A 71,564-nucleotide genomic window follows, 5' to 3' on the forward strand; every position below is an offset into this window, starting at 1 on the left:
CAATTATGCATATGGCATAGTACATACTTTTGAGAAAATCTGGGAAGAACGGGGGCTAATAAATTCCCAAGGAAGGGATCTAGTCCATCAAGAACTCATAAAACAATTACTCCAGGCTTTGAGGGGACCAAGGAGAATTGCAGTGGTTCACCTAAAGGGACACCAGAGGGGGTTAGATTTTAAAAGCAGGGGGAACAATGCAGCAGACCAAGAGGCAAAGAGGGCTGCATTACTACCTGTAAGACAAGTTAAAGAAGAAGACCCATGGGAAGAAAGACAGAAATGCAATGCATGCAGCGACAATTTAGAAGAATTCCCATGTTACATCTGTTGGAAAGATTGGGGAATCAATGCAATAAAATGTGCCTGTGATTCACCCACCGCTGAATATTGTTACTTACATGGTAAAGTATGGCACATTTATAGTTTTACAATACAAGAAAAAGAAAAATTGTTACAAATGGGACTAACAGAAAATCTAAAAAAGGAATGGAAACTGCCAGATAGGAGAATAGTATTACCAAAATCCATAGCTCTGGAAATTTTGAGGAGGCTCCATAGTCAGACCCATTGGGGAACACAGGCATTGGCGGATCACTTTGCAACCAAATATATGTGTATTGGATTATACAATTTAGCAAAGCAAATAGTTAGAGACTGTATAACCTGCCTCAGGGTAAATAAAATATACTTGAGAGAAAAACCACTGGGATTAATATCATTATCATATAGGCCTTTTGCAAATATCCAATTAGACTTTACTGCACTACCTAAAGTAGGAAGGTATAAGTATTTAGTTGTCATAATAGACCATTTAACACATTTTGTTGAAGAATTTCCAACAACAAAAGCAACAGCGCATTTTGTAGTAAAAATCTTACTGGAAAACTTAATTCCTAGGTACGGGGTCACAGAAACAATAGATTCAGATAGGGGACCCCATTTTGTGTCCAGAATTATCAAGGAAGTAATGGCAACAATAGGGATAAAGTGAGACTACCATTCCCCATGGCACCCTAAAAGCTCGGGAATAGCTGAAAGAATGAATGGGGAAATAAAGAAACAATTGACGAAGCTCATGATAGAAACTAAACTGTCATGAGTAAAGTGTTTACCATTAGCACTTTTGAACATAAGAACCCAAATGAGATCTGACATGGGAATTTCCCCTTTTGAAATGCTATATGGGATGCCTTATAATCTAGAAGAGCCCCAAGACCATCCAAATCTAAGGGATAAAAACATGAACACCTATATTGTTAATTTAATGAAATAGAGAAATGAGCTATGGAAAAAGGGATTGATAGCTCAGAGACCTCCAATGGAAATGAGAATACATCAAATACAACCAGGAGATTGTGTACTAATAAAAACATGGAAAGAGACATCACTAACCCCTCAATGGGAAGGTCCTTATCTTGTATTGCTCACTACAGAAACCACAATAAGAACAGCCAAGAAAGGATGGACCCATGCCAGCAGAGTTAAAGGTCCAGTGGAGAAACCAGTACCCAAGTGGCAAGTGACCAGTTCTCCTAGAGATTTAAAACTGAAAATCCAACAAAAGGACTATTGATGAGTAAATACCAAATTGAGTACTTACCCAACCCATATTACACAGAAGGAGGACTGATTTGTAATAGTGATGTTAGGGTAAGTAGTGATGTTAGGGTAAGATGCGGGAACCTTGACTGTAATTGCTACCATTTTCTTTGCTATATATGTAAAGTATGCCAGGAAAAGTGGTGGATTCATTGTAGGTGGGGAATTCCACCCAGTGGAATTTGCAGTCCTTGCTGGAAGCTCCAGTGTGAGATTACTGATTGGATTCTAAAGTGTAGAGTCTAAAGGGGAATTAGGGGTGGAATCAGAGGAATGGTGGGAAATATTTACTAAAGGAATTGAACCAAATTATTATTATCATTTGAACCAGCCTGTCCCTTTTGTAGCCGAAATTACTGAAAGCATTTGCCACAGACACCTGAAAGAAGTCCAGTGTAATGTTCCAGGAATTAAGGAAAATAACTGGCACTCTTATATCAACAGGCAGAGGAAGCGATATGCTCTATCTCAAATACCTCCTGAAGAATACCCCTGCTGCTGAGAAGATGGTACTCCTCGTGGCTCGAAGCAACCGAGTCGACGAGTGAGGCGGAGGAGTAAAAGATAGTGGAGGAAAGAAACCCCGAATTGGGATATTAGAGCAGCGCTCTTGGAGTTGCCTCAGGAGGGGGACTAAAAAGCCTTGATGTGATCTGCGACACCCAAATTATTTGAACAACGGAAAGGCACTAATAAATCATAATTACTGAACAGCCTACGCCTCCAATAATCTCCACCACTTAGCCCAATATATTTTCTTTCTTCTGAGTGTGTTGTGTGCAAAGGAGGTTGATAGTATCAAAGGTATAGAGGAAATACAGTATACACACAAACCCTTTAAATGGACTTCAATTAGATGGGAAGATCAGAAAACACTTCGGACTATAATTACACCTGGAGCCCCTTCCTTTATGTGCTCTCTAAGGGACATTGTACATGTTGAATTAACATTTGATCCTGGATTCTACTTCTGCCCTAGTTCAAACCTGGGCAAAGGCTATTGTAACTATCCTGGACATTATTATTGTGGCTATTGGGGTTGCGAAACTATTGCTTCAGACTGGCAGGTTGAAAAACCAGATAAATACCTAAGGGTATTTATCTATGGATGCAACCCTCTGATACGTGATTTTGTGGGGGGAATTAGTCAAAAAGGAAACTGTCACTGGATTTACATTAATGTTACACAACCTGCAGAACCAGTATGGTTCCTAGGAAAAACCTGGGGGGTAAGGATATCGGAACCCGAACCTCGGGTAGATAGTGGTGGACATATCCTTATCAGGAAAGAACGAGTACCCCCTGATCCAGAACTGGTGGGACCCAACCCAGAAGTAGGAGAACCAAATGAAGAATTGAGAAATCAATGGAATGTTACTAATGAGATCGACAATACTACAATTACTCTGTAGGGAAAAGACAACCAAACTATACTCAAAACGAGGTTAGAATATAGTGCTCTATGGAAAGTTATGCAAGCTAGTTACGGGATCTTAAACAAGACAAACCCAGAATTAACTAAGGAATGCTGGTTATGCTATAATATTAGACCACCATTCTATGAAGGCATTGGGGTAACAGCGAAAGCCAGAAGAATTAATGGAACTAACCCGGCACAATGCCTCTGGAAACAGAAAAAGGAAGCGCTCCAGGGATTAACTCTCTCTCGAGTATCAGGAAAAGGGAGATGCGTGGGAAATATACCAAAGCATAAAGAACATCTTTGTGGGACAATCATGTCAGTAATAAGAACGGGAAAACCACCGTCTGACTGGTTATTACCAGCCGCCAACACCAGGTGGGTATGCAAAAGTCTAGGGATCACCCCATGCCTTTCACTAAAACTGTTTAACCACACCCATGACTACAGTATTCAAGTATCTATTATACCCCAAATTACTTACCATCCAAATGAATACATTTATAAAGAACACACAACATCAGAACACTACTTGGAAAAAAGAGAGCCTCTTACTGCCCTAACCATAGCAACTCTCCTTACAGTAGGGGGAATAGGAGCAGGAACAGGGGTAGCTTCCTTATTTAACCAACAGAGGGAATTTAAGGCATTAAGGATTTCAGTAGATGAAGATCTCAGCAGAACAGAACAAGCCATTGATGGTTTAGTGAAATTGCTAAGATCTCTTTCAGAAGTAGTATTGCAAAACCGAAGAGGATTAGACTTGCTGTTTTTACAACTGTCTTGGTTTGACAAGACAGGAGTCTGTGAAGGAGGGCAAAAGCCTCCTGTGCAATGGAGAAGGTAAAGCCCCTCCCTCCGAATTACTAGGATTTTTAAATTAAAAGGCTCTCAGGCAAAGATATGGGAATGGGAGTAACAATTCTTTATTAGGAGAAAACTAGATAACAATTTAAAAAAGGCAAATGCAATCAGTACAAACAAAACTAGTGATAAAGTCTACAACCTGAGGATTTGGGGTGTTGGTAGCAGTCCGGTTGAAATGATAGCTGCTCCTCTTGCAGTGGCTGATAATTGCAGCTGAAGTGGTGATCTTTAGAAGGGTATAGTTTTTCTCTGAAGATCTGGTGGCAGTGGGGCCGGTCTTCCTCTGCGCCGGGGTTGCCTCCGAGCTCCTCCGCCGCTGCCTCACTGCGCTCCGGCCACTTCTCTGGGAATCCCGCCGAAGGAGCTGCTTCTCTCGGAAATCTCGCAAAGAGAGAGCTGCTCTGTCCCCCAAAAGGTACCCCTTTTATCTAATAAAAGAGTGCTTGGCTTCCCCCTCTGGGTGGAGCATCTCACAATGGGATGGTGTTACGTTACCAGCCCTGCATTGAATCAGTCAATGGCCCATTAACAAACCATTACCTCTTCAGAGCAAACCATTGTTCTTGGAAGAGATAACAAACCTGCCCAACCTCCAACAGATGGCAAATAGAATACAAGCTTATCTTACAACCCAGGACAACAAGGTGGGTTATGTGTAGCTCTTAAAGAGGTATGTTGTGCTTATGCAGACCACATTGGTGTAGTGGTAGATACAATGGCAGAATTGAGAAAACGACTAGAACAAAGAAAAAGGGAAAGGGAGGCACAACAAAGTTGGTATGAGACTTGGTTCAATCACTCTCCTTGGTTAACTACCTTACTGTCTACTGTGGCTGAACCATTAATTTTACTAACTCTTGGCTTGATGTTTGGGCCTTGTATATTTAATAATTTGGTGGCAATAGTAAAGGGACACTTAGAATCTGCACACCTTATGCTTATTAGAGCCAAATATGAACAAATACCAGAAGATGAAACTGTAGAGGCATTGGAATTGGCCAGACAGGAGTTGCAAAGATTTCATGAACAGAAATGAGCAAGAGAGAAAGGGGCGATTGTGGTAGATTGAGGTATGTTTTGTTCATTAAAGGGTTAAAAACAGAAAACTAAGGCTCTAAGATCAAGATGAAACTCATATGCAAACATGTTCTTGCTTAATGTGTAATTGCTCAACAAGCCTTAAATTCCAGGAACTAAAGCATGAGGAAGACCACCCAACATTTATCACAGGACCACCAGGAGGCAGACTACACCACCCAGCCTTTATCACAGGACCACCAGGAGGCAGAATGCGACCACCTAGCAACCGAAAGGCACATGCACAGAACAAGGCTTATGGAACTGTATAAAAGATGAACTGAAATCTGTTGGGGGTGTGGCAGTTGGTGGAGCGGGGACTCCCCTGTCGCCCAGTGCTGTTTTTGCTTTTGCCTTGCTTGCTGTAATGAATAAAATCCTTGATTCGACCACATTTACCTATATGTGTAGTCAAATTTATTACATGCTGCAGCCACACTTTCAGGTCTGCAGCTGTGCAAGGTGGAGTCTCAGGCTGGGTTCTAGCAGACAAAGGGAAACCTTGTGGAATTGGCATAAACCCTCAAATGATGCATGGGTGCCTCAGATTTTTGCAAAACTGAGCCAAAAATGTTGTTCAGCCCTCATATTTCACCTTATTGAGCTGTCTGTGGGTGCACAGCAGCACAAGATACATCCCAAAGAGAGTCTTTAAGCATGAGCTATTTTTAATGCCTGTTGACAGGTTGAACTGCAGATTTTGGGTGACACAGAGAATTGAGATTTGTTTTTGCAAAGCAGGAGAATGGTGGCTCACAGAGGAGAAAATACCTTGTGTCAAATTTAGTGTATTTTTAGTGTTTTACAGAAGTATACATTTTCTGGTAGTGTGGAAATGTTTTTCATATTGACTTCATAGGGGGTTTTTGTCCTGGAGATGTTTCTTAGAAAAGTCTTAAACTATCAGAAGACAAAAAAGTCTCTGTGAGGGAGTGAACTCTGAGTCTTGCTCAAGGCTACTTTAAAGCAAAGAACATGAAATTCTAAACTCTGCAGAAATGTTTGCATGCCCTAATTTTATCTCTCCTTCACAGCTTGGCCACAGCTACTCTGAGGTGAAGAACAGATGCCATTATCTCCACAACAAGCTGTCCACATGAAGAGATTAATACAGGAACTGGACAATCAAGAAGCGGAGTCCTGGCACCAGTTGTCTGCTTCAGCCAGCCAGTCTATCAAGTGTAGGTTATTTAGTTAAAATTTAGGATTAATACCTGTAAGGTTATGTATGCCATTGTCCTGGTTCAGAGCAAATTTGGGAAAAAAACCCCAAAGAGTTCCTTTAGGAAGCAGATTAAATTGGTCTCTCCCCACAGCCAGTTCAGGAAATATACCTCCTTGGAGAAAAGTGGAAAACACCTGTTTATTAAACAAGCAAACCTAAACAATATTAAACAATAAAACTTCTTGCCACTCCAAGAGAGAGACAAACTCAGAAAATTCTCTTGGGCTGCAGCTTGGCTCACTCAGTCTGTTATCAGTGCCTCCGGCGCTGGGAATGCTGCAGCCCAGGCCCAGCCCGCTGGGCCAGAGGTGCTGCTGCTGCTGCTGCTGCTCTTCTGGGTGTTCAGTCCAGAGCAGGTCCAGAGAAAGGGGAAAGAAAACACAGTCCAGGGAACTTCTTTGCCTCAGCTAGCTAAAACTAACTAGAAAAACAAAGGAGAGCTCAGTCTCGCTGTCTGTCCATCTGCAGACAACACAGTCCAGGAGCAGGAATGTGGAGGAGGGAGTGCAGTTCTTGAAAACAAACTCTGCGCTTCTTCCCCCCAACCCCTTCACTCTTGGAACAAGCCTTAAAGGTGCAAAACTTATTATTCAACATAAACAGAGCAGACGATTTGGGATAAAAGGATCATACAGTCAACCTAGGACAGCCATTATTACATACTGAATTGTAACTTAATTATTTAAGATTATGTAAATTAGTGTCAAACTTCAGTATTAAAGAAATTTCAGTATTGTAACTACTTCTGTTGTTATTGCTTATACCATATTTGAAGCTGCTTTTTTTTTGTCTTTTCCTTTTTCAACGCTTAGGTTTTGTGCATTTAAATAAATTTATCAGTAGACTCTGGAGTTACAGTAATTCTCCTGTGAAGTTATGCACATTTTAAGAAAAATATTGTAGGAAATTGAAATATTTTAGGATAAGTCTGTCTCTTTTCTTTTCTTTCTTGTTAATGCAAACTATTTGCCTGGCGTGATAGAAGGACTAGAGATTTGCAGAAAATAACAAGAAATCACCTTATTTTTGAGGGTTAAAGAGGCAGAAACTCACCCCTGCAACTTCAGCCCCCATTGCAATGATGACTAAAAGTATTTGCTTGTAGATGTAGTTTTTTTCCTATGAAATTGCTGCTTCCACTGTGGAAGATAAGAGCATTTGACCATCTAGTAGTTCCTCAGCTTTAACAATATTGGGAAAATGAATTGTTTACAAAAATGAAACATATCTAGGTTTTGGTAAAGATGATAACTTAAACATGTTAATATCTATTTATATGCTACTGTTGTAGGTCTTTCTCTGCAGCCACTGAGTGTTGAAACGCTGGCTAGCAGTTCCCTGGTGTGGCTGGTGAGGGCTATGAGAGGGGCCGCCCCTGGGTCTCTACCGAGGTTTCCAGGTGGCAGCGTGGGTAGCGCTTGCACTGAAGTACCACAAGGATCCGAAGTGAAGGGACAATAGAGAGGACACTTGTGCAAAGTCCAAAAATATTTTCTTCCACAAACCAGCTAGGAACAACTGTCAGAGAAAATAGAGTCCAGCTGCAATTTATAAAGGGTGTGGGCATGAACGGGTGGCAAAATGGAACAAGAAGGGTAAATTACAGGAAGATTACATCACGGGTCACAATCAATGGGGAAAAGATAAGGGTGGGGAGAAGCCTTGAGGACTAACCAACTATTAGAACACCGGTGATTGGCACTGAACTTACAAGAACAAAATGGGGGTGATTACATTGACAGACAGCGGAGGTGGGCAGCACAACTTAGATTGACAGTACTATTTAAGGATGAAGGGGAAGGACAGGGAGATTGGCACTTTGAGGGACAGTCAAGTGGTGGGAAAAGTTAGGAATAAACAGCCTGGGAAAAACCACTGTGAGGGGAAGAAATAGGGGGTTAATGAAACATACCAACTGAAACAACCTAACATTGAACTCCTAACTCTTATAGCAAGGCACTGTAAAACCCTATAGAAACACATCATCACAACTATCAAGTATTTTTTGAAAAGAGAGAAGAAAAGAAGGTACATGAAATATTTATTGAAAGATTTTTGTCCTGGGTGACATAAATATAACAAAGATGACATGTCTGTAATGATAAACTACTGTAATTACCAAATAGCAGAAACTTTCATTTTATGCAGCTTTTTGGTTTATTTTAATGTAAATCATTGCTCACTTTATCATGTGAAAGCACAGATTATTTGAGCCAAATTTTTTGAGTGTCTCACTGCATTTGTCATTTCAAGATGCTGCCAAGTGAAAAGGGAAGCATTAAATTTTCAAATGTGTTTTTTTTGTTGTGGTTTTTTTTTTTTGTTTGTTTTCGTTTTGGTGGTTTTTTTGGGGTTTTTTTTTTTTTTTTTTTTTGGCTTTTGACAAGATTTTGGTAGTATGGCTAGCATACGTCATCTCCAGCATCAAATTACCCTCTTGTTTGTCACTGTGAACCAGAGAAGATTTCCAGAAAACAAGCATTCAGGTAACTGGGATCAGTGTGATTTTTGTTCCTTGATTTTTGTGTGCAAAGGTACTGCATTCCTGGAAGTGTAGAGGCAAAAAAGGTGCATCCATTTCTGTTGCATGGGTGAGACATTTGTGTTTTCTACTTGAAATCATGTTGGCTCTGGGTGCCTGGATGCAGTCAGCTCTACCCTTCAGTGGCAAAGGAAGGAAAGCCCTCCCATGCAGAGCTGCATTCCCCTGGGTGTGTCTGCCCTGTGTCCTGAGCACATCCATGCCCAAGTGCCCAGGGCTTACACAGTGGCTGTTGAACTCACTGCAGTCCTGCTGCAGCACCACGGACTGGGGACCTGTCATGGTTTGACACTGGCACAATGCCAGTGCCCCCATGAAAATGTGATCCCTCCCTTGAATGCTGTGAAGTGGAATCTAGAATAAAGCAAAGCAGGCCCAAGCTTAATAACAGAAAAAAACTTTATTAAACTACTACTACAAAAGAAAAGAGAAAACTAAAGAAGGGAAAAAAAAAAACCACACAAAGATCAAATGAAAACCTTGCAAAACATTCCTCCCCCCACCACCCAACTCCAACAAACCACAGTGAGACACAATCTGGACCCCAATCAGGTTTCCACCCTCCAAACAATCGATACTCAGTCCATCGAGGGAACAGAGTCTCTCCTGTGCCACAGAGCCCCCAAGAAACACAGCTCCACATCCTGTGTTTCCATGTCACACATGGCACCGCCCGGAGAAAAGTTTGCCATGGTGACCCTTCTCCTTTCCATGCACAGTGCTCTCACCACCAAATGCATGGATGGACAAACTGCTTTTAGGATTTTTCCTTTCAAGGATGCCCTGCCAAGAGGGGAGAAAACAACAGTTCAGTTTTTCATTGTTTGGGACCACAGTCCCCCCCATTTTCCCCTGTTCACTTCAATTTTGTCTTTTTCCCAGCTGAAGCAGGTCTCTTGACTCACTGGCATGCTCCCAAAACACAGTCCCTCTTGAAGGAGAAGATTTGGTTCAGGTTGTGGCTAACACGGAAAAGTCCAGCCAAAAGCCACTCCTTGTCCCCCTCCCATCCAGAATTCCTCCTTCCAACATCCCATCCCAGGGTCCAAGGTGTCCCTCTTCCTCTCTTTCAAACCGAGGAGGGGAAAGGAAAATTCACAAAGCTTTCATTTCTCAAGGAAGGGTTAAAAGTCCGAACTCCCAGGATGGCTTGATGCCCGGACATCCAGCAACTCCCACGCGACTGGGCACCTTGGAGCTCCCCCCGCTCCTCCTTCCTCGCGGCTTTCTCTCTCCCTCTTGGGAGAGAAACTCTGGGGGGGGGAATGGAGACATCCCAGATTTCTTCCACCCTTCCATCTGCAGGGGCCAGCCCAGTTCCAGTCCTTCCACCACCCTCGGGGCCTTCGGCCTACCTTTCTCAGGCCATGGGGCTTCCCCTCCCCCACCCAGCTGGTTGCTGGGCAGGGGAGGTCTGCACTGCACGCTGACCGGAACCAAAGAGAGCGAGTTCCCCTGGGAATTCTGCTCTTAACTCCTCTGTGTTCTCAGAGGCGTGTTCACCTTCAATTGGTCAGTATCTAAATTGACCTCTTCCTTCCGGAAAAAATTCTCTTTCCGTGTCAAACCACGACAGACCTCCCACCTGATAAAGTGTGGCTGCTCAGCTTAAAATACTGTGGAGTTCTTCACACTGGGAGCTATTCTGGCAGTTCTGTACCCTGTATCTAAGCCATGTACCTGGGTCTGACATGAGCTGCCACTTGGGACACAGCATCTCAGTGTGTGTGACCATTCACAGCCCTGTGACTGTGTCACTGAGACCCAGCACAGCTGATAAATTATTTTATTCACCCCTCTTTCATAGCACTAACCTGTACTTGCCTGCACCTCTGTGTTACAGGCTGTGCCTATACTGCAGCTGGAGGTCAGTGCTGCTGCAGAGGTCCAGCTCTGCAGTTCATTGTTGAACCTGACAGAGCTTTAATGGGAGGTTTTGCTCCACTTGCACTAAGCATTTCTGAAGTCTTTTAAGTGTCCACAACAGTCTGTATGCTGCAAAACAGTACTGTGAATCTGCATCTCTCTTGTGTACCTGGAGTGCACATTGCTGTTCAGCAACTGCTGGGAGCCCACTGAAGGAGGGTTTATGATGGTGTTTCTGCCTGTCCTGTAGACCTGACATGCAAACACAAACATTGCCTGTGGTGACATGCTGGCTGGCATGGCTGATAAAGTGTGCAAAAGTTTTGTTGTCATGTGCACTTCAATGCCACAGGTGCTATAGACAGGTGAGCTCCACATAGGATCTCACTAATCCATGATCCTGGCTGCTGTAAATCCTCATGCTGGTATCTAGCAATGATCAAACAGCAACTCTCTGCTCTTTTTTCTCCACTATCAAGCCAGTGCGGAGAACTGAATCCAGCTCGTAACATTCCACATGATTATCAGGAAACCTGGCTTTGGTCTTTCTGGTATGCAGTTCTGCTCAATGATGGGTTACAGCTTAACTGCATCACTTATCTGAAAAATCAAAATAGGCTTTGAACATCTTGTGTTTTGAAAGCATAAACTTTGAGAATCTAAAACTTCTTCCAGTTTCAGCAATACTGTGGAAAATAAAATGGGAGATAAATTAATATAAATAGAAGGTTATACCTCATTTGCAGAAGGTATGTAACTTACTTGCACAGAGCATGAATCTTTAAAAAAAAAAAAACTTTAAAAAAAACTTTTATTGATGGATTCTTTATTTTCTCAAGTACACATCATTATTGCCAATTACTTCTCACATCACTTTTCCCACTCTTGCTCCTCCATCTTCACCAACACCATGGGAGTATGGAGTGGGATTTGTCCTCAAAACACAAAATGACAAGACTTGCAATGCCTGAAAGCTTTCAAAGGAGACACAAGGAATGGCAGTGCCAGGCAGAGCTCTCTGTGGTTCTTTGTTTTTAGTGAATCCATTAATAATTTGGGTTGAAAGGGTATAAAACACCACCTCATTCCATCCCCCTGCCATGGGCAAGGACAGCTTCCACTGTCACAGATTGCTTCAAGCCCTGTCCAGCTTGGCCTTGGACACTTCCAGGGATGAGACAGCCACAGCTTCTCTGGGTACCATGTTCCAGAGTCACACCACCCTCACAGAGAAGAATTTCTTCCCAATATCCAATTTAACCCTGCCCTCTTCCAGCCTGAAGACATCACCCCTTGTCCAGTCACTCCAGACTTTGTCCCAAGTATCTCTCCAGCACTTTTGGAGCACCTCTAGGGTCTGAAAGGGGCTCAGAGTTCTCCCTGGAGCTTTCCTTTCGCCAGGCTGAGCCCCTCCAGCTCTCACCACCTGTATCCATAGCAGAGGAGCTCCATCCTTGGGATCAGACTAATTAAACTAAATCTCAAGGCAGAAATCAAGTACTTGATTGTGATGAACTATTAGGTTTCCAGATAGAAAAAATATGTTTTGCATGTCTCAGCAATTGCAAAAGCCACAGAAACATAATAAAAGCAAGTAAATTGAGGTAAACTAAAACGAGACATAACAGAATGCGGACATCTTCAAATCAAGGATACATGGCCAAACAGCCATGACAAGGTCAGATTATGAGGAACAAAATAAGGCCAATTCATCAAACTGGATAAAGGGCAATTGTGGCAGGGGAAATTGTGTTTACCAACTCGTGGCCATCAACCCAAGAAACCCACCAACTCAACAGATGGGTGAAGGGCTGGAGCACAAGTTTGATGAGGAGCAGATGAGGGAGCTGGCAGGGGGGCTTAGCCTGGAGAAAAGGAAGCTCAGAGGGACTCTCTGCCTCTCTACAACTCTCTTACAGGAGGGTGCAGCCAGGTGGGAGTCAGGTTCTGCTCTACAAGGAACTTGATGAGAGGATGCAGTCTTAAGCTGCACCAGCAGAGGTTTAGGTTAGACATTATGAGGTATTTCTTTTCAGAAAGAGTGATTAAACACTGGAAGGGGCTGCCCAGGGAAGTGCTGGAGTCAGTGTCCCTGGAAGTCTTTAAGGAATATGGCACACCAATGCCATAGTCTGGTTGACAAGGTGGTGTCTGGTCACTGGCTGGACTTGATGATATCAGAGTTCTTTCCCAAGCAGTCAGCGGAGAGACCTCATTGCTGCATTCAACTTTGTGTGGGAAATGAAGGGACACTGATCTCTGCTTTGTGATACCCTGTGACAGGACCCAAGGGGACCTGAAATTTTATCAGGCAAGGTTTAGGTTGGATATTTGGAAAAGTTTCTTCCTTCAGGAAGTGTTCGTGCACTGGAACAGCCTCCCCAGGGCAGTGGGCACAGCACCAACCCGACAGAGCTCAAGGTTCACATTTGGATAATGCTCTCAGGCACTCGATGTGATTGTTGGAGTGTCCTGTGTAGGCGCAGGAGTCGGAGTCGACGAAACTTGTGGATCCTTTCCAACTTAGAACGTTCTGCGATTCTGTAACTCATTCTGTTACGAGCACAGGAACAAAACTGAACACGCGAGCAAACTGGCATTATGAGGAGCGAGAGAGTCCTTTGATAGCAGCGCTCGCGCCGTCAGCCCGGCTCCTTTAGCCACCTCAGCGGCCTCTCCCGCACTTTCGCTGTCTTAAGCCGCCCTTCACTCCCCGTTCCGACTCCCTTTGCCCCCCATCAAACGCCCTTTCTCCGCCCCAGCTGCCTCTTGCCCGCCCCTTCTCTCCCCGCCTTTCCCCGTGCCTTTAATTCTGTTCCCGCCCGTGAGTTCCCCCAACAGTTGCCAGTATGGAGGACACCCTGAAGCGAGCTCTGGGCACCGCGGTGCTGCGGCCGACAGGGCACTCGGGCAGCGGCTGCATCAGCCAGGGCCGGTGCTACGACGCGGACCGCGGCTGGGTGTTCGTGAAGAGCAGCTGCGAGGGAGAGGTGTGGCAACGTGGGGATCGAGAATGCCGGGGCTGGGTGGGCGCCGCGGCGGGGTGCGGCATCCCTGGGTTGTGGCAGTCCGGGTGTGGCAGCGGGACCAGGGCGACTGCCGGCTGTGCTGGGCGCTGCTGAAGCCACACCTCTAATCTGGAGGCAGTTTTGTGCGTCTCATGACAAGAAAGGCATTGAGGGGCTGGAGGATGTCAGGAGAAGGGAACAGGGCTGGGGAAGGGCCTGGAGCCCCAGGAACGGCAGAGGGAGCTGGGAAAGGGGCTCAGCGTGGACAAGAGGAGGTTCTGGAGGGACCGTGTGCCTCTGCACAACTCCCTGCTACGAGGGTGCAGGGTCAGGCTCTGTTGCCAGGGAACAAGTGAGAATAAGCAACTTCAAGTTGTGTCAGGGGAGGTTTAGATTAGATGTTGGAGAAAATTTCTTCACACACAAGGTTGTCAGGCACTGACAGCCAGGGCAGTGCTGGGTTAGTGGTTAGACTCGGGAATCTTAGAGGGCTTTTTCAACCTTAAAAATTGTATGATTCTGTGATTCTGTGGCTGCAAATAGAGCTGTTTTTGAAGCTTGACTCTATTACTTGGTCTGGAAAGTCAAGGTGTGTGTGTGAATGTCAGCACCATTCTTCTAGCCTCCCAACTGATGGTGTATATTGTCCATGGCTTCCTAGACATTTGCTGTACTAATAGAATATTGCACACATTTTGTGTGTATGCAGTTCGCACTCATTCAACTCATTCACACTCTGTAAACAGAGTTTCTAAGTTACGGAGAGTGATTTTCACTTTGTTTTACAAATTGAAATTTCTGCAACTGTAAAATTATCATCAGACCTGATGGTACAATTCTGTCTGTATCATGTGCACCAGGAAATATTTGCTCCAAACTTTTAATTTATTTTATATTTTATTTTATTTTACCTGTAACCGATGCTTATAGAGACTAAGGTTTTTCTTTAACATCTGACAGGCCAGAAGAATGTTTCTGGGAGAAATGGCAAGTTTGGAAGCCATCCTGAAAACACAGACAGTAAGAGTGCCTAAACCCATCAAGGCAGTAGAACTGCCTGGGGACAATACTGTGCTGGTGATGGAACATTTGGAAATGAAGAGCTTAAACAGGTAAAACAGTTATTTTTGCCTCCTTTGACAAAGAACTTTTGGCTATTATTTTGGTAATTAAATCACTTGTTTTCATGGGAGGATTAGTTTAAATTTTTTATAACGTATGTCAAGGGACATATGAGAAGATTATATAACAGAGAACTGTATGAAATACTTTTTAATGCTTCACCTAGCAAACTGATAATACATCAAGAAGTGACTCTGGGCTGTTTGTTTAGATAATTAGTAGTTTTTACAGTAAGGTTCCTTTTTATGGTAAAGAAAATTACCAACCTGATTGCTTGTTTTGTGTACTTGCCTTTGATGTAAGAACCAGTGCTGTAATGTTTGCCATGAGTATGCAGAGGCACTTTCCCAAATGAATTACTCTTGATTTCAATATTTTTGCAACTCTTAAACTTAATTTTGATAGTCTCTGACTTTTGATCCTTCTCTGTGACTAGCACTTCATACGATGAATCCCATCAGATTCCACTGAGAAGGTGATCATGACCAATTTCTTATCTCATTTTCATAACTTCTATAGCCAGTTTTAACTTTTATCTCTCACCCTGATCATTGCCATGGTTTGATTAATGAAGAGCTCTCAGTGAGTCCCAAGAGGAAGGGCAGAGATCTTGTTGGTTTGGATTTCAAATGGTACCTTTGGGATGCAAATTCTGGGGGATACAATCCTTTTCTTGACAATCTCTGTTAACAGGAACAAAATGAAGAACTAAATTTGCTTTAACTGACAGTGCCTTTAGAATAGAGAAAGTTCAGACAGGTCAAGAAAAGGAAAAGGAACATAATTTTGTTAACACGGGGGGCAACTGGCTGGAAGGGTTGTTTGCAATTACTACAAGGCTTTTCTGAACTTCGTAGGGGCTCAGCTTTTATTGAAAATAAATTAGGCCCTCTTGACACCATCTTTGAAGCCTTTTAGAGAAGAGCAGCCAGAGACAGTATAGAAGGAAGAGGATCAGCCTTGTTTGGTTCTATTTTCCAAAGACAGTTTGCCAGAGGAAATTTTAAAAAAGCATATGTTCCACATTATGTGCATGCTTTCTTACACATACCTTACTGCAAATGCTTAGGGAAGTGATATTATACAGGAATTAGAATTGAGAGTTTAATATTGTTAGTAAGTTTATGATTTCACTTTCAATAGTGGTGTCAGAAACAACCAAATAAGTATATTTTGTTTATGTTAATATGCAGTCTTGATAGGAAGACAAGAAGTTTATAATACTGGAATATTTTGGGAAGCTATTTTGTTGGAGGTGAAGAGGTGCTACTTGCTTGATGGACATTTTCAAGTAACTCCTGGAGTACCAAGGTCTAGATTCATTCATGTGTCAGAGTTGCTAACAATATATTTGTTTCTTAGACATTCAGCACTGCTTGGAGCTCAGCTGGCTGATCTTCACTTTCATAACCAGCAACTTAGAGAGAAGATGAAAAAAGAAGGGAGCACAGTTGGTACAGTACACAACTGTTAGCAAATTTAACCAAATTAATAATAATTTACAAAATAATTAAAATAGCATTTGCTACTTCAGGACAGGTTCATCTTCTTCCACTAAAGATAGTATAAGAATAGGTTGGGATGAAACACATGGGTGGAGGGAGTTCTTTTTTTGTTTTTCTTTGCCCTGTTTGGATCTCTGTGGTCAATTCAATTTGGAAGTCTCTAAAAGGACATGGTATCAGAAGAGATACAGTACCTCAAAATACAAAAATAAAGAGTATAATATGTTTGCTTTACACTGAGCTTTTAATTTAAAAACCAGCAGCAGCAACCACTGTAACAAAAAGAACATTAAAGCACAACTTTTTTTATTCTCAGTGGAAGCAGCAATTTTACTCTTGCATAGTTTTTAAGGTTTGCTTGCATTGTGGATGCTCAGTATTTTGTTATTGGTGTTGAATTTTTGTCTTTGGTTTGAAAGGTAAAGGATAAGGGCAAATGGAAGTCCAGTTTGTGGATCAGTTTGGCTTCCATACAGTTACCTGATGTGGTTATCTTCCACAGGTAGGTTGTATTTCATCAGACTGATAGAATTTTAAGTTTGCCTCATTTTTCCTTCAGTGACAAAAAAGGGTCAAAATTATCATAATGTAAATAAATGAATTTTTGTGGCACCATGAATAAGAAAAAACATGGTTTATGCTGCTAAGAAAAGTAGTGCTTTGGACAGCACTTATAGCTGCATTGGACAGTGATGGTTCTTCAATTTTTTGGGTTTTAATCACTGAAGGAAAATGATTTATTTCTCCAATTTAACATTTTAAGATAACATTCAATTCAGTGGTAGCACTTACTGTCTTGTGTGGTTCCAGCACAAAGGCTGTGTGATCCTCAAAAGGTTCATTTGAAAAAGAAGCAAATCTGCCTTTTGTGTAGTGAACAACTGACATCTGCTGTCATCATCCTTCAGGTGAACAAGTGGTGCAGTGCCTGGGTGAGTTTCTTCGCCACACAAAGGATCCAGGCCCAGATGGACCTGATCGAAAGGAGCTCAGGAGACAGGAAAGCAAGGGAACTTTGGGCACAGCTTCAGGTACAAAGAGTTCTCTCAGTTCTCATTAGAGTGACAGCTGGGTATCAGTTATCTAGATTTTATTTTCTTAAAACAAAGCTCCTGTTTGTTGGTGTGCACCAGGTTTTGTCTGTAGGAGACTCCAGTTTTTAGGGATCAAAATGCCCTTTATTCTAAGGTGTAATGGCTTTTGCCACATCACCCTGTGCTAATATTCCAGAGTGAATTCCAAAGTGCCAGCACTTTGCCTTACTGTTTGGGAAATCTTACAGATGGAGATCATATTTCTCACTCCCTGGAGCACTTCTATGATGAGAAACATACATAAGCACTACTGTTCTGCAGATTGTTGATTTTCTATTTGCATCTGGTTAAGTGACTGCAGTCTGGGCTCTTTGGGTACTTCCTCAAGGTTGCTGAAAAATGCCTGAGCCTCCTAATGCCAATATGGTGGTGGTAGTTATTAAATCTGGTCAATATTACAGCACCAAATGCAGTTTTAAATTCTTTACTGTCTTCCTAAAAGAGTTTGGTTGACTGTTCTGCTGCTAGCTTTTATTAAAAACAGGAATCCTCTGGATTTGCTCAGAATCTCTGTTAACTTGGTCCTGTTTGAAGTAACAGCTTTATTTAACTGACTTTTAAAAAGTTTAAAGTATGTAGATAATGCATTCACATTTTAAGGTGAATGATTGTACTAATTTACATGTCTTGCTTTTCCCCCCTGCAGCTGAAGATACCCAGTTTTTTCTGTGGTGTAGAAATCATTCCTTCTCTCCTGCATGGGGATCTCTGGGGAGGAAATGTAGCTGAGGATGATTCTGGTCCCATTATCTTTGATCCAGCTTCCTTCAACGGACATTCAGAGTATGATCTTGCAATAACTGGAATATTTGGTGGCTTCAGCAGTTCTTTTTATTCTGCTTATCACAGTAAAATCCCCAGAGCTGCAGGGTTTGAGAAACACCTGAAGCTTTATCAGCTGTTCCACTGCATGAACCACTGGAACCATTTTGGGTCAGGGTACAGAGGCTCTTTTATAAACATTATGAGAAACCTTGTAAAGTAAATTGCTGCTTAAGCCAAGTACTTTTTGTACTGTTTAGGAAATCCCAGACTTGCTGGTGGAGCTGAAGGTTTAGTGATGTTAAAAAATCCCTGTGAGATCCTTGACCTTCTTGGTCAGCTGAAGAGCTTAATGAGTCCTACTGAGTACCAAGTAGGTACTTTTCAGGATTGTTGGGAATAGCTTTATCATGGAAATTCCTGCAGAAGAGCTTCTTCAATTGCATAGTGAATAAACTAATCTCAGCATCCAGAAGGCACTTGAGATTATGCAAAGTAATACAAATAAATACTGAGGAGATGGCTAAAAAGTTGCTTCTTGTGTTTTGCTGTGTCTACCCCCCTCTTTCTCATGAAGTTGTGAGCATGAGAATAATGTTAACAACATGGTTTGAAAGCCAACAGGAAAATGATGTAACAGGAACTGTGAGAAGGGATTTGGATTTGCTGTTTGTTATCACAGAATCACAGAATGGGTGAGGTTGGAAGGGATCACTGGATGTCATCAACTCCAGCCTCCCTGCTTTAAGCAGATTCCTGTGGAGCACATTACTCAAGGTTGTGTCCAGAGGCTTTTGAAGACCTCCAATGTGTTGCTAAATGTGATTCTTTCAGATGGACACTATTCTCTTATAAAGTGGATTGAAATTTTGGTGCCTCCTAGTATGCTTGTAGGCGGTTCAGTGCTTTCTGGTCAAAAGATAACTAGTTCTCTTTTTTTTTTTTTGGATTATGTTTATGTTGAATAGAGAGCATGCATTAGAGAACTCTCCAGGTAAGACACTTACACATGTATGTAAGGTAAGATGTACACATCTTGTGGAGGTGTATTCTCTCTGCACTGCAAACAGAAAATGCTTTTTCACTGTTGTCACTGCCCACAAAATGCCATCTGGTCGTGGTGCAGTCTGCATATATATCTTCTGTAGCTTTAGAGTACAGGTGCCATAACCTACCATTTTATTTCAGTCCTTATGGAGAAATATTAAAAGACAAGTCTGAGCAAAGGGAAGTCTATGGTGGCAGTAGTTCACTGGAGACAAGAACTCTGCAGCCCCAGAAGCTGGGAAACTGAGGGAGCCTGGTCTGCTGCCCTGAGAGAGGGAGGAAACAAAGGATGGAGCGGCATAGAAGTGTTGTGGCCATATTATATTTAAAGCAATGCAGCCAATGGGAGCTAAGCCAAGGAAGGGCCCAACCAGTCACCAAAAGAATTTTGTTCAATGGCTTTAAAATACATAAAACTTTTCATACCTGCATATGCTAATGAAGTAAAACCTCTACCTGCTTTACATGTGTGAACTAAAATCACCCAATCTCCATGTAATCATGAAAGGGCATCAGCTAGAACTTTGTCTTTTCCCCACCCCCAAAGAAAACTATAAATACAACATAGGAGGGGAGAGGGTCAGATCTGAGAGACTTGTCCTGTGTGTCCTGGGATGGCTGATGTGCTGTACCATGCTGCTTCTCTACAGGGGTGCCTGGCAGGTAACCTTTATTCCAAGGGGATTCTACTGCTTGTGCTTTCTCATATCAGTGTATTTATCAAGGGTAGTTTACAACCCTTATTCTGTCACAATGAGCAGTAAACCATACTGGTTACGCCTCTGAAATTGAGAATGTGCCCACTCTCAATGCTGCACTTTTTGTGCATCTGTGTTCCTGAGACTTGTAATGCAGACATAGAGAGCTGCATTGTTCACTCTAAAATATTATCTGTGAAGATCTCCCAGGGACTCAGACAAAGGAGGGGAAGATGTAGACATCTCTGGGTCCAGAACATCCTTGGATAACCTGGAAAGCAAGTTTCCTACATTTTTACATCACAGTCCCCACTGAGTGCATGTGCTATAGCTCTTGTGGTGAGACATGAAACCAAAGGAGATAAATAAGTAATTCAAAGGACAGCACCTCACCAGTGTCAGAAGTCCTTGATGATAGTTCCACAGACTATGGCTTTTGCCTCCAAGGTGTTAATACTGAAATTGTTCTCTTTTTGATGTAGGCTAGTACTAGTGCTTCTGTGCAAGCGTACCAGGTAGGTGCACTTAAGAGTGTTGGGGAATTACTGTTATTAACAAAAATGGGTTTGCAGTGGAGATTGACATATTACTGAGGAGTTTTTGGGTGCTGGTACTGCAGTTACACAAAGTGGAAGCAAGTTTGGAGAAGGCTGTCACTTCCTACAATTTTTGTTCCTTAATTCTGCTATTTTTCTCACTGGCTGTTTGACTATTCCTGAAGAAAGTCTTCTTGGTAAAATAGGCTTTAATTTTACCTTGTTGTTTAAATAAAAGTTTTCCAGTTTATTATGGCTGTCTCTGTTTTCTAATTTAAAGCCTTATATCTTGTGTTTATTCTTGGGGAGCTGCTTGCTCTGACCTGCTAAAAGTCACTATTATGTGAGAGAGTTATGGTCATCAGAGGTGTTTATGGGAATATGCATGGCCATGGACTGGTCTGGAGCAGTGTGTCACTGAAGAAAATGTACGTGTTGTTCATTACAGTGCAATGTGAGGACCTACTCTGCCTTCAGATTTTTATGTATTTTACTAGTGTGTAAAATCACCAGTGGATGCTGATGATAAAATGTTCTGTCTGTACGTTTTTGCTCATTCCATTATCCAAATTTAGTCCAGTTGATTGAGAAAATGGTGTGGAGCTTTAGCCTGCAGTCAACCTGGTTATATCCTTTAACTGATCTGTCTTCCTGCATAATAAACTTAGGAGTTACTTAACAAGGTCATTCTCTTTACAAATCTTCCACAAGGATGTTGATTTTTCTAAAATACCAAATACTTTTTATTACTAGCAGGGCAAAATAAATATGAAATTGGATTTTCTGACTGTCTTAGATGTGAAATAAACTCGCTGATAAACAGTAAGTGTTCAGAGGTGACCTTTTCCTAATAGAACTGAATCAAAATATTTTTGTCATTGAAGAAAAATTGTGTTATTCAGAATGACATGTAACCTGGATGAGATTACAAAAACAACAATAAAACATACGAAAATTCGCTATGAAAAAACAAAGCACAGAGCTTCATCTGATAACATGATAAAATTTCTTAACAATAACATTTATAAAACACTTAAATAGTTAAATGCAAAAGAAAGAATTTGGAAACAACCATCCTTTGTATCATTACACAAAGAAATAACAAAATAAACAAGTGATCATTAAACAATGAAATCAATCTCAGAAAAACTCAGAATAAATTTCTTCAAGACTCTTATACACTGATAAGCTTACAATAAAACAGAAAAGACTAAAATAAAACCAAGAATCCGATAGACTGTTTTCCCTTTAACTTAATATTCATTATCATCTCATAAACTCTTTCAGTCAAAACCTTATTATCCTTAAAGAAAAACAACTAAACTTTGTTAATTAAACAAACTTAACCTTTGAAAAACTTAAAATATTTTTTGAATCAAACATTACTTAAACTTAACATATAAAATATTGGTAAAAAATCCCTAAATTATATTAACTTTATGAAATCTATATATATATCAAATTAACAATATATAAATCCATTATCAATTAAACACTTATAAACTTAACTTTTTCAGGGCCCAAACTAAGATAAACTTAAAGTTATATACTCTAATTAAACAATACTTAACTTAAACTATATATAAAATTCAATTCTATTATTAATAGAATGCTAAAATACAACTTAACTTAAACCTTAACATAATAAATTACTAAAGTTTCATGCTATTCAATTTTCTATCTCAATTCTCATTATGATATCTCTTTTTCACATTATGTTCTATAAACAATATCCTTCACCACACTGGATGGGTGCATGTGCTGATCAATTCTGTCACCTAACTAAAAAAAAATCCGGGGTTAGCGTTTAGAAACATTGGAGAAGTTTGAAGGAGACCCTTATGATTTCAAGTGGCAACTTAGCTGTATCTTATTTTTTGGGTGAATGTTGGAATTCCATCTCATCATTGCTGTGGGACAACATTTGGTACAATAGATGTGCTTACAAAAAGTTGTTTACTTTGGCTGCTGTGGTTTCTGGGCTGTGCCGTGTATTTGTTGTTAATGTTTGGATGTGCACTGCAGTGGAAAAAGCCTCGGCATCTGTCACACCGCAGCTCCGCTGTGGAGAGGCAGTGACCAAAGAAATCCCTGCCTTGGCTCTGCCCAGTCCCCGCTTGCACGAGCCAGAGCGGTGTGGAGGGGAGCAGTTTTGGCACAGTCACACCCCGCTTCTGCCTGCATTGGGGTGACTGTGTCTCTCTCCTGCTCTCAGCCCCCGTTCATGCCCAGTGTCGGCTGTGCTGGACCCGTGCCTGAAACCTGTCCCTCTCAAACACTTTTGCGTTCGCTTTAACTCCCGCAAACGCGTGCACAAACCTGGATTCACCTGTCTCTGTCTGTGTCGCCATGGGAACGAGAGAAGGAACACCAGCCCCGACTGCACCCCGCCGTGCCGACCCCGGCCCCGGCCGTGGGCTCGGGAATGTCCCCTCTCACGCCCGACTGGATCTGGCACCGTTCCAGTCCCGGTCTGGGTCATCCCGCCCGGCCCCGGTGGCTGTCCCCATCTCAGCGTGATTCGGCGCTCTGCTGATGTCATCAGCGCGCGACCGCCGCTCCCCGCCGCCGCCGCGCCCTGGGCCGCGCCCCGCACTCGGGTTTCCCACCCCCGCGCGGTCGCCACGCAGTCTGTGGATGCCTGGCTGGCTGGTGGCCGCCGCCGCTGCTGACGCCGTTAGTGCCCGTGTCGCGCTCGAGATGCGAAAGACCCCGCGCCACGGTTCCATGCACTCCGCTCTCCAATTTGTACCTCCGACAATTGATTTACATTCGCAAACCCCGTACTAATTCCTGATAAACTTTCAGTCTAACATTTCTTCTAACAACCGATATATGTGTAACTGATTCTTGATGCAATAACTATTCTGTTCTGGCCGTGTCTGAAACTGACAGGGGTTGCTGTGGGTTTATGCTGGCTGTTGCCATGGGAACTGTGAGTAACCCGTGCCCTGAGTCATCCTGGCCACGCTCCGTCCCTGCCTGCGCCACCCTGGGGGTGAGGACGCTCCTGCTCTGGTCCCGGCCGTGCTTTCGCCTCGCTCCAGCTCGCACCGCCTGGTTCAGAGCCACTGCCATCCCCCCTGGGCTGACGCAATCACCCTCTCTGTTCCCATTCCGGCCCCGATGTCTCCCATCTCGCTTTGCCCCTCTCCTGACTCTGTTCCAGCACCCACAGCCCGCGCATGCCGGCTCCGCCCTGCCTGCGCTCGTGCCACGCGTTCCAGATGCGAGAAATCCCCTCCACCCGTGGCTGTCGGGTTTTGCTCAACCTTCACGCGTGTGCCCACCGCCTGAGTTGCAGCGAAGGACGCCTCTCGCTGTCCCTCTGCTATTTCCTCAGCGGGTCTGGCTGCCGCGGTCCGGGAGCTGCCCCCGCCTCTTGGGTGGCCGTTCTTGCGGCTTCACGGATTTTCGACACCGAATGCATCACAGGACGCTCGGGACGCCTGGCCACTGCACCCGCGCCCCCGCCGCCCCGTGTCTGCGCTGTTCCCACTGCCCCCCCTCTCACCTGCACCGCGGGCTGTTTTGAACTCCCAGCCCGAGCAGCCACGGAAGATTTCTCCTCTCCCCTCCTCTTCCCTCTCTGCTCTGCACTCCCTCTGCACCCTCCCCCGCGGAGACGCCGCCGCCGCTGCCCCTCTCGCCGCGGGTTTGGACTCGAGCAGCGCTTGGTCCCTTCCCCCACCGGGGGCTGCGGCTGTGCTTGGCTTATCTCTCTGTCTGGGGGATTTGTGCATTGGAGGAGCTCAGGGATTGAGGTTCAAGGGAAACTGAGGAACAGTGGAAACCCGGACACACAGGGCATGATGACAGACCATCCCCTAATTCTCCATGGGAGGCAGTCCTGCTTCCCCTGGATCTGTGGTGAGGAAAACTGCCTCAAGCTGCTGGCTGGGCGATCTTCCCCCTTTATGCTCCCATAGGAGCCCCAGCTGTCCAGCTGGACGTGCCGTGCCGTAGAGCTGGCTATAATATTGTCCTTGTTAAAAGCAAAAGTTTTGCAGCAGTCTTATCTTTTTGTCCTTTTGTGGCTCAGTAATAAAGTTACTTATTGATCTTTTGCCAAAAATTTAATCCCAAGAAAAAATATACATCTGTGTGCGAGTGACTACATCGCACCTATGATAACAAAGCTTTCATTTCATTTGGGCTGTCTCTACCTGATGGGTAGAAGTTTCGCCCTATAGGGCTAAAAAAAAGTCTTTGGTGTGTCCTTGGGAAAATTCCTTCCCTCCCCATGTTCTTAATTTCGACCATTCTCACCAAAAGCTGAGTCAGCATGAAGTCAATCCAGAGATGGCACTGTCCATCGTCCAGCAGGCCACAGGCGAGGAATCCCAGGCGCGCTTCTGGTTTCTCTCCTCCTGGCTGTCCTCCAGACGAAATGCCTTGGTGAAGGTCAGGTTCTTATCTTGAGCTTTCCGCTCCCTCTCTTCTTGAAATTGCGGAGAGTGTGTACTGCTCTTCCCTTTTTTTTTTTTTTTTTTTTTCTTCTTCTTCTTTCTTTTTCTGCCGATGAAGGTTGGAGGTTGTTTGATGTTTCTTTTTCTTCTTTTTGTTGATGCCCATCAAGGGACGCCAATTGTGAGAACCCCGGCCTTGCTCTGGGATCTCATGTGGTGGTGAAATTCCTCCTCCAACCCGTGCTTCCAAAGAAAAACTCCGCAGGCTTTAGCTGTTCGGTCTCAAGGCAGTTTATTGCTAGTTATCTAACAGATTATGTTCTTGGACTGCGCCTATTTGATCAGCGGCCTGGGTAGAGGCACACACACACCCTGACATCCTCTCTATCTGCTGTCTTCTTCGTCTCTCTCTCCGCCCAGGGCTGCTGCTATCTTTTATATGATATATTATGTATAACATGTTTACAATTATTCCCCAATACCTACTACCTACGTTGCCAAGTGTTTTTCTACTCTAAACCAATCTGTGAGTGCCAACATCACCAAGAACATGGAGGTAAGAAAAAGAAAGAAGAAGAACAGGATCAGCCCACTTTCCTCCATCTTAGAACTTTTGACCCCCACGTACAAAGTGAAAACCCCCCTGGACATGTGTTAAAACCCCCCTGTACAATACTAAAAAAATTTCCCCTCTACTTTGTAATTACTTTTACTGTACTATCTAACCTTTTGTGATTGCTTGTTCCACCTCCAAAGTTGGTAATTCATTCCATGGCTCAAACTCAAAATCACAGCTGTTTTTCAGCTGTCTGCCAGGGTCTAGAATGCTTCTGACCAAGGCCTGGAACCTCTAAAAATGTCTGAAAGACATTTTGTGTTCCCACAGTTATAAGTGTCCATGTTAGGTTTCTTTTACTTCTTTTATAGGCAACTCCCACCCCTTTCTCTCCAAACACATTTTATACGTCTTCCTATATTTTTCTTTTTTTTAAATTCTGGAAGTGTAAGGTGTGAGAAGAGACAGAATTAAAGACATCACAGAGTTATATTTTTAAACTACCAACAAAATCTTAACAGAAAGTACTAAAAAATATTGCTTGTTATTATTGTGATGTATTTTAGAAATAGGCTTGTATTACAAATCACTATGGCTTTGGGTCAGTTATAGGTTTGATGTAGACAATGAGCAGAGTAACGTCAGGTGGAGGACTGGCAATGCAGCCACAAGGGTATTGCAAAAACATAATACTATCGAGGAATAAAATTACACCTTCGGAGTTCAATCCCATTAATATTAAAAAGTAAATTACTGACTACTACAGCAGAGGAAAACTACTTTTTAAAAGTTACTGTTTCAGAAAATTAAACAGAAGAAAGTTGTTTCTGTTTAATTAATGTGAAAACCTGTCATTTAAAAACCATGTGTACTGCTTTATATTGTAAGGTAATAGCATTACAAAAATTTTCATTAGCTAAGATATGCTAATATAAATTAAGTAAAATTATTCTCTAGGCAGAAAGAACCATGAAATCCACTTATTCTTAGTGCCACACTCACACTGTTTTTTAAAGGAGATAAAAATATAGCTTTACTCTGCTTGTGATATATTATATTCAACTCTATCATGGAAAGGGAACATCTTTTCACACACACGCCTATGTTTGCATGTCATATGTGCTCACAGCAGTCAGATAATGAATTCTCCACTTTGTGAATCAAATATTAAATTCTAAATTGTACCAACTAATTTTATGTTCATGAGCTCCAGTTTTCAATCAGCCAGGATTTAAAAAAAAAAAAAAAAGTTTTTCAAGAAAAAAAATATTACAACTTCTGGTATGATTATACAATTTCAATACTTGAAAGTATCTGTCTCCTATTGTTACCTTTTGTTGTTTTCACATCTCTTTGGTTTAGCTGGGAGGCTTCCCTTAAACTTTCAATTTACTGTGGATATTGCATCCTACAAATATTGAGAACCCAGGAAGCTTTATGGGCTTCATATTGCTAGATGTAAGTTAGCTACATGATACCTCTGGTTGTATGATATCTAAAAAGTCACATTAAAATATGATCCATCAGTTTAACTAAAATTAGGTCAAAAATGACCAGGATTATTCCTTTTATATTCCTTCTGTCATTTATGTTACAAGGCATGAAGGGTGAAACAAACTTATAAGTCTGCCTACACCTAGCAAAATATGTGAGGTTTTATATTTCAGGTGCAAAAAGAAGGCACAACTCAAAAGTCTCAAAACAGATGAAAGGAAAAATTTTGCTTACTCAGAAAGGTCACTTACTGTCAGTCCTATGAAGAAAACTTCAGATCCAGAGTAACACAGAGTCAGACCTTGGAGGATGATGCACTCTCAAAATACACCCCTGCACTGAATGTATAGTGAGGATAACAGGAGCAGGTTCCTCTGTATCTCACCACAACATGACAGGATTATTCAAGAGAGAGAGCAGCACAGAGAGGGCAATTCAGGCTACAGGGCTGCATATTGTGACAACAGAGAGATGAATGTTTTTAGAAAGGAATTGCTTCTCTGAAGTCAGAGATTATGACCATAGAAAAAGACACCTGAAAGATTCCTTCATAAAATATTAGTGGATTATTTAAGGTAGTGGTTAAATAACAAAAAAATCTTCCTTATAAAGACTAATCTGAAAAACAGTCAGCAACTGGCTTTGGAAACCAGTGTTGTGAAGGTGGTATTTCCTTAAAAATACCATGGTTTTCTTTTATCTTCAATAGACCATGAAAAGTCATAACTGTACTAGCAATTATTTAATATTGAACTAATAATCTAAATATCTATTACAATTTAATCATATAGTAATAAATATAGCTATATTAGAGTTCTGCCAGCACTTTACTCTCCACTGTGTGGGAAGACAAATATCTGTCATCTGTGCCTATCTATAATTTACAAACTTTTCACCCTCCCTTCCTTGCATTTAGAACCTCTAGAAAACAGAGATCACTGGAACACTTTGAATTATGGAGCAAACAAGCCTGAGGATGCAACTTCTGAGAAAGGAAGAAGATTGGGGATTTATTCACAATGTTATGTCTTGTCAAACATCCATCCTTAGCCATACAAAGGAGCAGGGGCACGCACGAACAGCCACCGTGAGGGAAGGGGGTCTGGGTGGAGAGATGCCCGGGAGACCGAAAAGGAGGCAGGGAAGGAGTTTCAGGCTGCAAGCGCGGCTCGTCCTCGCCTGCGGAGCCAGTCGGCGGCGCTCCCGGCCCCGCGCTCCCGACGCGGGGCGGAGGCGAAGGTGCCGCTCGCTCCTCACGGAGCGCCAGCGGATGCGGCTGCTGTGGCCCTGGCTAGGCAGCGCCAGACAGCCCAGAGCCACCGCCGCCTTTGCACCCTGCGGCCATTCCGGCGGGAAGGGGCGGCAGGCGGGCAGCCGGGGAGGGGCACGGCTCGGCTGCTTCAGCCGCGGAAACTCCTTCTGCTCTCCCTTGTCCGCCCGGCCGCCGCAGGGGACACGCCGATACCAGCCTGACCTTACTCTGCCAGGCACTGTGACCGGTGAGCTTTGGTAGCCACGTAGCTGTCAGCGTCCCTCTTGCAGACAGCTGCTGCTGCACCCTGTTCATGGGTAGAGTGAAATGAACTGGGAGCCAGAGGTGAGAATATCTAATGCCAGTGAGTGCCAGTCTAAATGAGAAGATGGCTTTTTTACATTTAACACCCCAGAACACGAGTTACATCACTTCCTGTTACTTCTTGTAAAACAGCAGCAGTGTCTGCTTATGGTGACTAGGAAGATAAATGCTCTGGTGTTTGTGAAGGGTTCCTGGTGTAAGAATGAGCACTGTGTCTGTAGGGGTTGTATTCTAGGGATTTTTAATGTTTGTTTAATGTTTTCCTGTCTACTGAGTACTGTCCAGGTCACATGAAGACAACCCCACAAAACAACAAACCATCAACCAAACAACTCCAAAACCCATCAGAACAGATACACAAATGAGACTAAATTCGTGTTGGTCAGCTCTACCAGTACTGAGAATTAAAACAGAAATATTAATGGAACTGTGTTGAGATAGGACTCTGTGCAAATGACAGTGGCCTATGAGGTACGAACACTCTGCCAAGCACAATACTGAAAAATTTTTAAATGACTGCTGAATACTGCTTTTAGAGATCTTTGTCAGTTGTATTTTATTACTATTTTATGTTTAACTTTTTATATCTACTGTAAGCTACTTTTACCTTCAGAATAAAGTAGTTGGATGGCAGTAGAGCTTTTTGTTTCCGTATTGTTTTGTAGAACAGCACTTCAAAATGTGCTTGTGCCAATGATTATTTTAATGACTTTTACTATTTATGTTTCTAAGCTCCAGCAACAAGGCACATTGTGCACTAGATTATTATTTCAGCCAATGAAACCAGGTTTTGTTACATCTGACTAAGTCCCCAAGTTTTGGAAGAAAAGTTAAAAGAAAGTAATGTCACCTCTCACTAACCTAGCAAAAACTATTTCCATTTCACATTTATGCAAATAATTGTGCACCTATAACTGAAGAAAAAGGCTTCTTGTGCTTCTGCACAAGTACACCACAATTCAGTTTTGTCATAATCTTAATCAATACTACTGATATAATTACAGTAGTATAAATTAAAGCAAACAGTTTTGACTAGAAACACAAAACACAACCTCCTAGTCGAAGTCACAGGAATGAGATTTATTAACTCCCACAAAAACATCTGGTTTGCACAGCAGAGATTACTCCTTTACATAAAAGGATTATTGGTAAATTAGCATGATCCTTTTAGATGTATACATTCCTCATGTTCCATAGCAGCCTTAATAAATTATCCCCAGAAACTGGCTGCATCCAAGCTTGACTTAATGTTGTGCATATTTTCTCGACGTTGTTTGGTGTAAATATTTGCCTCCCCTTTTTGCAGCCGTTGCTTCAGAGCAGACTTTTGCTGCTTTGTCAGCTGACGCTTTATCTTCTGTTTCACCAGCTCCTACAAACAAGCACACAATTTGTCATCAAAACTTCTTTAAATCATTTAGCGACGCAACATGACATGACATCAGAATTTTTTCAGGACCAGCCATGAACATTCATGATTCATGATGTTCACCTTGACTGTAGAAATGAAAAGAGTTCTTTCCTTGTAAGAAAATCATAAAACAGTTCAGCTGACTGAAAAAGAAGATTCTCTGCTATGGACAAGGTCGGCATGGAGTGCTCTGTGTGTGCTCTGATAGTCTTCATTATAATAAATAGTATTTTAAATATTTTTATGATTTTGAAGTTAAACTTCAAGTGTGCTCCCTACTGAGATGCTAAACGCCACACCTCTCAGTGCAGAATACAGGCCTTACACAAATACGTAAAAGCTGATTATACTGCAGAACATTCCATGCCCAGCAGCAGTTATTTGGTTTGTGCTTGTTTTTTTAGCACCCTGGTTATTCTGAAGTTTAGATTACAAAAATATGACTGATTCTCACAGAAAACAACAACTCTGTAACACAAGTGTGGCCTAAAGAGACAGGGAATTAGTGATTTATAATTTCTCCCCGAGGTTTTCCCATTCCATCGAACTGGAATAGTTCTACGAAATCTCATCTGTAACTTGCACCTGTGTCTCACTCTGAGCTTTGCTGTCCATTGTGATGGCAGTATCTGCCCACCACAAAAACAAAGCCATGCTTTTGTAGACTGTGGCATGGTCCTAGCGCAAGCTGCCACACTGATTCCAAGTGCACACTTGCCTATTTTTTATTGGAAGAGAAATCAAATAATTTTCATCTATTTCATCATGGCGGAGTTGTATCTTGCTGGAAATCTGCTAGAATAAACTCTGCAAGGCAGATACCATTATGACATGAAATCTAATGTAAGTTCACCAAATTCTATTGCCGAACTGCAGCACTTGGTGTAAAGACTCATCAGTCTTTCCACCATCACAACCTATATGTGCTCCAAAATTCCTGACACCAAGTAGACATTACACCTACTGCCTACTCTGGGGTTGAAGAAAAGCACATAAAATTCTGCTGAAAATGTTCTGATTTATGTAATTCAGAAGGTCAAATTCAAATTGCCAAAGAGATCACTGTTGAAGGCGAGTTCAGTTATCTTTCAGAGAAGAATGAGAAGAAATCTCTAAGAAGAGAGGTGAGAAAGGAAAAATTAAATCTAAACTCAAGTATCCACATTCAAAATAAAAATATTAATTGTGGCTAGCAACAGAAATGGATGAACTGATGCTGTTATGCATTAACATAAATTAGTTACTGGCTAAACGAGAGTTGTTAGTGTTGACATGGAGCTTCAGTGAGAGACCAAAAAGCAAAATATGAAGGAGAGTGCTGGAAAGCACTCCCTGTAGGCAGTTACAGCAGTATCAATCCTATTTTTCTATGAGAATGGAAATACACACTGGAGAGATAGATGGTAACAGTTTTTAAAGATGATTCATGCCAGAGAAGAATTTCAGAAACAGGTGCTAACAGCTATGTGCAATTTAAGGTGGTCTGAGATGACAACATAACAAAATAATATTTACAGGAGGAATGGTTGAACAGCTCCCAACACTTCTGACTGATGTCTTAGTCCTTGTTCTGTACCCAGCAACAGGAACAATACACTCTTCATTACTGAAACACATAAATCAATGTATTATCCCACTAGCAAGATAAACACACCTTTTTGCCTTTATCAGCACCCTGTTTGAGTCTTCACTTTCTGGGCAACAACTTGAAAACTCACAAGAGAACATGCAAGTTTTAAACATTAACACTAGTTGTTCCAGACAGGCATTTGGTGAATGGAAAAATTTGTTGCACAACAGCCATGTAAATATCGAGCACAAGAACAGAAACCTCAGGGTACTAAAACACTTCAGATCCTGCACAAAGTTTGACAATATTTAACAGAAAAGCAAAAGCAAATGAGGAGGAGTATGATCTCTACATTCACATACATGCTGTATTGGCAAACTTAAGAAATATAATTTCACACACAAGGGGTTAGTCTGAAGGCAAGCAGGAATTACTATGTCAGGAAAGGCATTAAAAGCCAGAACAACATAAATTACAATGTATTTGAATAGAGCACTCTAAGAAGTTTGTTCTTGATAACTTCAGCTGAGTGAGTAGCAGAACATTTGCCTTTGACACAAAGTATCTAAATTATAAACTTCCTTATGGAAGTTTTTTAGAAGTAGAATTTTAACATCAAGAACTACTTCATTATCAATACTAGCTGAAATGAAGAAAAAGGGGAAAAAATTCACCACAGAAAATAGATTGGTCTTTGAAGTGCAAAACTTGTTTTCTCATTAGATAATACAACAGAACTGGACAATCATACCACCAATAGGAAGGGTATTTACTGGTATATTTTCAAAATAAATTGAATTTTTAGTCTTCAATTTAAGCAAGGGTAGCTGAAGAGTAGTTCTTCTTGAGCTACTTTGCACATTTATATTTTCTGGGGCAAGAAAAGGGCCAGACTTCTCAACAGTAAATGTGAATCTTTACCTGTAATGACTGAATTCCTCATTTAAAGCTGATGAGTTGACCAGCTCAGGGCACTCGTCTTCATTCTCCTTATCCTCATAGCACCCTCCTTGACCTGCCTGACTTTCCAGTTCAGCAGCATTTTCAGTTAGTCTTTTGTCCTTAAAAGAAGTAATTGCAGAACTCTCTGCATCTTCACTGGGCTTCCAAGGCACAGCTGGCCCTTCAGCTTCTTCCAAGGCTGAACTCAACTCTGCCATATTTAATCTTTGTGTATTTTCACTTTCAGCTGTATCATCCTCTTCCTCACTGCTGATTGCAGCGCCGTCAGCGGCTCTACTTTCAGAGAAATCACTCATTTCACATGTGAAGTCTTCACTGATCTGTTCATTTTTGCTGAAGAAGCTGAGCTCTTTCTCAGCATTCTCTGCAAGTTCTAACACTTCTGTATTGTCATCCTCATCAGAACCTGGGGGGTAAAGCAGTTCACCATCTTCCTGAATCTCCTTTGCATAGCCACTGGCAGCAATCTCTTTATCAAGAGAACACTCTCTCCTGTGAAAAAGGAGTGTTTTCTTTTAATATGCTTAATTTAATAAGCCAAGTTACCAATATACTACATTTTGGGTTTAAAATGCTAACCAAGCTGGACTAAAATTACCCACTAGTAACAAAATAGATACACTGTTGAAACACACAAAATACATGATGGTGCTGAGCTTTAGGTGAAATACTAACTTAGAATATAAACTAAGAGAAGAAATCTCCAGAAGATGATTCCATCTCCATAACCTGCATTTATAGTTGTTTTTTTTTTTTTTTTTTTTTTTTTTTTTTTTCTTTTCAGGAAATTGTTCTACTTTAGCAGGAATAATATTTTGGTTCAAATCATGCTTAAGCAAACAGAAAGGCTGTTTAAAGTGTGGAACTCCTGAGGAAAAGCTCTCAGTTGTAAGAGGTTTGGTCTCTTTACACACTTTCAGTGTAAGTTTCATTCTTAAAATGAGTGAAAATTAAGTTTACTTTTCAGAAGAAACAAAAGACTTTAGGAAGAAAAGTTTAAATGTAAGAATCCCTAAGGAGGCAGACACTCTACTTACAAGCAATTAATAATAATTTTAAAACAGAAACCCAAATTAATCCTCCATATACTAGAATTGTTAAACTGTTAATTAAAATCAAACAGGCTGATTATACATCACTATTAAAATTTCCTGGACATTCACCACTTGGATCAAGCTTTCAAGTTGACCTTTCTTCCTTGGTTGCAAGAAGACAAAGAAGGCAGCAGAGGATTTTAAAGCACACTTGAAGACCACTTACAGTAATTTTAAAGAAAACACAATAGAAATTAGAAAAATGTAACTTAAAATTACATTAAAAATAAAAATAGGCCTATTTTTTTTTCTTTCTTCCACAGGCATCTCTCACAGGAATCCACTTTTCTCAGAAAACTAACACTAGTGCCATAAGTAGAACACAAATTCATCTGGTCATTTCTACCTGATGTCTTTGAAGGTTGGGAAGAGCTCACTTTCATAAGAGAAGCGTTTCTTGAAGAACTCCTTAATACAGTTAACATCTCTGTTAAAATACCTGTAAAAAATACAGAATTGTACAAATAAAAAATCAGTTAAGTCTATTGCAATAAGAAGCATTTACTCTGCATAGTTTTATGTGAAAATTAATTTTATGAGTGATTGCAAGCCAAAAGGCTAGGAAGGGAAACTGGATGCAGTTAATTTCTGAATGTTTCTTAATCAAACAATATTATTATCTCTGAGGAGCAATTAATGACATATTTATTCTGCAGAGACATTTCTACTCATTCTTTGTTTGGAATATTACTTGTGCTGCATCACAAAAATGGCAGAAAAAGATTCAGGAGAAGACTTATGGAAACAAGTCATGGTTTACTGTTTGCTGTCATCAGGATTTGTCAGATTCACCTGGACAAGACCTTTAGATCTAAACCTACCATTCAGCATTTGCATGTGATGTTGACATCATCTGAGGGAAATCAATCAAAGTGACATGGTCATTATTATCCAAGATGAGATTAAACTCGTTGAAATCTCCATGGATTAGACCATGATTGGCAAGTTTTACAATCAGGTCCATTAATTCACTGTAGACAGCAGCAGGATCTTCCATTTGGTGCACCTGGCACCTGAAAAGTTAAGTAAAATTAAATAATCTGAACCTTGAAACACTTAATTTAAAAATACAGATAAAGTATACAAAATACACCTGGCAGAATGCCCGAGTAATTCAAACTAAAAGGGCCCTCAGATCTCTGCTCCAGCATCCTCTTGAGAGCTGAGTCAAATCTGAGACCAGACCAGAGCGCTCAGGTCTCTTGTCTAGTTGGGATAGAAAACTTCTGGGAATGGAGAGAGACAGTGAAACCTTCCCAATCAATTTGTGCCACTGCCTCTCTGTCCTCAAGAGAAAATATCTTCTTATATCCAGACTAAATCTCACCTGAACTCACTCACTGTCTCTCATTGAGCACTGCTGTCGTAATATATTATGCAAATAATGGAGCAGCAAACTTTTATGGTTCTTGTGTTTATCTTATCGTGCCAGTAGGAGCTAAATCTTCTGACACTGAAATTCAAATGGCCCATGGCATTTTCTTTTATAAAATCATATTTTCTAGATTATGTTAGGAAAAGAAGAAAAATTAAACTTCCATTGCAGACTGCCACAAGGAACTTGAAGCTCTCTTTACAAAATCGATGTGGATTTAATAAATGAGGGTGGGAAGTCTTTTCCATATTATTCTTCAGCTGTTTTACTTTGGAATTAATTCCCTTTTGATTAAAGTCAGGATTTTGAATCCTTTACAAGAGAATGGACAAGTTTGTTCTATAACTAGACATTTTAAATCTCTGGATTAGACCTGTGTTATTGTGTGAAAGAGACAGGCCTTTTGCATTCAAAACCAAACTAACCCTTCATCTACAAACCTCAATAATATTTAATGTTTCTAGAGATTGGAAAACTCAAGCAAAACATTCTTTCTCAAAGGTGCAAAATCAGATTACATGTGGTAGTCTATATAAACAGTGCAGAAGTGAGTAACAAACTCACCTGTATTAACAGAGCAAGGATCACAAAGTGGAGCTCAGAACATCAGTAATATCAATATTCTATATGCAAAGTAACATATAGAATATGCAATTTCTGTGTAGAAAACAAGGAAAAATCCCAACCCTGTTACTTCCTCTAAGGTTGTCAGGGTCTCTGTAAAACAGAGAATTCAAGCTTCACTACTTACAAAGGATATCCATCAACAAGTTCCATAACAACGGCATGCCTGTTGTAGTCTATGGGCTTTGGAACAGGAAATTCTCTGTCATGCAAAGCCTGGAAAACACAACACATTGAAAAATTAAAATTAAATAGTTAAGGAAAACATTACATATATTGACAAACCCACATGTAAGATAAGAAGTATGTATCATTGTGATAGCAGCATATAATGCCCTAATCACATGCCTAGGAAGGAAAACAGCCTCCCAGCCACTGGAACTCTCACTGCAAAGACAATACATTTCACAAGTTTAGACACTGAGTGCACTGCCTACAGCTTAGTTGTCTTGCAACTGGAAGAAAATCACAACAGACTGGAGAAATGACAGAACCTTACCTGGTACATTAGCCTGTGGAATCAGTAATAGAAATGGGAAACGGCATTAGAAACAAGTCTACACTAAGCTGCTGCCAATACACTCCAGCCTGATTAGTCAACCTATGCTCAGTTGCTGTAAACACAAGTATGTGCCTGCTTGTGTGTGTGAACACAAGTTCATTCCTAAACAGTAATAATCAGCTTTATACCATACTGAAGATTACCCAAAGGTAGGTCATAATATTTTGAAGCTCTCCTGTTTGTATTTTCTAGCACAAATTTAGTCATTCACTAGATTCACTCAACTTTTTAATGGGTTCATTCTGTTTTTACTCATTCTGTTGTTACAAGTGAAGTTTTCTAGAGAGTCCTAAGTTATAGCAACACAAATGCAGTTTTTGTTACTTCAGTATTACTGCTTTTCAGCACTTAATTCAGCTAATACTGATTTTCAGCACTCAATTAAACCTCCCTCAGTCCTCTGCTCAGGGAAACTGACCCCCACAATTATATACCTACAAGTTCTGACCACATAAGGCTTTACCAGCAGGACCACCTGGACAGAGGTGTTAGTTCTTTGTCTGTCTGTGGAGGCCATTGAGACAATTCATCATGGTTATTTTTTTAGAAGAACGAGAAGATAATTTCATATATATCTTACTCCTGAATAACATAAAAAGAGAAATGAACACTAGGTTTTTATTAATAATTAGTTTTCAGATAACATCTTTCATCCCTATACAATATTTGTGGTTTTTTTAAGCAGGTAAGAAACCACAGAATTCCGGATTAGTAGTATAATGAAATCTTTTCTCACAGCACAGAACTAAGTGTGTCTTTTAAGATCAAAACACTAGTTTTGATCTGAAAGATTTCCCTCAACAGCACAACAACAAGTGAAAGCTTGGTAAAATAAAAAAGCAGGTTAATTTTAAGAAATGACAACTGCTTCCTAGCTTATGCAATGAAGATTGAAGGAAAAACTGCAGAACTGGTGATATATATATATTATCTATCCATAAATAACATCATTAATTTGAAATTCTCTCTCATGATACCTGAATCTATTCCATGTGATTTCAACAGCTAAATTTAATTTTAGCACTGGGAAGTATACAAAGCATGTTGCATTGAAACTTTATGAAATGTATACTTTAAGTCCATCAGGGGAGAGAAAAAATTAAGCATAAATCCGACCAGTACGGCAAACACAAAGTGATCAAAAGACAGCCTGAGAGGCATCTTCCAATCTGTCCCACCACTGCTGGCTCTGTGTGAGTGGCCACCTACCTTCATGTAGGCAAACTCCTTCATTGCTGCTATCCGGGACAAGTACAGCCAGGACATTTTGTGCCTGTGCTTGTGGTAGTCACGTTTGTTTTTCAGATTTCGGAAGGAAGTTCTCCCCAGCCGGTGTAACTTCAGTGCAAAATGTTGTTCCTCTTCATTAGCAACAATATAAATATCTAGAAAATACATAACAGCACAGACCTAAGTAATTAAACACATCTAACAAGCCAGATGAAAAAGTGCACTGAAGGTTTGTTACCTCACTCCTCACCCTTTCTGACCCAAAAGTTTTAGCAAAGGCAGATGAAGAAATTACTTTTAAAGAGTTTATGGTACTCCAATAGAACAAAGCAGATGAGATCTGAAGTATCTTTCAGTGCTCTGGTATTCTTAACCACATCCTGGAAGAGCTCCTCCTTCCTGATGAATGGACTGACAACTCAAGGGACAAGACTCCTAATTCAGTGTTAAAAAATACCCTAAACTTAATTTCTAGCATTTGTCCCATATAATTGCTGTCTCCAATTACAGAAGTCACATTCTGTGTCAAACTATATGAACATAACAGGAACCAAGATAGTGTTCTGATAGTTTTGAGCTTATTTTACTTTACTACCTTATTTTTAAGTGGGATGAAAAAGATGAAATTATCTTTTTCCTAAATGAAACTCAGCACAACACAAGCAGCATCTGTCTGCAAAGTACCTTTTAAAAAAATGAACTAAGAAACTAACAAATTGGGCAAAATGCAGTAACACTGTTGTAAAAAAATACTCAAATGTAGCCAGAAGCCCCACAGAGCACTTGAACATACTATGTTCAAACACATCTTGGTGTTTGACAGATTAATTGATCTGCCTGCCCAGAGGAAAACTCCATTAGTTTCTAGCAAGATATTTGCAGTATTACAGATGTGTTTGTTTTAAAAAATAATTAAACGTTATTTGAGTTTACCTGATTCTTTGCCAACACCCATCTGGTTCCCCACAGAATTGATGACTTGTCGGGAAGAGAGCGTTTTCAGAGCCAGGTAATCATATCCTGCATTAGTTAACCGATAACCCTGGACAGCTGGGTAAAAATAAATTACATTTCACTCCTTGTTATGCATATATCACATTTAAAATAAATTTCAATTTAGTCTTGCTTTTTGTAGTACATAAGACCCAAGTAATGTTTCAGCCATTGGCTCTTACCAGCCCCATGTGACTGAATGGTGAAGATATTTAAATTGGACTGGAGCAACCCTCAGTCACCTGAAGAACTGGGACAAAAGGGAGAGGTATTTCCTATAGACATCCCCACTGTCTTCACAGGGCCAGATCCAACTAAAAGCTTGGAGGGAATGGAGAAAGGCCTGCACATCCTTGTCATATGGCAGATAATAAATACTCCTTTAGCAGCTGTTCCTGAGGCAGTGAAATGCCCAAGGATTGTGCAGTCTGTTTCAGAACTGTGAGGATATCACTCACTTGGGTTGATTCCTATATGCACTTGAAAACTGCTTCAGGAGGTGATTATTTTTACCTTACCCTAACAAAAAAGAAAGTTAACTGTTCATCTTTTATCTGTCTCTCACTTCTAAAGATACAAGCAGACACGACATCTGGTGCACCAACCCGCATTTCCAAGCTGAGTCCAAGAGAAGGAAAAACAACCACTCAGGGCACTCTTACATCCTAACCTGTTGGGCAGGTACCACTGTGAGGCACTGGGGACAGGATTAAGAAAGGGAGTCCAACACAAAATTTAAACTCACTTTTAGTTCGTTCGTAAGCCAGAAGTTTGTGCTTTGCCAACTCTCTCAAAATTTTATTACAGCCACCATGCTTAAGGCTGGCAATGGAAGCAATTAAGCTAGCAGGAACTATTTCATGATTCTTCATGCCCATTTCCACCTAAAAAAAGTAATTAAAAACAGATTTGTCAGCCATGTGTTGAAGTATAATGAAGTACAGATCCTGCTTAAGAGTAAAATCTCTTTTCAAATAGACAATTTTTAAAGACTACAGATTTTAAGACTTAACTTTCTACATTTTAAGCCTTAACAAACCTTTCCATTTGCTTCACTGCTCCTTGGCAGTTTATGTACAACCCACCCAGGGAAGTTCTTCAGTGTCAGCCACGACACGAGTAACTAATTAGATTTCAGTCCCAGTCTCGGGGAGCAGAGACAGCAGAGATGCTGGGGATGCTGCCTCACCGTGATGGGTCTGCGACTACCCGGGCATCCCCAGAGAACCCCCAAGCACCCCCAAGAACTGCCTGTCTCTCCCTTTTCCCCCAGCCGAGCGGCCGAAGAAGATATCGGCCCGAACCCGGTCTTCCCCAGAACAAGCCAGCACGGCGGCCCAGGGGAAGCAGCGGCAGCACAGGCGGGTCCCTCCCGCCGCGGGCTGAGACACCGCCCACCCGGCCGGCCCCACTACCCGTGGCCGCTCACCGAGGTCAGCACCCTGAAGTGCTCCCGGGACAGGTACCGCAGCATCACCACGTTCAGCTTCCCCATGGCTATAGAGGCAGAGGAGCAGGGACGGGAAAAAGAGGAAAAGAAGGAAAAAAATAATGAAAAGGATGAGGAGAAAGACGTGGCGGATGAGAGAAGCGCATGTCGCGCATGCGCAGCAGGTGCTGGCTAGGGCCTGGCAGCTGCGTGCGCTGCCGCGCTCCACTAGGTCCCGCTGCGCCCCGCCCGTCACCGAGCAGGGACCCAACCGAAACGCAGCGAAGCTCTGCTCCGAGCTCGGCAGGACCCCCTTCCATGCCTCTCTGCTGCGGGCAGTTTTTTGGGACGCCCGTGCAGCTGCCAGGACCTGTTCACCTAAGGCGTCCTTCCCGTCCGTCACGTGATGGTGTGGGACTGTGTGGAATGTCAGGGAGTGGCGGGGTTGGTGTGGCTGGGAAAGAGCTCTTTTCTCTGAAGGATATCCACGTGTTGGTAACCTATTTCAACACAGATCCAGACGTTTGAGCAAGCTAATGTAGAAAACTCTTTGGTCTTCATTTACACTTCTTAGTGAATATTTCACTAGGAGAAAGAACGTTCACGTTCCACCACTTACACCCCTGTAAAAGTAAGTTGTGAATGCCAAAATGTCAATATTTGTTGCAGTTTCCTTCACGTTAACATACTAGAACCTCATCTGGCATATTTTTTCCTCTACCTTTTTTTTTTCCTTCTTTTTCCCCCACTGTCTTTTGTAGGTATGAAAATAAGAAGGTAAGAAAATTTTCATTTCTCTCAGCCAGTCATCTGTGTTCAGCTGTCTATTCAGCTATCTTGAAAAAAGAAAAAAAAAAAACCGATAAAAACAATCCAAAGAGCAGAAGACAGCCCCACCAGGTGCGCAAATTGTGAACAAAGACCCATATTTACTACTGTGATCTCTGACTCTTACATCCTTTGTAGACTATATGTTTGCTCATTAAATTTCTATTCTTTATTGTGGTTTGTAAATTTTAGAGACTCTGTAATTCTTACAGATATTGATCTCCCTTTGTTTTCATCTACCTGCTAATGCCATGGTCGGTACTCTCAGATGAGTCCATTTCATAGACACACAACCGGAAACAGGCTGAACTGCACCCTCCAAAGTACTTTGATTTTGGCCCAAATCATCATCGAGCTGACACAAAACAAGCATTCCCCTTTTCCCTCTAGGCACATCTAGTAGCAAATGAAGACAATTTTTTTCTACTCTTTACTGTTTTTTTTGTGTTTTTTTAAGAACCCCTGGCTTTCCTGCCTTGCTCCGATTCCAGAGCCGTGAACTGAAAAGATCTTGTCAGTGATTCTGGAACAGATTTTGCCACCTGGTTAGCAGGGGAAGAAAGAAGAGAAACTTCCAGCTTCAGGAGACAGGGAAATGAAGACATGAGGCTTGTTGTCATTGTTCAGCTTTCCATTATGAATTTATGACCGTTGTCTATATTTTCCTTTATAATGTGACTGCCTGAAGAACCAGTTAGTAAATTGTGTGTTCCTGATATGTTACTATTCCGTTTGCCAACAGAAGTAAAAAGAGTGCCAAAGAATCCACAATTGTGTAGATACAAATTATTTTGCAGGGATCTGCCTTTTTCTAAGGGTGTGAAATCTCCAGGAAGAGGAGATCCAATTATTACAGACTTACCGAAAGCATTCTAGAAATAGAATATGCTATTTGAAATACCTATGTTTTTCTCCTGCAGAATTTCATGAGTATTGTTTTACTTTCTGTGACTATACTTTTGGAAAGATTACAATATACACTGCTCTTTCATGTACAGGAATTTCTATGTGACCTCATGAAAAAAAAGGCAGACAGCTGATCTCTAGAGAAAATAATGAAATGGTTACTTTTTCCTTTAATAGGACCTGTCTGGAAGCTGAAGGAGAATGTATCCCATCTGATCCACAACTCAGGGATGTAAAGTTGTGAAGTCCGGTGGTATGTTCCACAAATTCATGGAATTACTTAGGCCACACTGTACTGCAATTATGCTGTGTTCTGATGTTTTCAAGTGAAAGTAAATATGAGGAAAAGCAAAATAAAAATTCACTCAACTGAATTGTGTGTTATAAAACCCACTGTTTCATACTCTGGAAAGAAATCATAAATTTTGACTATGTTGAATGTTTCATTCCATGAGAGCTCTTACTGACATACGGTAAGATATGAAACAGGTTAACTGAACAAATTTTCATATTTTGTTTGTTTTTTTTTTTCCTTCGAGAAAGGGAAATGGAAAGATCACAACACCCTGAAGGCTAGCACAAACTAATCCTCACACCAGTCCTGTTGGCAACTCCTTCAATTGTCATGACAGCCAGATCTGGGCCAACCAGGGACAGTACAAAGAAATCCAGCTGGCAGACAGCTACAGTAGCATTCATCAGTCCTAGAAAAAGTATTCCAGAGCTTGACATCTATGCTTCAGTGCTTGCCAAGCTCATCCTCAGAGTGGCCACGTAGGCATTAGCTTTCACAGCAGTGAAACAGAAGAAAAGCAGGAGATCTCTGTGAGCCACAGTGTGAACAGCAGGAGAGCACACTGCCATGGTCCTGAGAATCAGAAAAGTAAAAGCTGGGAAATTCATGCACTGGGATAAGAACAGTTTAATAGGGGAAGCAAAGGCTGCACACACAAGCAAAGCAAAATAAGGAATTAATACCTTGCTTCCCATGGCTGGGCTGGTGTTCACCACCTCCAGCAGAGCAGGATCCTATTGCACATCACAGTGACTTGGGAAGACAAATGCCATCACTCCACATGTCCCCTGCTTCCTTCTTCCCCCATTTTACACACTGAGCCTGATGCCATATGGTCTGGAATACCCCTTGGGTCAGTTTGGGTCACCTGTCCTGGCTGTGTCCCCTCCTATGTACCTCCAATCCCCTCAATAGTGTAGCAGTAACAGGAAAGGCCTTGGCTTTGTGCAAGCCAAGCTACTGTGCTCAGCAGTAGCAAAAACATCTCTCTATTTTCAGCCCTGAGTTCAGCACAGGTCAAAAATAAAGCCCCATAACAGCCCCTAGGAACAGAATTAACACTACCCCAGCCAAAACCAACACAGAAGTGCAGAGCAGAAACTGTGGAGATGGTCCCCTTGTTGATCCCTACTGGATTCTGTCAGTTCCTGGCAGCAGGGAAAGGGCAGGGGACAGCTGGCAGTGCCCGTGCTGTACCAGTGCCTCGCAGGAACTGGTCTGCAGGGAAAAAAGAGCAGAACAGGAACAGCCAAACCCGAGCACAGCTAAGTGAATCTTTATTACTGAAAGTCACAGATATTTCACCCCAACCAGCTGGCTCTGCTGCTGCCCTACAGCACCAGCCAGGCACAGGAATGCTCTGTCGGGGGACTCACTGCTGCCAGATGATTTTCAGGTTTGGGGGCAGCTCTGCGGCTGCGAGTTCATCAATCTTGGTGCCATCCTTCACAGGGGTGCAGTGGAAGCCCAGCACGTCCCCAGTGCAGCACATGCAGTGCATCTTCGAGTTGGACATAGCGTGTCCCAGCTCTGCCGCCAGCTGAGCCAGCAGGTGATACTTCAGCCTGTTCTGCAGGGGAGCCTGCTGCCAGTCCTCGGGAACAGAGGGCCCGAAGACCTCCCTGACATGGCACTCGAGGCAGCTCTGCAGGTTGAGGCAGCTCTGCAGGTCCTCGGGAGGTGTGTAGCTCCGGCGGCGTTGGGGGAGGGGGATAATGCTGGGCTTGCTGTTCTCCTCCTTCTCAGGAACTGCTTGGTCTGCTTCCATTTCTCTCTCCTCTTCCCTGCTGATACCAGAACACATGTTTATCCTCTGGGCTACACAAGACAGAGTCAGAGCATTTTTGTACTCGTGGTGTTTTAAACCACTCAATCCAGACACTCCACATATCCCATGGACTCACCAGGTCTGTTAGCCAGAAGTGCATAGGATTTCCCCAAGTGCTGCTCCCCACACAGGCTGCCTCTGCAGAGCAATCACACCCCCACTTTATTTTATTGCTCTGAGTGAAGTCAGGATTTTAACAAGGTTAGTTACTTGTTTTCTATGGCTCCATTTCCTATTTTGCTGTGAATAAAGAGCATTTCAGAAAATAACCACTATTACAGATGAAAATTAGTGCCCATATGTTATGGACAAATTCAATTGTGGAGGCTAATTATAGATAAATCAATTAACAAGAATTTATTAAGCAAGCAGTATTAAGCAAAAGAACAGCGCTGGGTGGCTGGGGAGTCTCTGCCATGGCGCACTTCCCCCTTTGACCTTTTTGTTTTTATAGTTCCTTTTATTTTTCCAGTTGACGTATTTTCTCTCAATGCACTCTGCACTGGTGCAATTGGTTGCTAGGGGGTCTTTTTTTCTGCCCTTGGTGGTCATAGGAATGAAGGCTCCTCATCTTCCTTGTAGATTGTCCTTGGCCTAAAAGTTAACTTGTATGTAATTAGTTACACAGTCTTCTATGCTAGTTGCATTCTCTACTCAGTTCAAATTCTTATGTCCTTCAATTGTTGTTCAAAGAACAAAGACCTTTTTATTTATTACACCATACGTAAAAAAAAAATCATTACTAGTTTCTAAGAAAAAAATTTACCTTCTTGTATGCCCCAATTTAGTCAACAACCCATGCGTGGTTTTAAAGCGATACGCAGAATAAATAAATAGACTCCACAACTCAATGTAGTTATGAAGTGGGTATGTATGACAGCGCCCGGCACAAGTGAGATAGCTCTCCAAAATCTTGTGCCCCGAGCTGGAGTTTGTCCCACAATTTTATTCACAAAGGTGTTCCATATGCAAGACATTACACAACTTTCCTATGTATATTCAACCCCTGGCCCCGCCTGTCTTCGCCTCTCATGCTAAATAGGTCCACGCCCTTCTGGGCATGCGTGGTTTTTTGTGATGGTCTTTTCAGGGGTCTCTGATGGTCTTTTGAGGCTGAAACCATAGTCTTCCTCTGCATTGAACTTTTGAACTCTTCTCCTCTGCGCATGCGCTTTTAGTCTTCTGCTATCTTATCTGGGTAAGTTCATCATCCTTGACAGAGGGGCCTCCTTATCTGAGTTCTTTGCATTCCTGGTCTTCTCTGGTATTTGTCTTTTTACAAGAAGCTTTAAAGATTTTTTTTTTTTTCTCTCTCTCTTTCCTATGCCTTTTGCGCCATGGCAGAGGTTTCTTAAAATTCAACACATGATTCTACAAACATGATACATTCATTTTTTTGATACATTCATTTTTGATACATTCATTTTGTTATCTCAGGTGATCTCTGGAAAATCTCTTATTTCAGTTTCACGCAAAATGTTACAGAGGAACTGTTTTTCATTCCCACAAATCCCTATCTCCCCACTCCTAACAACAGCAGTAACAGCTCTAAAGACGCCAACCCTGCACCGCTGCACCCCCGCCAGTATTGCACCTCGGTGGGCACTGGTTGCCCAGAGAACCTGTGAGCCTCCTTCCCTAAGAACATTCCAAAGCCGCCAGGACAAACCCTGAGAACTTGCTCAGGGGATGCCAGGCTAAATGACCTACAGAGGGCCACGGCCCGGTGAAGGCCCAGCATGAGGAGAAGGCCAGAAGCCACTCCCACTCTATGCCCTGCGGGTACCTGCGGCCACCCCAGAACACCCTGAGCCCCGCGTGGCCGAGCTCCGGCCTCTGCCGCGGCGCTACCCGCAGCGCCCACACCGCCGCCATGGTGAGGGCGCACCGGGCTCCTTCCGCGGCCACTGGGGGGATGCATTTCTGCCGCGCCCCGCAAAGCCTCATAGGAAATGTAGTCCATCTTATCAAGCCCGTCCCCTCGCTGGGAAGTGGAATGTATGGAAATTTCCTTCGGAAAAGGCGTTCTTTGATGTTTGGACTTTGTGTGCTTTCAGGCCTAATCGACAGGAAGGGAGATTTAATCAAGCAGGCAACAAGCTGTAAGTGATGTCCAGGTGTTGACAACTGGCAGAACGCAGACTATGCTGAATTGTAAGGGACCTGTCAGGACCATCAAGTCCCACACCTGGCCCTGCACAGCACCATTCCCAAAAGTCACACCATGTGCCCAAGGGTATTATTATAAATGAATATTGACCCAGCCGAATTAAAAAAAAAAAAAAAAAACATAAAAAAAAATAATCTAGTGATCAAATTTTATCTGAGCCAGCCACAAAGAAAAGGACAATGCTGAGCCCGGGATCGGCACTGGATGGGTCACAAGTTTGACTGCTCCAGCAGAGGGTCTCCCTTTGCCACACCCCACCCTCCTGGTACAAGCGGTTATTATAGGAAATATTTCGCCCAAGGCCGGGATTTCAGCGATCAGCCTTTTCTTTCCATTCAAAGTCCCACATATTCATAAAGTCTCTCTTCTCTGTGTTGCGTTGAACAATTCGGTGTCCGGGAAGTGATGAACCTCCCTGATGTAGTTACTGGAACATGGCATTCAGATATATCACCCTGGAGGGTTGCAGCAATTCCAATCTCAAGTTGTTGCCGGGATGATCAGGATGATCATCACCCAGGCGTCCCTGTATCAACCATCTCTGGGTGCGACACATGTATTAGCTTGTAAATGAGGTTTTATCAGGGACTGGTTTCCAAATATGTGAGGGCAACTCCCAGTGCTGACTTGTGTAACCTCCCAGTAATATTAAATATTACATACATCATATTATACCAGTGTGAATTATCTTTATTACATATAACAGTATCATCCAAATTCTTCTTGAGCTCTGCTAGGCTGGTGCCATTTCAGTGACTTCCTAAGTGTTACACTGCTTTCCCTCACTGGAAAATCCATCATGGAAATATATTTTCCAGATGGTATATAAAAAGGCAAAATATGCTGCTATAGTATCAGGTTTAATGAAGGAGCAAGTTCTAATGTCCTGTAACACAATGTACATGTGTAAATCATGGTTGTCAGACCAAACATGCCTACATTGATGTGCACAGCTGCAAGCCAAATTTTCTCCCCAAAATCCCACATACCCACCCATATTTCAATGACATGCAAACTTCTTTGTTGTGATGCCCAAAATATAGGCTGGAAGTAAAAGCACATAGACTGGTGTCTACGGAGCAGGTACTTGTTTATTGCAGCAATGGAGGTGAGGGAGATTTCTCCTCCTAACTCACCCACCTTTGCCAAGGTCTGTGGCGTATTTATACAATAAGAATTGCTTACTAATAAGTGTTACTGTGTCACTAAAACAACATCATATACATGCCTGAACTAATTTACATAGTGTGATCTCATGGTTATAAATGTTTTGCACTCTGCTTTCACCAGCCCAATTTGAGGGTCATCGAGAATCTTTGATGAAGGCTTCCAAAGTCTTCTTTGCATCTGAAATTTTCAGCTTTGTCTTCAGAGCATGTGCAGTTATGCTGTTCCTTGGTCTCTCTGGTCTTAACTGGCCTAAATTCTTTGTTTTGTGGCTAACTGGCTTTGCACTTGCCAGTTTTTCATTAGTACTATACCTATCTATCTCTTAAACTATCCACCTTGTGAATTTCTTTTCCTTTTCTTTTGTCTAATCAGCATTAAGCAACTTGTTAACAATATACTAGCCATTACATTGTATAAAAAGTTATTTATGTCAGGTTATATAGATATGAAAGTTATGACAGGTTATATAGGTATAAAAAGCTGTGGTTCAGGTTAAATAGGTATCAGGTTATAGAGATATATAGAAAGTCATGACTTAGGTTATATTGATATCAGGTTATATAGATACATCAGGTTATATTGGTATCTTATAACTCAAGCTATATAAGCACTTTGTAATTTTGATTCAAGTTATATAGGCATCAGTTGCTTAACAAAACTTTTCAGTGGAAAACTCTGATGCTGTATAAATGGTGTATCAGCATTGCAGTTTATATGAATCCACACTACAGTCATTCACCAACTCTAGGCCTATAGGTTTGATTATCTGCTTTAATTTCTTTCTCCCCATCCTGTAGGCCAGTACTCCTGGAGGAAAGTATAGCACAAGGACTGCTGGACAAACATCATACCCTCAGGAACATCACCCTCTGCAACCTTGGACATTGGCACCTTTTTACCACAGAGACCCAATGTTTGCCTGAAGAATGACGTCGTTCTTCCATTTGTTTGGCTGCTACAGTGACCCTTTGGCCTTTACATGGACAGATGAGGCCTATATGTCTCTCTCCACAACACTGCCTTCCTTCTTGAGCCCCTCTTGTGCAGCTGCATGCCAAGGACAGTGCTTGTAGGAAACCTTAGGAGCCTGCCAGGCTCCCAGTCAGCAGAGAAACCTCTGAAGGAGCTGACAGTGCAGTCCAGTCAAAGGTCTTGTGCTTGTGTTCCTTTGTTTTCCCCCATGTTGCCCTTCCTGATTGTTCTGGTCCAGGGCAAATTTGGGAAAGAGCCCTCAAAAGGGTTTCTCTAGGAAGCAGATTTAACTGGCCCCTCCCGCTCAACCAGTTCGGGAAATATACCTCCTTGGAGAAAAGTGGAAAAAAACTGTTTATTAAACAAGCAAACCTAAACAATATTAAACAATAAAACTTCTTGCCACTCCAAGAAAGAGACAAACTCAGAAAATTCCCCCGAGCTGCAGCTCAGCTCACTCAGTCTGTTATCAGTGCCTCCGGCGCTGGGAATGCTGCAGCCCAGGCCCAGCCTGCTGGGCCAGAGGTGCTCCTGCTGCTGCTGCTGCTCTTCTGGGTGTTCAGTCCAGAGCAGGTCCAGAGAAAGGGGAAAAAAAACACAGTCCAGGGAACTTCTTTGCCTCAGCTAGCTAAAACTAACTAGAAAAACAAAGGAGAGCTCAGTCTCACTGTCTGTCCATCTGCAGACAACACAGTCCAGGAGCAGGAATGTGGGGGATGGAATGAGTTCTTGAAAACAAACTCCACGCTTCTTCCCCCACCTTCACTCTTGGAACAAGCCTTAAAGGTGTAAAACTTGTTGTTCAACATAAGCAGGGCAGACAATTGGGGATAAAAGCATCATACAGTCAACCTAGGACACTGATCCGTGTTGTTTGCTGAAGGAAGCTGTAGCACATAATGGACATAAAGCCTTCTGTGCTTTACAGTGTTTGCTCTACATTCCATTTCTCCCATCCTACAGAAGGACAAACACCATGGTGTATTGAAGTTTCTCCACCACAACAGAAGCATCTAATATAGATTAAAAATATTTTTCATTAAATATCTTGTCTAAGACTCTCTTGAGACCAAAAAGGTGCCATAATGGTGGTCTTCTTCAAAGCCAGAGTTTGAATACTGTTGTGCCTGTCTAGAAGCTGACACAGGAGAGAAGTTCTTGGAAGTGTTTCAATCTCATCTGTGATATGGTTTCACAGGCTTTCAGAGAAAATCTGTGGGAGTCTTGAAAAAAATCAGTGTCAGACATTTAGATACAATTTAAATAATCCCCTGCAGCCCACCTTGCATTCTTAACTCTTCAGAAGTACATAAATATATTTCCAGATGGATAGCTGGTGGTGTGTGCCTTTCTAGGCCTTCTAACCCTTCAATCCAGCACTCAAAACACAGGATTACAGGTCCTCACAGATATTTTGAGGACACAGAGATAAAAAGATGAATGGATATGATGCTTATCTTTTTCACTTAATTTAGGAATAGGAGCCTTTTCAGGTCAGAAAATGGAATGAAGAATTGTAGTAGATGATGTCACTGTAAGGTGTTAGTATGCAGAACCATCAGACTGACCATACTGTCCAGAAATAACAGTGATATTAAAATTACAGTGGAAAAGAGTACATATTTCCATCACACGTAATCATACTTCGGGGGTACTTGTGCCTGTAAAAAATATCTTATAGTCGTTTTGTGTGTCCTTAAATAATAAAAGCAATAAAATTACATCTTGAGGGGAAAGCAGTGCACTTAATACATTTTATCCAACAACTAACCTAACATTCTGTTTTTAAAAAAGAAAAAAGGTAAACACTTGGCTTCTATGAAGGGAGACATTTAATTGTTTTTTACCTGCTTATCTGAGCAGTACATTGTCCCTCCACAAAGCACAATTAGGTGCTACATGATAATATTTGCATGAAGTGTGCAAAATAGAAACCATAGCAGATATCTGAACTGGACAAGCTTGCTGAAAGGACCATTTGTAGATGTGATTTCTGTCCAGGAACACTGGACACCAAGGCAGAAATAATAGAAAATAGGCACAGCTGCCCAGAGGCTTTCAAACAGAACATGTATAAAATGTATAAAATTAATAAAATGTAACTCTTCATCAACATTTAAAAATCACTGTTGTTCCTAGCTTTCTGGCCACCAACATGGCTTTCCTAGCTTGCTATGAAGAACAAAGTCATGGGAAGGGACACTGATGTTACTGACCCTTAGCCTGTAGGTACCTGGATAAACTGGCTGATGGGGTGGATTCTCCCAAAGCTGTCAGAACAGATAATCAGTGGAAATGAAGTTACTCCAGAATGGCAATATGCAGTGAATAAGCACAGGCCATGGAGTACCTAATTCTCTATGCATTTTTGGCAGGTTTGTGTTTTACTGAAGATTATTCAGAGCCACCTGTTGGGCCCTACCACCTGCTGAATTTGGATACAATGTCTGTAAAGCTGGTGTGAAAATACAGAAAATGAAACTCTGACTTCAGGAGAGAAACTGCCAATGCCTTTGTAACTACAATTGTCTCTCACAGTTGAAAAATTACCTTTTTCATTTTGTGAAATATGTACCATCTCTATACAAAAGTAAGACAAGGTTGAATTCCACCACTCAGAGCTTGATTTTACCTCAGGTCCCTGTTAAAATGCCTTGATTTTGATTGGAGAAGGGCCTGAGAAACCTGGTCTAATAAGACCTGCTTTGAGCGGGGTTGGATCAAAATTATAACATCTGTGCTAATGCATGAAAGTGGGAATATCTTTCTTGGTCAAATATGGTAAGGAAAGGTGATCTTACAATCAGGAAAAAATCGGTAGGACACAGAAAGAAGGGACAATTAATAGAGTCTTTATAGAAAGGTTGTTTACTTTGTAGAAAGTTTGCTTGTAAATAGCTTCATTAAAAAAAAAAAATCAGCCTGTATCGAGACAAATTGCTGCTGAAATACCCCATCTGGTTAGTCACAGTTCCTTACCACAGGAAGGAAGGTTTTTCTGTCTTCAAATCCGGTGCCTTCTCAGTAAGACATTGATGCCTACTGGAGTTAGAAAATCCTCATGGGTTTCTAATCTAGTAGAGACCTGTCAGTTTATGCCCTGTGTTCTGCCTGCATCATGCTTATGTTGGACATGCTTTGGGAACAAAGGTAGTTTGTGTTTAAGTTAATAACTCTCCCTGAACTGTCTTAGACAATAAAGCCTTGGGTCCTGCTGATGGTCCATTAAGAAAGACTCCTCTTGTGCAAGCAGCAGCTGCTGCATTGAAGTCTCCAAACTATTGGGAATGAACCAACACCCAAGCAAATCCATACTGTTTGCTTCAAAAATAGTCACTAAGTTTGTTTTAAAGTGAAGGAAACCAAGTTCTTAAGGCCATATTTCAGGGACATAATACCATGCTTTGAACTCAGTCTGTAGTCTGAGATGGAGCAACTCAGCTCCACTCCCCTCAGAGAAAATGGAGGGGGAATGCTTTTGGGTGTTTGAATACTGCATTTTTTAGTCTGAACTGCAGAACAAAATCCAACAGGAATTGAGAATTTACAGTAGCCTCCCATTCTCTGTTCTGAGGGTGATGTACACTTCTCTACCTTCTAATTTCTAGTAAAACATGGAGCACAGAAAAGAGAAACAAGACTGCATCTGCTTCTGGAAGATTGGAAAGCAGCAGCAGGAGCCCTTTCCTGGGATGCCCCATTGGCAGGGTGGGCACTGTGCAAGTACCTGGATAACTCTGAACAACTCCCTGCAGGCTTAGCAAAGCAGCACTTCTGTTGTGAATGTGAGTTGAGCACTTCAGGAAATTGTCCCAGAAGGACATAAATAATTTATTTAACCTGTTTCTTGCACAAAGGAGTTTGTGTTCTCCTGGTTTATCTGAAACTCTCACACTGGCAAGTTCAAGTCCTTTCCTTCCTTCTGTTACATGCAGTGAATGTAATTCACGCCAATTATAATATGGTATATGTAATAGTTAGTATTTTTTGGAAAACACATGTCTGTATTAGAAGCTGCTCCCACATAGGTAAAACTCCGTCTATGTTGAAACCTCATTTGCAAGCAAATGTATGTGGCTCTTCTGGAGATGGACTGTATATGGAAGCCATACGGGGACGCCCAGGCATTGATCATCACATCAATGACCAGAGACTGATACCATGAAAATCCTTTGGGCCAATACATGTGAATGCCAGATCCCCGTAACTACATCAGGAGATTTATCAACACTGGATTGTTCCACCTCAATGCCAAGAAAAGAAATTTCATCCACATTTGAGACTCTGAATGGGAAGAAAAGGACTAATTGCTGAAACCCTGGCCTCGGGCAGAATTTTCCCCATAAAAACCGCTCGTACCAGGAGAATGGTGTGGGGCATAGAGGGAACCTCTGCTGAGGCTGTCTTCTCTGTTGCACACCCAGCCCTGACCCTGGGCTCAGCACTGTTCTTTCCTTGTGGATGGCTAGATAGAATTTGATTGCAAAATAAATATTTTATTTTTCATTTTTATTTAGCTGGACAAATTTAATTTATAACACTTCCCTCCCTCCCTCCCTCCCTCCCTCCCTCCCTCCCTCCCTCCCTCCCTCCCTCCCTCCCTCCCTCCCTCCCTCCCTCCCTCCCTCCCTCCCTCCCTCCCTCCCTCCCTCCCTCCCTCCCTCCCTCCCTCCCTCCCTCCCTCCCTCCCTCCCTCCCTCCCTCCCTCCCTCCCTCCCTCCCTCCCTCCCTCCCTCCCTCCCTCCCTCCCTCCCTTCCTCCCTTCCTTCCTTCCTTCCTTCCTTCCTTCCTTCCTTCCTTCCTTCCTTCCTTCCTTCCTTCCTTCCTTCCTTCCTTCCTTCCTTCCTTCCTTCCTTCCTTCCTTCCTTCCTTCCTTCCTTCCTTCCTTCCTTCCTTCCTTCCTTCCTTCCTTCCTTCCTTCCTTCCTTCCTTCCTTCCTTCCTTCCTTCCTTCCTTCCTTCCTTCCTTCCTTCCTTCCTTCCTTCCTTCCCCCTCCCTACCTACCTCCCTACCTCCCCTACCTTCCCTATCTTCCCTACCTCCCTACCTCCCTACCTCCCTCCCTACCTCCCTACCTTCCCTATCTTCCCTACCTCCCTACCTCCCCCCACTCCCTCCCCTCTCTTTCTCTCTCTTTCTCTCTCTCTTTCTTTCTCTCTTCCTCTCCCTCTCTCTTTCTTTCTCTCTTCCTCTCTCTTTCTCTTTTGCTCTTTCTCCCTTCCTTTCTTCCTTTGTCTCTTACTCCCTCCCTCCCTTCCTGAGTCCTTCCTGGAATCCTTCCTTCCATATATCTTTCTCTCTGTCTTTTCTTATTTCTTTCTCTCTCTGTCTTTTCTTATTTCTTTCTCTCTCTTTTCTCTTCCTTTCTCTCTCTTTCTCACTTTCTTTCTCTTGCTTGCATTCTTTTTCCATTGCCTCTCCCATTTCTTGCTGTGAGATTTTCTTTGCAAGAATGAGTATGAATGGAATAAACAGAACACTGTCCTGGATTTGTACAATACAAAGATATAAAAGAGAGAAGAGCAAACCCGCTGCACTGAAACATTCACGGCTGAAGATACAGAAACCAGTTGTATGTGCAATCACTTGGTGGAATAAATACACAGTGACACTCAAATCCTGACACCCAAGCCCCACTGCAGTGAAGCCAGAGAAGAGATTCGTCCACCTGCCACTGTGTGACTACCCTGGCATCTCCAGAGCTTTCAGTGACTGAACAAAATGTGGTTTTGCGTGTGCCATTTTCCTGGTGTCCTCTGCCTGGAGGCCTAAAAGCCTTGCCTTTGGAATGGTATGGAACCCACGAGCAGTTTTTACTCACTCTAAATTTCCAAAGATTTTCTGAAGGTATCCATCTGATTACTGGAGATCAAGTCACTGCTGTGATAACCTGCATTGTGCATCTGTATTGTGTCACTGATACCCACCATGATGACAGGGGGAGGGTTGCTATTTGCTTTGGCTTCATCTCTCAAGAGCTTTAGGTATTTCTCACCTACAATCAGACTTGTTAGGAGCTTAAGGCATAAATCACCTGGGAGAAGAAAATTCAAAGTAGAGCCCATCCATTATCAAAAAGAAAAAACCAAACAACTCCTGTTGATTAAACTCAACACAAAATATTTTCTCGGTTCATTCCAAAGCAAGGAATATGTTTTTTAAAATAGTTCAACCAAATGCCACCTTGAAATTAATTTGATTCAAAGCTAACTACAGCCAAAGTGGGCTTTTCATCAGACATACCCAATTTTTGCCTGTTATAATTCAGTATAAGGTCTCTTGTCATCTGCAAAGTTTTATCTAACTGTGCCCACTGTCCTGGTGCAAAGTACCTATCCCAGATGCCTAACAACCAGGAGATATGGTCACAGTCAGAGTGGCCCCTTGATGTGCTGTGCTATTGTTGCTTTTTCATGTGAACAGCTGTCTTTGTTTCCCACAGGTATTTTGCTTTCTGCCCAGGAGCAGTGAATGAACCACTTCATCTGAGCTGTGAATTACAGCCCCAGAATGAGCAAGGATCCTGCACAACAAGAGCACCTGATCTAATCTTTCCTCTTCCTCTGTGCTGAGATAAAGTCAAGGTAAATTCATTTTGAATGTCTAAGTTCATTCAGTGACTGACAAGACCTCTTTTAATGGATCCAGTACGAGTGATGATCCCAACCAACACAACAATCATTGTGTACGTGTGTCATGTATCAATGGAAATGTGTATTTGTGACCCATCTGTGTTACACCAGTTGCTGTGATTCTGTTTTCCTATTCCTACTCTGAGAGGTGACCTTTATGAAGCAGCAGAGGTTTTGTTTTTAAGAGCTTGTGGTCAAAGCAAAAGAAGTGGGAATGGTGGAGGTGCAGACAGGGAGACAACTAAAGAGACTTCACAATTTTGAAGTATCTAGGCAGAATTTGTGGGAAAGTTCCTGCAAACCACTTCTGCTTTTAAAGGGTCTGCCCAAAACCACATATTTGGAACAGAGATAGACCAGAGATGAGACCTTAGTAGGGATAGTGAAATAAGGCCTTCCCCTCCTCATTAGCTTAAATTTTAAACATTCACTTTGTCCAACATTTCTGCGGCCCTAAAGTGAGGATTTTTGTAACTACTGTCCAGAAGAGTAGGCAGGACAGCTGTGCTTGTTGATGTGAGATCTTTTCTTTGGGAATGGCTAAAGAGAGTGAGCTGGAATCCTCCACTCCCCTCCCAGGTGGTACATGGTGATTAGTTCCAAGTTCATATTAAATAGGATTTCCACTAATAAAAGCTGATTTTTTAAGAAAACTTGTACTTTTAGAGAGAGTTATTCTTTGCCTGCATGGAGACACAGGATGCCCGGTGCAAGCAGCACAGAATCCGAGTTTGCACACTGTCCCTCTGCCCCATGGTGAGTGCCCTCGGTGTTTTTTGTGCGGTAAGGCAGGAGCAGCTCACAGCAATTTTGGGTCATTGTTCAGTCAGAGACTGGAGGACATCCCCATGTGCCACACCAGGTTGGGCTCCACCACGAAGGCGTTCATCCTTGCCATGCAGAATAGAGTAGAGGGCCGTGTCCTTGGCAAAGCCCCCGCAGCAACACAGTCCCCACACGTATCCTGAGGCCCAGTGGGTGGAGGCAGTGGGGAAAAGCATGCAGGCATGCAGCACTTGCTGTCTGGCACCACGTTGTAGAGCACCGGGTGTAGGTGGCACAGCTCCAGCCCGTAGTGCTGCCCCACCAGCTCTGACAGGACCATGCTGTACAGGGCAAAGAACGCCACCAGGCACCAGCTGGGGCCTGCCCTCCCCACAGCCCAGCAGTATGCACAGCTCAACACTGGCCCCAGGAACAAGCCCAGGCCCAGCCACCCCAGGATCCTTATGGGCTTGCGGTTGAAGTAGTGCTGTAGCCTCTTGGGATGGTACAGCTTGAAGTAGAGAATGTCTCTGAGGTAGGGCTTGGAGAACCAGGCCGAGAAGAGGTGCTGCAATACACAAAATATCTCCTCCTCTGGCACAGCACCATCTTCCCCGAGGAGGATGTACTCTGGGTTGTACACTAACAGTGACTGCTCCAGGCTGAAGACATAGTCCTGCTTCTCCTTCTCAGACCGGTTCAGGCTGGGGTCAGGATTCTCTCCAGTTCTGTCACAATTGACCATAGGAAAGAACCTGCTCAGCAGCCTGACATCCTGATGGCTGCTGGGGTCTGACTCCACATTACAGAGGAGCATGCAGTGGCTCTGACAACGCGCTCCACATTTCTGGAGAGGTGGTGGAAGTGGGAGGCCACTTGCAAGACATAGTGGAAGTTATTCCACCTCTTCACAGTGATAATAGTGATCAGCAGCAAGGGCTGGAAGATATCACTGCCAGAGGCCTCAGAGGCATTTGGCATCTGCATCTTCTCAAAGTAATGGAGGGCATCCTGGCCTTCCTGCTGGTTCAGCTCCAGGAAATCCCCGCTCATGAGGTTCAGGTGCCAGCGCCGCACGTAGAAGTAAGAGTGAAGGAGACGGTGGCAGATCAAAGGTGCCAGCACACAAAAAGTCACCACAGTCAGGGTGAGGAGATGGATGAAAGGGCTGGACCAACGGCACCACTTCCCACAAAGCTTCCAGGCTCAGTGTAATATAACTGCTGCAGAAAGAGGGCACTCCTGCACTGCTTAGGCCCTCAATCCTTCACTTCCAAGGCATCCTTCTCCCTGGACTGCAGGATACCACTGGGGCCATTGCTGCCAAACCTACACAGGTTGTCCAAGCCTAGAAAGGAAGAAAAAAGGATGGTTACTGAAATAGGAATTGACAGAGAAAATAGAAAGCAGGGGACTAGTCTCTGAGTAAGCTAAAATGCAAGGCTTCTGTGGAATCCCTTATGCTGGAGGCATCACAGAATAGTCCTGGGAGGTTGAGGACAGATGAGCCAAACTTAGTTTCCAGCAAAAGACCTCTAAGGCCTTTTTAGCACAAAGGAACTCTGATCTAATAAAGCCCAAAAGGACTTTGTGTGTTTGTTACTGTGCTTCAAACACAGACAAGGTGGATGCAGGATATGTGAAAATCCCTTTCTGTTAAAGGCACAGAACTCAAGAATTTCCGCCTGGTGACCGTGGCATAACAATGTTTAGACCACAGACACGAAGCAAAGCCAGATGTTTTGTATCTTAGTCTAGCACATATTAGAGAGAAACTTTTACCTCTTTGGAGTCACACATGCTTCCCTCCTGCTGCTCACACACTTCCAACTGTGGATTTTTTCACTCTCCTCCCTAGAGTGTGAGGCATGGACCTGTGTATGCTAAAGATAATGTGTGTGTCTCTTTCTCTCAGATGTCTCCTCCTTACTAGACCCTGTGAAATAGATGGGCACAGCAACATTAACATGTTGTAATTAAGCCATTTACTCCTACTTCTTATCTAAAAGAATGCAATTTAAAAGTATATGCCTTGAATTTAAAACTGAAATATTCAGATAAATATATAATATTTTTGTACACACATACACACTCACTTTAAGCAAGCATTCACTTTCACACAAGTTAAATTTAGCAATATTTGACTTTTCTGTTCTGTTTCTCTGGCTGCCTAGACATCTCACAGCCTGGTTTTCAGAAGCTTACACAAAAATCAGGGTAATTAGACTGTTCACATGAATTTTCTTATGTCACTAATCTTGTTTTTAATCTACTGGATTGTTCCTGGAAAAAATATCTCCTACATGTTTCAAAACTGCAAAATTTTAGATTCCTCCAGAATATAAGAGAGACCATCTGCCTTCTCCTTCCTTTACCATGAGAAAAAGACAAAAATTTCTGTACAATTACATTATTAAATTACTCCTTTTGGCCTATCTAAACTTCTCAGTGTCAGTGAGGAAAGCCATTTCTTTCCTAACATAAAAACAGCTGGATGAAGTCATTTGGTCAGAGCCATAGAGTCATCTCTTTACAAAAGAATGAAAGAGGGAAACAAAAGCAGGCTCTTGGAAAATGTCAAGGAAATGTCATAGGCTGTCACAGTCCCAACTGGGCCATAGCAGTGGCTGGAGTCATGGTACTCACACAAGTGGTCCTTTACACTTTTCATCCTATAGCAGCACCCAAACTGAAACTTTTGTGTGAAAAGCTTTTCTACACCCCAGCCTTACACCATGCAGAAAAGTTGCCAGCTCAGGACCAGCTTCTCTGCTGATGAATCCTCTCTGGCAGAGACAGAGCCCTTGTGGTGCTGTGTGGGAGGCAGGCCTGGGGAGAGCAGTCCAAGGTTGCCCTGGGAAACCACTAATGTATAAGACTCCTGCCCCTGCCTTCCCCATGTCTATCATATGTTGCACCCTCCCCAGTTTCTGTCAGTCACTGTTTGCACCATCCCTCAGTTCTAGAAAGTTCCATGTTCTTTGGTTCTCCATTGGTTACTCTATGCTAACCACTCTTTCCCCTTATTCCCATTGGTTCTAGTTATGTTACCCCATCCCTGCTCCTCCCCTGAGCCTTCTTCCCATTGGTCCCTATGTACCCTGACCCTTCCTATCCTTCCCGTGTTATATGTCGTGACCCCTTCCCTGGAGGAGGCTCTTGGAGTCTGTTTCCCTGTCATCCTCCTACTTCACCTTGCAATAAACTCATGGGAACTACAACAGCCCAAGTGTCCTCTCATCTCTGCGGTGGAAGATTGGATTATGCTATCTGAGGCCCCTGTAGACCACTCCCTCAGAAGACTCCTGGTGGGACCAAAGGTCCAGGGCATCTTTAGTGCTGTGATGAACATCTGCTCAAATCTGAGGAAGCCAATGGAAGCTTCCCAAGGAGCCATAGAGATCTCTTGTAACATACAGGCATGCTGACAGGGAATGTACATATATCCTCAAATTCCAAAACCTAATGTCTCTGTCATGAGCTGATCCCTGTTACTGGGCCAGATGGCCAGCTTTTCTTATCTGCAATTCCTCTTGTTTCTGACAGCTTTTAGTAGGTCAGGTGCCAGATAGTATTTCTGCAATGTGTCAGGCCCCCCTTGACAACAGCAGAAGCCAAGCATCCACAGATCTGATTTTTTGCACTTCCATGCCAAAGTGCGAGTTGGGCTCCTTAGAATATACAAACCATCCCAGCAAGAGCTGTGCTGCTAAAAAACATTCAGAGGAACCTTGATGGTAAGAGAACAGTAGTTTTTAAATTGTATTTGCAGGTACCAAATATATCTCTCACCTCCTCAAGTACTGCTGAAAGCAACTGTTCTTTTGTTGTTCATAAATGACGAATGGCATCTGTTATTTTATCATCAGATAAACCAAGCAAAGATTAGGGCTGCTGTACTTAAGCTCTTAGCTCCCTTAGAACTGATGTAACACTCTTACAGATTAATGACAGCTTGAAGTGTAAGAGACTTGGCTAGAGAGGGGCAGAGGACTTGGCTCTTAGGAAAAGTTACGTGGTGCATGAGATAGAAATTGAAGGTTCTGCTGTCTGTTTTGATCTGCCATTCCTCAGGGCCTGTCAGTGAATGTACAGACCTCTTCGGTCCAAGGAGATGGAACTTAAGCACCATTAGAACAATAAAAGTGCACAAATATGCGGGGTGTAACTGTGACCAATTAGGTAACACCAGAAACTGCTGACTTAAATCTTGAATAAAAATTTAATCATAGGCTGGCTTGCTATTCCCATCAGACTGTGTTAACTTTTACAGGTTGTTCATAAAAATCCATGAGGCACAGCTTGAAAGCTACTGAACTAAGAAAGGAGGGACATAGCTGTGGCAGGTGAATGACACTTTGCCCATTTTGTTTGAACTAAGAGGATAAGACCATGCCACCAGTGAAAGAGGCTGTGAACTCAATATATATTAATTACACTTATTTCTCCAAGTTCTGTCTTGTTTCTCATGTGTATTAATTTTTCTCTGTCACATAAACCTGAACAGAGCTCATTTCACCTGGCTGTGGTCCCTGCAAGGCAATCCCATGGGAAAGCAATGCTCCCTCTGTTCCTACCCAGCAGTCAGATCAGATGAAGTGGGAGTGGAGAAAGTTTACTACTTGTTTTACTACTTGTGCCTGAGGAATATCCACCCTCTTTCTCCCCTCCCCCAAACAACGCATGAACCAGAGTGTTTCTCCTGCACAAGAAGGCGTGCTGAATGGAATTGCCTTGGTTCTGGGGGTTCCTGGTGATATGCTTGAGCCCCGAGGGGAGAAAACGAGGTAAATGCAGGAGCTGGAAAAAAAAAGTGTGGTACAATTAGTAATGCCCTTGTTGGACAGACAAGAAATCAGCAGGTTTCACATGTGCAAGAGGATGTTCCTTCTGGTTTTTGTGCTTGTGAATGCTTGCTGAACTGATGTACCCTGATGGTTGTACATAATTTATTTTCTCAGTTACTGCAGGAGAGAAGCCAGCCCAGGAACCTGTAGTGTACATCAGCATTTTTCATGTTTTGCTGCATCACAGCACAACTGTAGATTTCCTCAACAGCCTTGGATTCTAAATGTCAGCGACTTCAAACATTGGGTTTCTTAGCTGCTCCTCACTACCTTCAGGTAGCACAAGGTAAAACAATGTAACGTGTAAAGCACCGGGATTAACAGCAGTTACCTCAGTGGGGAGGGTCAAAGAGTAAAAGGTGTGTTAGATAAGAAAAGCTGGTCTCACCACCACTCTCTAGCCCTCCTTGCAGGACACACACAGAGGACATTTCAGTGTGCCCATGATAATAAAAGGGTTTTTAAATCATGGGAATTTGGGGGCTGGAGGGAAAATTAAGCTTAGTAGGCCCTGAGAAAATACCCTGGGAAAGTGTAGGCCTTGTACCTTGCTAGAACTGCACCTGTGTAGCTAATACATGATAAATGATATAATTGTTAGATGTGATGATGTGTGGGAACTCAAAATGTCTCTCAGACATTTTTAGAGGTTCCAGGCCTTAGTCAGAAGCATTCTAGACCCTGGCAGACAGCTGAAAAACAGCTGTGATTTTGAGTTTGAGCCATGGAATGAATTACCAACTTTGGAGGTGGAACAAGCAATCACAAAAGGTTAGATAGTATAGTATAAGTAATTACAAAGTAGAGGGGAAATTTTTTTTAGTACAGGGGGGTTTTAGCACATGTACAGAGGGGTTTTCACTTTGTACGTGGGGGTCAAAAGTTCTAAGATGGAGGAAAGTGGGCTGATCCTGTTCTTCCTCCTTCTTCTTCCTTACCTCCATGTTCTTGGTGATGTTGGCACTCACAGATTGGTTTGGAGTAGAAAAACACTTGGCAACGTAGGTAGTAGGTATTGGGGAATAATTGTAAACATGTTATACATAATATATCATATAAAAGATAGCAGCAGCCCTGGGCAGGGCGAGAGACGAAGAAGACAGCAGATAGAGAGGATGTCAGTGTGTGTGTGTGCCTCTACCCAGGCTGCTGATCAAACAGCCGCAGTCCAAGAACATAATTTGTTAGATAACTAGCAATAAACTGCCTTGAGACCGAACAGCTAAAGCCTGCGGAGTTTTTCTTTGGAAGCACGGGCTGGAGGAGGAATTTCACCACCATATGAGACCCCAGAGCAAGGCCGGGGTTCTCACAATGATTGTTTAGTAATTAAATATAATTACTGTTTAATCATAAGACTAATCATGAGAAACTGTGGTCAGAGGCTTGAGAAAGATCACGAGAAACTCATGCTTGAATAAAGTCAATGTATACAATAGAACAATATAAGTTTAATAATTAATATGCAAGTATTATAACAATAGAATATAAAATACACTCAACTCGAAAGCCATGTTGGAGTCAGATTTGGGTCTGTACCCCTGATTCCCAGAGCTCTTTAATACAAGCACCTACATATAATCACATCCACTGATTATGTGTGTTCCTGAATGCTAACACCCAGTCCTCAGCTCATTGCTCGGATTTCAGACTAGAGAGATTCTCACCACGCATCTGCCTCGGGCGAGGGTTTCTCTGGGTGGGACAGAGCAGGGCAGAAGCTGGCTGGCTTCTCCCCCGTTCCCTTAATAATCCATTCACCTCCCCTAAGGCAGGGGCCTTTTCTTGAGGCGCGCTTGTCCTCGCTCGTCGCCGTGTACAGGCACATCCCTGGAAGCAAGCACAGAAAACATCTTGATCCATGGAGGGTTCCCACCTCCTTGCTGGCTCAGCTGCTGCAGCCACAGCAGCCAAGCCCAGCCCTGATGAGGAGTTGCGGCTGCTCATCAACCATAACTTCGTGGCCCCCCTTTCCCCATTCACCCAGCCTCGGTGCACCACCCGCCCCCTTATCGCCCACAGTGGAAGGGGAAGCATCCCTCTGGGACAGCCCGATCCCAGCGGGCCATCTACCCGAACCAAGCGGGAGATTTACCCGATCCGCTGAACAGCCCCGCGCGGAAGCTCCCGCCTCCCTCCCTGCCGCAGCTCCGCTCCCACCAGGATCCTGCTCTAGGCGTGTGGCTCACTTCTCTTCCGCAAATTTCTCTCCCCCCTCTCGGGCGCTGGGGATGGGATTAAAGGCATCAAAGACCAAACACGTGACGCCGCCAGCACAGGGATGCTCAAGGAAGGAGGGGAAGGTGAGATGACCGGAGGGGGTCACCGCACACCGGAGAGGGGACTTGTCCCTTGAAGCAGGTTCAGGAGTAAATCGCGAGTCCCAGAGGGACACCCGGGGCGAGGCAGCTGCGCAGCCAGAGCACCTCATTACCTGCTCTGCGGTCCCCGAACGCTCCTTCAGGAGCGGCGGGACGAACGCAGGGACAGCGCAGCTTCCCCAGTCCTCCCCAGTCAGGGTGTCACATCTGCCCGTGTCACCACGGCTGCGTGTTACCTTTAGTGGATGTCACTTCTGGTAGGTGTCACTTTTGCCAGGTGTTCTCCTCTGCCCGTGACTCTGGGGCACTGCCTTCCCCCACTGGGAGGAGCTGAATGCTCCGGATGCCTCACCTCACTTCCAGGAGTGAACTCGAGCAGAAAGAGCCAAGAGTCACCAGCAGGCTTTTTATGTGCGTGTCACCCTTGACAGGTAAAAGCTTTCATAGTTGAAATAAATGGGCCAGGAGACCTGCTCCTTTTTAAGGCCTTTATTAGGTGACTAGCTCTGGGTTGGGGGCCCGAGGGGTCGTGCACACCACCACTGCTCCCACTTGGCGACGCGGAGAAGAAGATCGGGTCTGCTAGGCAGCAGAACCGGGGCTTCCGTCCTCGGAGGCGTGCCCAGAAAGGCAATTTGCGGCTCGTTGCCCGGGGTCCTGATCCCGCAGTCGCACTGTTTACATTAGGGGGGCATGTTGGTGGCTACTCCGCGGGTCCGGTGCTGTCCGGGGACCTCTTGCCGATCGTCCGATCCGGTCCGCGGCCCCGAATTTGGCGTGGGTCATTGTCCTTGGGGCTCTTTTCGGGATTTTGCGCTCGGTTCGCGATTTGCATATTTGCCGGAGTCAAACAAGCATGCACATAAGGGGATTTTAACGGGGTTTGAACAGTTAATAGCATTTTAATTAACATTTTCAATATAAAACTGAATTTATTCATAACAATAGTCAGCAGCAAAATCTTCACAGGTGTATTGGCTGAAGTGGAGAGGCTCATCAACTACACGAAGATTTATATCACACTGTTTAAGAGTCAAACATTTTATCAAACTGCCCCAAGACTTGTCTCTAATTGGTTCACTCCCTCTCCCTCCCACACACCAGTGCTTTTTTCTGTGTTCCACTTCCCTGTTCTTATACACCCACACCCTTCAGCCCTGTGATCATAATACCTAATTAACTGGTTACCTGAAAGGGAAGGTTTACTGTCTGTTACTGTATTTGAGGTTTTGTAGGTCTATTTAATTTGGAATAGAGTTTTGGAACAGGTAATTGGTGATGCTCAGCACATCCTGGTCACAAGGCTGTGCATTTCTTGTTTATAGGTGATTCAGTCCATCCAAGTCCCCTTTTGTGGCCACAGCCTGAGCATACCAACTCTGCAAGCTCAAAATTGTCTTCTTTCTAGGCTGTTTCTTACACAACTTTTTTATTCAGTTCATGTCCAGGGCTTTGATGGTTTCTTCATACCAGGCTCCCCTCTGCTTATGCTAAGAACATGTGCACATCCTTTTCAAGAAACACTCTGCTTCAGTCATTCCAATTCTTACCAACTGTAATTTTGTAAAGTTCTCAGCTCTTTCCTGTAGCAATGGCAAGTGAAGGACTGAGAGATTTAGGAAAAAGCAGCTGTATTTGTCACAGTCCTGACTCTAAGGAATTGCAAATAGCTGCAAGACTTTGTGGTTCCTCTGCACTGGCTTTGGATCCCTTGGCTCTCCCACTTTTTTGACAAAAGTATCTCAAGTGTTCCTTATAAAAGTTTCTCAAGTAATAATCCTAGTGTTATTAATCCCTCTGTCATAGTTTGACACAGAAAGAGAATTTTTTCCAGAAGGAAGAGGTCAATTTAGATATTGACCAATTGAAGGTAGACACGCCTCTGAGAACACAGGAGGGTTAAAAGCAAAATTGCCGGGAGAACTCACTCTCTCTAGTTCCGGTCACCGTGCAGTGCAGGACTCTCCCCTGCCCAGCAACAAGCTGGGTGGGGGAGGGGAAGCCCCATAGCCTGACCAAGGTAAGGCTGAGGGGTAGAGGGACTAGAACTAGGCTGGCTTCTGCAGATGGAAGGGTAGAAGAAATCTGTGATGTCTTCATTCCCCACCACTAGAATTTCTCTCCCAAGAGGGAGAGAGAAAGAGACATCAGTAGTTCTGTCAGCAATTTTACTGCGAAGAAGGAGGAGCGGGGGGAGTTGTAAGGTGCTTAGTGCGTGGGAGTTATTGAATGTCTGGGCATTGAGCCATCCTGGGAGTTCAGACTTTTAACCCTTCCATAAGAAATGAAAGCTTGTGAATTTTCCTTTCTCCTCCTTAATTTAAAAGAGAAGAAGAGGAACACCTTGAACCCTGGGATGTTAGAAGGAGGAATTTTAGATAAGAGAGGGATAAGGAGTGGCTTTTGGCTAGACTTTTCTGTGTTAGCTACAACTTAAATTAATCTTCTCTTCTAAGAAGGACTGTGTTTTAAGAAGATGCTAGTGAATTAAGAGACTTGCTTCAGCTGGGAAGAGACAGAAGTGGAATAAACAGAAAAAAAATTAGGGGGTTTGTAGTGACGCTCCCTTGTCTTGGAAAGGAAAGAGAAGAGAAGAAGATCTCTGTTCTTAAGCCTTCAGCTCCAGGGGAAAATGGGGGGGACGGTAGTCCCAAACAATGAAAAACTAAACTGTTGTTTTCTCTCCTCTTGGCAGGGCATCCTTAAAAGGAAAAATCCTAAAAGCAGTCTGTCCATCTATACATTAGTAGTGAAAGCACTGTGCATAGAAAGAAGAAAGGTCACCATAGTAAACTTTTCTCCGGGCGGTGCCATGTGTAACATAAGAACACAGGATGTAGAGCTGTGTTTCTTAGAGGGTCTGTAGCACAGGAGAGACTCTGTTCCCTCGATAGACTGAGTATTGATTGTCTAGAGGGTAGGAACCTGATTGGAGTCCAGATTGTGTCTCACTGTAGTTTGTTAGAATTGGGTAGATGGGGGGAAGAATGTTTTGCAAAGTTTTCATTTGATCTTTGTGTAGGTTTTTTTTTCCCTTCTTTAGTTTTCTCTTTTCTTTTATAGTAATTACTTAATAAAGTTTTTTTTTTTTCAGTTATTAAGCTTAGGCCTGCTTTACTCTGTTCTAAATTCCCCTTCACAGCATTCAAAAAAAAATCACATTTTCATAAGGGCACTGGCATTGTGCCAGTGTCAAACCATGACAAGGTCATATTCTCCTCAACACTGGCCATTGGACAATTTCCAACACCCCTCTACCCTATATAAACCCCTATATCTGCCCAGTTCAGCAGAAAAGCTGTCACTGCCCCTTGCACAGGAGCTGAAATTAAAGGACATCTCTGTGGAAATACATGCAGCCTTCACTCTCTTTCTATCCCTATGTATCTGCCCAAGGCACTTGTGAGAACAGACCTGAAATCACTAAGAGTTGAATTCACAAGAGCTGAAATCACTCCAGAATTGCTCACTAAGTTTGCCTGAAGCTGGGAGCCGAGTCTGAAGGACCTGGACAGGCCCAGCGCTATCTGGGACACCTATGGCAGTGGAAGCTGGGGGTTGGAGGGACCCCCGAGCACCAGGCTGAATTACATCCTGGCCACTAAGGCAGCTTTAACTGCAGCCCAGTTCTCAGAGTTAGCATTAACACCTCTAATATCAGCTCGTCCTCTGGCTCTCACAAAAACTGACAAACGAAGAAGACAAAACAGTGCAATGTTAGCTTGTGTTTGGTTCTCAAAAGGAATTAGAAACTAAAGGTGAAATAAATTACTTATTTGTTGCATTTTTCACCACTGCCAACCTTAACAGCACCAAGAAGAAACCACTGCACTGAAATCCTTCTTGATAAGAGGTTTCATACTAACACAGACTATCACTATTTTCTACAATACAAAGATATTTCCTATGGGAAAAATTAATTAAAACATGAAATGCAGTGGCATATGAAGATGAGGGTGCTTTCAGTTAGATCAGGCACACTTCCTCATCCACACCATACCCTGCATGAATGTGTACATGAAGGTGTCTTTCAAATTAAGTAAGGAAAATTACATCAGTGAACATGATTTTTGTTACATTTTCTATATGTTTGACTTTAAAACAATATTAAAATTGTTTCCAACTCCTTTACCTGAGGCTCTAAGCTGGCCAAGCAACTGTGTTCTCATTCCTGCAATTATTTCCATTGTGGCTTGGGATAGGAAGTTCTTTTCACAGAAGGCTCTCTCCCAGCTGTCTCTGCGTGCCTTCTTCCATGCCTGAAAACGATTTTCAATTTGCCTGTTAATTTGATAGGCTAAAACTAAAAACTGCATTTTTAAAAAAGATTACATTTATGTCAGTAAAATGAATGCAAAACCACTCTAAAAGTTAGGGTATCAAACCAGATTCTTTTTTTCTGTTCAAGAATTAGATTCTCTTTACACGTTCACTAGAATGATGATTATGTCAAGTTAAAACAATAAATAAAGATCATTACATTAAGATCATGATTTGAAGTTCAGTGTAGTAGGATGTAAAAAGGCACATTGTTGGAACATTTAAAATTTTGTAAGTTTTGAAAGTATCAACAAAACATGCTACAAAAATTCTTCCCTCACAAATTTATGAGTCCAATACACAGGAAAGCCAGTAGGCAAAAAGAAAGTCTTCTCTGAGGACTTAATCACAGCCCACCACTCTACATCCAAGTAGATTGGTACATTTGCATTGCTTGGGTGATGTGCTGTGATTAGTACTCTCTGAAATTAAATACTACCTGGAAAGCCCTGAGCAGGGCCATGTGGTCGCTGAAAGTCCCATCAGAAAAACACTTCCTGCACAGCATGGCTGCACGCTTTTGGGAGGCCAGTGTGGGCAGCACAAAAAGGGTCTTGGCAAGCAAGAGCACAGGCAATGGTCAGAACAGTATCCAGGAACTTCAGAACTACAGCATACAACATCATTTTACTGAGGTGTGGCTCTACAGGTAATTCAATAAGATGATAACCAAGCTCAGTGAGATCTTCCCAAGGGTCCATGGCATCTATGGTCTGTTTATAAACAAACAAACAAAGGAGAGGGGGACGGGTACAGTGGAAAAAAATCAATTTACAGTGAAAGCAGAAAGGATGTGAATACTGGACATTAACTAGACTTATTTCCAAACACTAAAAAAGCAAGTCAAACTATTAACAGAGACTTTGAAGCACTCTCTTCCCTTGACATGGAAAAACACATCCCCACACATAAAATTAAAACAGACATAAACGAAAATTCAAAACATCCTTAAGTAATTAAAAACAGCTTCAGTACAAACTGAAGTCAGTAAGGCAGACTGCTACACCATAAATTTGGGATCAAACACAATTACCATCTAAACTATTTTTTTTTCTGACCTTAAGCATAAGCACAGCATTTCTCAGAGTTACAGCAGGCGGAGGATCAGGAGCTTTCATAAGAAAGTCTATAACTGGACAATTAATTGGAGTCAGAAGTTTTGTGTACAAACAAAACTTGCAAAGTAAAAGGCAGAACAAAAAAGATTACCAAGATTTGGAAACAACACCCAAACACATGATTGGTTGCAATTAATATTATGGTTTGAGGACATTATATTTTTTTAAGTTATAGTATTTTTTAAAGTTATTGTATTTTTTAAAGTTACAGTTTCTAACTGAACATGCACCTGAAGTGGCATTCTTAGAAGTTCTGGAGATTGAAATTCCAACACACTCTGAAATCAGAGCCTGCTGAAGAGACGGAAGCAGACTCCAGGCTGACAATTCCCAGAGCTTGAAAATAAAATATGGGAAGTTGTGACAATGAGGAGTTCTTTCTAAAAACAAAACCAAAAGCCAACAAACAGACCCAGAAACTCAGAATGGAAAAGAAGACACAGTATTATGAAGAAAGTGTTTTAAATCACGCACAAAGTGAGAGTTTTCCAATCATGAATTATTTTTGAGGGTGTCAGTGAGAGTTTTCCAATCATGAATTATTTTTGAGGGTGTGGCAATTTTTTACTGTAATTTTAACCCAACACTGAGAAATCTGGAGAAAGGAAAACAAGGCTTATCTAATATAAAGTGCTGTAGGTTTTCTGCTAACCTAAGACAAATCCAAATCTCAATCATCCTTTGTTGTAAGGAATCATTTGCAAAATTAATTTCTTCCGCTCACATCCCCCAAACAGACATGATGATGGAATAAAAGGTAGAATAAAGATTAAATAACTTGTAAGTGAATGAGAGACAGCAAATTCTCTCATTCATATACATCTATGTGCATATGTGCAGCTTAATGACGATATGATTGATTAAACAGGCATTTGTTGCTAGATAAAACTTCTGAGCCCTCACCCATAGTGTTGGGAAGAATATAATCATGGCCTATTAATTAATGGATAACTTGGAGAAAGTGAAACAGGCAGCCCTCTGCCCACAGACAAGATGTGAAAACACCCCACTGGACACTGTGACTGCTGGTGCTACATGGGAGAAGGAGGAAGGAGAACAAATTAATGGGGGAAAACAAACCAGACCTTTAGGAAATGCCTGAGCATCACTTTTGTACAACTTGGGAAATTATTCCAAGGAAATACATGCTGACTCCTACTGTCTGCAGAGAATGAGGGTTGGCCACTATCCAAAATGATACTGGACTAGGCCAGAAACAGTTACCATGTTGTGTGCTTTATTCTAAACATAAAGGACAGTGGAACATAAAGGACAGTGGATATCTGCAAAATGGAAACCAGGATGTGTCAGAATCTGTGCTTTGATGATTCCGAGATTGTAAAAAGTCTCTGTCTTTCTGCCCTGTTGCCAAAGAAGTCATAATTCATCTGTGCTGGTTTTCAAGGTTCTTTATTCTTGCTTATCTACAACATGTTCTGCTGCCCTGCCGCAGGTCTGTCCTGCAGGGCAGCATGTGGGGCTCTGCCCCTCAGTGGGATATTACAAACATTACATACCAGAAACTACGTGTGCTAGATTTACAATAATGTGCCAATATCTATCATCTACGTTGAACAGTGTGTCCCCAGACTAAACCAATAGAAAAATGCCAACACTACAGTGAAACTGGAGGGCATGAAGAAGAAGGACAAGACACACCCAATTTCCTCCATCTATTCCCCTTTGAACCCCTAATCTAGAATCCTAAAATTTTACTTTTGCACCCGTGCCACACTTAATCATTACTTATATCAAACAGTCTCAGAGCTTGTAATTCATCCTGTAAGATTGAAAACTTTTTTCCATGGACAGAGATCAGAGACAGTGTCTCTCAGGGCTCTGTACAGGGGGTTCCTGAGTCCCTGCCAGGGTCCCAGGCCTTCCAGAGCAGCCAGAGGGAAACTCTGGATTCCCACAAGTATGAGACATTTATTACCTGCCTCTGGACAGCATTGGTTTTTGAAATACACCCCATTTTTAGCATTGTAACAAGATCCTGTGCATCAAAAGACTTCTAGAAAAACAAAGAAAGGAATATAAACTGAAAACTCAATAGGCTACATGAAATAAAAGTTACTAATTATTTAGATTAACAACAGAAGTTTTCTAAAATGTATGAAACAGTAATATATACAGCAGCTTCTGGCACAAAGGTATCTTCTCAGTTTCAAGTGAATTTATGAGGGTGTCTCCTTTGTAGTATCTTAGTGCTCCACAGTTTTTGGAATTCAAGATTTTTTAGTCAATAGGTGCGGTGGTGTGTCTTTTCTTTAATTTGATATTTGTTCAATATCTGTTCCCCCCCCCATCCCTAATCTCCTCCTTTCCCCAACTGTCAGTATTCCCTAGCTCTCCCCTAATCCCCTCATCTCCAAGTTGTCAATCCTCCCTTTCCCTGGAACCTTCCCTGTCATTCCTCCTAGCCCCCTCCTCTGCTTCCAGAGCATTCCCTGTCTATTTAGTGAGACTTGAAACCCTATTGCTTATTTTGTGTTATTCCACTTCCCTGCTTCCCCTGATAGGTTTGTGATGGGTTAATTCTGCCCTAAACTCCTCCCCTGCTATTCCCTCATTGGTTGCTGTTCCTACACCCGTCTCCCTGAATTCTTGTATAAAACCTCTGCTCCTGCTCTCAAGGGGGGTCTTGGGGCTCACTGAATAAAACCATCCTGTTCACCCCCAAGTCCTGTGTCGCCTCCGTCTGTTCCTGCACCACCGACTGGTACAGCAGAGCACCCTGGGGGAAAGCAGCCGCCCGTTCTCTTCCCTCTCGCCACCTGGCGCACTTCCGCTCAGGGAATCGCGGTGAGGGAAGCGCATGCCGCGCTACAACATTTGGTAGCAGAAGATGGTTCCCTCCTTCGTCTTGTAGAAAAAACGGGCAAATTTGTGGCGGCGCCCGCCTCACAGAAGAAGAAGGAGGGAACAGGGACATCTACGGCCATGGAAGCTCTGCCGGATGCTAGGAGGAGCTGGGCGCTGAGCAACAAGAAGATTGAAGCTCCGGTACCCTCTTTGCCCTTGCCACTGTGCTCTCTACCCGCCCGGGAGCAGCCGCGCTACGAGGGCAGCTGGGCTGCAGAGGCTTTAAGCGGGTAGACTTACCTGAGGACAAAGAGTGCAGTTTGGCAGTGTCTCGGAAGTTGAGCCTGAAGAAAGGCTGACAGAGAGGAGGTGGCTGTCCACTTTTTCTTTTTGCTTTATTGGGACCTGCCGGCCACGTGCTAAAACAGGCAGGCTCCCTTTCCTTTTCCAAGGAGGAGATGATAATTCCTCACTTGGTCTTTTATGGAAAACCATGTTTGAATCCCTCGGTCAAGGCATCTGCAGTGAGATCACCAGAGGCAGATAGGGGCTGAACCCAAGGCTTCAGGGACGAACTTTGGTTAACAGGAACACCTAAGCCTCTGGAAGGGCCAAACTGTGAAGGAACGTCCCTAGTTTTAGCGTGACTTTTCCATCGAGTTGAGGAGAAGATTCAAGTCATCACCACCCAGGCCCGGAGGGTAAGGGGGGCTAGACGGGGTGCGGGACGCCAAATGTGAGAACCCCAGCCTTGCTTTGGGGCCTCATGTGGTGGTGAAATTCCTCCTCCAACCCGTGCTTCCAAAGAAAAACTCCGCAGGCTTAGCTGTTCAGTCTCAAGGCAGTTTATTGCTAGTTATCTAACAGATTATGTTCTTGGACTGCGCCTATTTGATCAGCGGCCTGGGTAGAGGCACACACACACCCTGA

General features: G+C 42.8%; 2 protein-coding genes, 1 long non-coding RNA gene and 2 pseudogenes across 5 annotated transcripts in view; 3 read left to right on the top strand and 2 right to left on the bottom strand.

The window, feature by feature from the left end:
- The window catches only part of LOC146763770 (uncharacterized), a 6,733-nt gene extending 266 nt beyond the window's left edge, over positions 1-6,467 (top strand). Inside the window, exon 2 of the mRNA XM_085568023.1 lies at positions 2,317-6,467. Coding sequence (XP_085424149.1) covers positions 2,317-3,014 — 698 coding nt within the window. The 3' untranslated portion in view covers positions 3,015-6,467. The remainder of the gene's footprint in view (positions 1-2,316) is intronic.
- A 4,213-nt stretch (positions 6,468-10,680) lies between these two features.
- Positions 10,681-23,998, top strand: LOC146763771 (ketosamine-3-kinase-like; annotated as a pseudogene). Its single transcript, XR_014951590.1, has 6 exons — positions 10,681-13,589; positions 14,568-14,719; positions 16,092-16,183; positions 16,654-16,736; positions 17,143-17,265; positions 17,975-23,998. The product of XR_014951590.1 is annotated as a ketosamine-3-kinase-like (transcript).
- A 5,467-nt stretch (positions 23,999-29,465) lies between these two features.
- Positions 29,466-39,840, bottom strand: RIOK2 (RIO kinase 2). Of its 2 annotated transcripts, none has more exons than XM_021549725.4 (10): positions 39,658-39,840; positions 38,974-39,112; positions 38,169-38,285; positions 37,215-37,390; positions 35,571-35,659; positions 34,266-34,457; positions 33,791-33,883; positions 32,309-32,842; positions 31,333-31,423; positions 29,466-29,778 (listed from the first exon to the last, which is right to left on the bottom strand). In XM_021549725.4, the coding sequence occupies exons 1-10, from the start codon at positions 39,721-39,723 to the stop codon at positions 29,617-29,619; spliced, it is 1,659 nt and encodes a 552-aa protein (XP_021405400.1). In that variant the 5' UTR covers positions 39,724-39,840; the 3' UTR covers positions 29,466-29,616. The 2 variants fall into 2 exon arrangements, with proteins under 2 accessions (XP_021405400.1, XP_085423854.1); XM_085567728.1 differs by lacking the exon at positions 39,658-39,840 and adding an exon at positions 39,268-39,602.
- Positions 39,841-39,917: 77 nt separating this feature from the next.
- LOC110481208 (uncharacterized) lies at positions 39,918-41,765 on the top strand. The gene is made up of 2 exons (XR_014951591.1): positions 39,918-40,288; positions 40,419-41,765. It is a non-coding gene; the product is annotated as an uncharacterized LOC110481208 (long non-coding RNA).
- Positions 41,766-52,952: 11,187 nt separating this feature from the next.
- Positions 52,953-57,023, bottom strand: LOC110481210 (GPI-N-acetylgalactosamine transferase PGAP4-like; annotated as a pseudogene).
- Positions 57,024-71,564: the final 14,541 nt, after the last annotated feature.

This window comes from Lonchura striata, chromosome Z (assembly GCF_050655825.1).
Source record: "Lonchura striata isolate lonStrDom1 chromosome Z, ASM5065582v1, whole genome shotgun sequence".
Taxonomy (NCBI): Eukaryota; Metazoa; Chordata; class Aves; order Passeriformes; family Estrildidae; genus Lonchura; species Lonchura striata.

What these genes read in the sequence shown, in the direction of transcription:
- RIOK2 (XM_021549725.4), bottom strand. Translation starts at nt 39,723, where the DNA reads ATGGGGAAGCTGAACGTGGTGATGCTGCGGTACCTGTCCCGGGAGCAC. An exon ending in TCACATGCAAATGCTGAATG is followed by an intron (nt 33,884 to 34,265) that starts GTAGGTTTAGAT and finishes TATTTTTTACAG; the next exon opens with GTATTTTAACAGAGATGTTA. An exon ending in CCAACCTTCAAAGACATCAG is followed by an intron (nt 32,843 to 33,790) that starts GTAGAAATGACC and finishes CCTTTTTCACAG; the next exon opens with GAGAGAGTGTTCTCTTGATA.